The sequence below is a fragment of the Xiphophorus couchianus genome, chromosome 11 (genome assembly GCF_001444195.1).
Source record: "Xiphophorus couchianus chromosome 11, X_couchianus-1.0, whole genome shotgun sequence".
In the NCBI taxonomy this organism is placed as follows: domain Eukaryota; kingdom Metazoa; phylum Chordata; class Actinopteri; order Cyprinodontiformes; family Poeciliidae; genus Xiphophorus; species Xiphophorus couchianus.
Window position 1 is genome coordinate 3,927,382 of NC_040238.1, and position 72,089 is coordinate 3,999,470.

The 72,089-nt window shown below is 35.8% G+C and overlaps 1 protein-coding gene and 1 long non-coding RNA gene across 2 annotated transcripts; one reads left to right on the forward strand and one right to left on the reverse strand.

The window, feature by feature from the left end:
* Positions 1–8,330: 8,330 nt before the first annotated feature.
* Positions 8,331–51,874, forward strand: gabrb2b (gamma-aminobutyric acid type A receptor subunit beta2b). Its single transcript, XM_028031981.1, has 10 exons — positions 8,331–8,843; positions 8,997–9,094; positions 9,677–9,744; positions 31,687–31,907; positions 37,849–37,931; positions 42,486–42,623; positions 43,863–44,015; positions 45,764–46,008; positions 46,641–46,781; positions 47,023–51,874. Exons 1-10 carry the CDS (start codon positions 8,668–8,670, stop codon positions 47,368–47,370), a joined length of 1,671 nt encoding a protein of 556 aa, XP_027887782.1. The 5' UTR covers positions 8,331–8,667; the 3' UTR covers positions 47,371–51,874.
* Positions 31,914–45,960, reverse strand: LOC114153432 (uncharacterized). Its single transcript, XR_003597324.1, has 3 exons — positions 45,856–45,960; positions 35,381–35,452; positions 31,914–34,949 (listed from the first exon to the last, which is right to left on the reverse strand). It is a non-coding gene; the product is annotated as an uncharacterized LOC114153432 (long non-coding RNA).
* Positions 51,875–72,089: the final 20,215 nt, after the last annotated feature.

Genomic DNA, 72,089 nt, shown 5'->3' on the forward strand with positions numbered 1-72,089 from the left:
ACAGACCTCATTGCATATAATTGTCATTATTTTGTGACAGCCCAAAACCAAGTGGTGCATTACTGAGGTGGAAGGAAACTGACACATGGTTTTCAAAACTTTTTTACAAATTAAAATCAGGAATGTATTTCATTTGCATATATTTATCTTTTTTTGATGCTCCAACATATTGTCCAGTGAAACCAACTTGATTCATAAGTCACATCTTTAGCAAACAGAGTCAATTTGTGGGTGATTTAATCTCAGAATAAATACAGATCCTTTCCCTAGTTTTTTTTTTTTTTTTTGAGAAAGAATAGTGAAAAAAACAATCCGTACTGGTCAAGAATAAAGCTGTAAAGAAGTTTAATAAAATTATCAAAGTTCTGGTCAGTCCATCAACTTAAGTTCAAGAATTGTCTGATGTCTCTGTATTGAAGTGTTTTAATAGCAAAACCTTTATTAAATGATAGCCATATATGACATCAAGTTTAAAGCCAGTTTTCCTAAATCAATTTAGGGAGCTGAGAACACATGGGAGAAAGTTAATATTTTGGCCTAAATGCATGATTGCATGTGGCAGAAAACTTATTCTCCAGATTATTCTAAACACAATGTCTTTAGACTGAGGCATTGTGGTGGCAGCATCATGCAGTGGCAATGCTGTTCTGCAAAGGAGAAGGAGATTTCAATCAGAACTGAAGTAAAGATTTCTATACCAAACTAAAGGAATAATTGTTGGAAAAATCATATTAAAGAGCGAAAAAACCGTGGAAGAATTTCACCTCCTAGCTTGACATCAACTCTAACAACACACTAAGAACTACAATGGAAAAACATAGTTTAAAGCATATGGATGTGCTAGTAAGGCCTATTCAAAGTTCAAACCTACTGTAAATCCAGTTGAGAGTCTTGACCTTTATCTGCAATTATTTTAATTTGCAAAGCTGGTAGAGACAAACTTTAAGATTGCTAAAGTGAAAAAAATACATGTATCACTTTCCTAGTACTTCAAAGATGTGTATTTATTTGTGTTGGTATTTCACATAAAATCTTAATAAGTAAAATTGAAGTTTAAGATTGTAATGTGACAAAATATAAAAAGTTCAATGCGTATGACTATTTTTTAAGTCACTGTAGTCTGTCTGATTGCTTGATTGACTGGTTTGTTAAGTGGCTGATTTCTAAAAGAGTAGTAAGTGTTTCCTCTGTGGTAATCTAAAGTACGGACAACTACAAGAATCCAATACTTGACTTCCTGACTGAATCAATGGCAATCTGGACACTCCATCCTGGACCATGCTCTGTCAGGCATCAAACCTCCACAGTAAGTGGTGCAAGGAAAGGAGAAGTAAATGTTTTGACTGACTGTATTGGGAGGCGGCTAAGTGCAGGTTGTTAGACATTAAGTCTAGATCCTGAAAGCTAGTAGCAGTAACAGTGAGCTCCGGCTTTATTGATTATCCTGCTACACCAAGCGCAGTCTTGATATTTCACTACTTCCTTTTGGTGCAGTTCAGGCTTCCATTGTAAATGGTCATTAGGTTTTAAAAAACCCAGTTCAGTGAATAATACTAAATAATGGAGGGGTCATTAACTCCTGCAGATAATATTTCTGCAAAATATAAAACACTGTAACAATGTGTTGGACTGGAGCTTTGAAGTGAGATGAGAAAAGCCCAGTCATTATGATGGATTGCAATTATGAATGCCCCATTCCATGAGAACAATGCACCTCATATGCCAGGGATGTGGGAAGCAATTCAATTATGTCATTTTAAGAAGTACAATTACTTGTACGATAAGGAAACATACTTCGAAATCCACTGGGTTTTGGAGAAGATAAAAAAATGCATCAGCAGGAGTTTGTTAATGAGTTCATTACTCAACAAAAATGGTTTTAATTAAATAAGTCATGATATGCCTTCTGTGTTTGATTCTACTTAACACACAAAACAAGACTGCAAGGCTGCATAGCTTGCAGATGAATGCAAGGAAGTTTTCAAAACCTGCTGACCCTTTCAAGGTTCCAGATTCTGAATTGGCAGGAAAAGAAGTGTTGTAAAGCTGCATGCAAAAGTAGATGCAAAAAGCATAGAAAGGACAAATGAAGAAATACAATGAGATACATATGCCTTCTTCAGGTTATGCTTATTTTTTTCCACTCCATGGACAGGTGTAATGTCACATGTTTCTGAATTAGTGTGATGTAAATAGTCAAACAGTCCAAAATCACTCTTGACTCAGTATCCATTTTTCACATTGTGTATTTTATTTCTGGTTATTACTAAAAAGAAGAGCATTGTCTACACCCAATTCTGGCCACACCACAATGCTTCTATAAATACATGATTTCTCCCACATGAGATGGACCCACTGTACTTTATGAGCCTCACCATGTAGTATCTATGGTAACCACTTAGAGTAGAAGAAACTCAGCATGCACGGTGCAATTTGAGTTTGAGTGTGTTTCAAGACTATTAAGAACTGAGTGTGTTCACAAAATTGAAAAATAGAACAAATGTTCAGGTCACAGCTGGTAAACGACTTGAATCCAGTGTCAGGTAAAATATGACGTTAGAATCAAGCTAAAAGTTCAGAATGAGCTTCAATCACTCTGTAGTGAACAAAAGGTCTAAAGTTGCAACAGCAATTCAATTTTGAGACACTGGTTTGGGAGTCTGTAAGGCAAATATTATAATAAAAGAAATAAGTAAATTGACTTGTGAATGGGGCTATGGTTAGGAGACCAATATCTTATCTTTGTAAGTCACACTGTAATAGATAATTCAACTAATCTGAAGAATTGTCTAGGGATCATTTAAAATTAATTAGAAAACGTTAGACTTAATTTCCTCAGCCGCATTTCGACAGCACTGGACATAAACAGCAGTACTGCAGAATCTCTGCCTACTTCAAATGCTACGCTACAACACCTGCATTGGATATTAGGAACAATCTTACCATGCCAGATCAAGCCAGCCATTATTTCAAAGAAAATTAGATTTTTAGAAAATGTTTGACCATTTGAATGTTCAAACCCACATCCACCTCATGCATGCACAGGGAGAACGATGCAAACGCAATGTAGAAAGACTAAAGTTGAACCCAGAGCCCAGATGATGCAAGGTAACAGTGCTAAAAACAACCTAATCATGAACAAATTTGGATTTGTTATGGGGCCATAGCTGAACTGAACCTTTTTGGTCTGTCTACCATTTAAAAAATGTTAGAACAGAGAAACAAAGGGTTGAACCTGGATTTTGTTTCCTATAACAGTTGAAAACATTAACAACTCAGATCTCAATGACTATCAAACAAATTATACATATAAAAAAGTTAGTGGCAAAACAGAAAACCCACTAAAAATATCAGACACCTAAACATTTTGTTTTGTTGATGACTGTTTTAATTCCTAAAATTAAAAAAAAGAAATCCTTCATCCTGTGAAAATAAAGTGCTGACATTTTAAAACATTGAAGTGTATTTGAATTTCCTCTTTTAGCCCATGTATGAATAGAATGTCACTATCCAGTCTCTATGGTTACCCACTCTGGAAAAAACCCCATCAATGTTAACTTAAAGTCAAGGAGCCTGCAGAGGTAGTACTTGGCAGCCTAAACAGAACTGTATTTTCACACTCATGTGATCTGATTAAGCAGATGCTTATTTTCGGGAGTATTGCTTCATTTGAATTTTCTTTTACTTGATTTGACAAACAGCTGCATGAATAGAGTCGGAAAGCTGATGTTTTAGTACTGTCAACATACCATCTATTATGAATGAACAAGTCTCTAGTGTTTATAAAATTGTAATCCCTTAGGATCTCTTTGAATGTCAGCTTCACTGCATCATGGGAGCTCTTGATCTTTGTAATCTGCAGGTGGTTTGCATGAACAGCAAGACCAGAGGCCAACCACTGCGTTGTCATCCTGTGTCACAGTCTAATCACCACTTTTGATGCCAAGACACCAAAATAGGGTCGTTTGGCAGAAGTTGTCCAATAATCCTTCCTTTCGTTTCCCTTTTCTATCAGTCCCTCCATCTTTCCTTCCATCCAACTGTGGCTAAAGCTGACACTCAACCTGGACTCGAGTCAGCAGTTCTGGCAGAGCTGGCCAGCGTCTGTCAGGGGCAGGATGAACAACTGAGAGAGAGATGAAAAGAAACAGAGTTGGCCAGCAGTCCATGGTTTTGGTATTGGTCAGATGGATAAGGACACTGCAACCTTGAAAAAAAAGCAGGTGGCGCCTCCTCTGGTAGTAGTAAGGTAATGAGGCATAAAGATGGCAGTTGATGGAATTTGTTTAACTATGATTAAGAGGTCAAAACTGTTGTCATAAAGACTTTGGGGATAGGATGAAATAAAGGGTTAGTGACAGCTTTCGACTGGATACCTAAAGTGCTGTGTACCTCAGTAAGATTGGACTGCATAAAATGAGGCTCAAGCAGTTTGTGTAATCACCTAGGCATAATATAATATTCATGATCAGTACTTCAGCAAAATGCAGGTATAAAAAACCCTTTAATCTTCACTTGTTAAAATGGGTTACAGCTGCAATATAACTTTTACAAAAATATGTTTTTTCCATATTTATTAAAACTGTCACCATGTCGTCACAGTATACTATGAGTCAGATAATCTGTGAAACAAATGAGCTCCTGCACCTCCTCCCAGTGCTACTAATGCCATCTGCAAAAATGTACCGCTCCCAGTCAAAAACAGCCAATCAGAGCCAGAGGGAAGGTCTTAGCACAGTAAAAACAACTTACAGCTACAGAAAAATCATTTATCATCGGCGGCTATGCTAACTGGCCTTAGCATTTGTGGCAGTCTATGTTTTGGTGAACCGGGTGTAGCTTAGCAAAGAGCAAGCAGGAGGGGGGTGAGCACCAGAGTTATGACCCTCCTCCTGGCTCTGATTGGTTGTTTCTTTCTGAGTTTTTGTAGCAACTAGTAATAGTTGCCGATGAATGTCAATTTCAGTATAATTTCTGAGAAAATTCTTGTGATAAAAATGTTTATAATCAACAAGTCATTTTTCCCATCTCCCAAAATACAAGTTTCTGTTGATCTCTTTCACGGGTATCAGTGCTGCAGAGTGATCATGGTTTTACTGAACAAACTCACATGTCCCACAAACTATTGAAGCAAACAAAAAGCTCCTAATTTGACTTTATGAGGAACAATTTGACATTTTTTCCATTAACTTTACAATAAGCATACAGGTTTTTTGTGGTATATTTTTTTTATTTGGATACTGTGTAACTGAATCAATCAATCAATCAATCAATCAATCAATCAATCAATCAATCTATCTATCTATCTATCTATCTATCTATCTATCTATCTCTGTATATGTACAGAGAGGGAGTTTATTACACCACTCAGACATATTGTGTATGTTTTTGGATGTATATTAACGACGGTTGACAGACCTAATTTTAGCGAGCCATATAATCAAGGTGTATGCTATAAGCACCTAGCAGCATCATGTTCTGGAAGGCAGTAAAAATCGTACCAGCTGACAATCTGGTGTGGTTGTAGATAACTGAGGAGGATGCAGACTGATCATCTGAGCACAGGACTTTACCGTTTGTAAGTCAGTAAGATAAGATTTGTCTCAAATTCACAGACTGTATAAAAATGGACATAAATAAAAAGATAGAGACACCTTGAAGCAAAGATCAGATTTATCAATTCAGTCGCACATTTGATTTACCATTTAGAGACGAAGGCTGTATCCACTCTATTAATGTAATGTTGGGTCAGTTAGTAAAAAAAATACAAAATAAAAATAGCAAGTTAATGGAAGGCAGGCCTGTAAATATGAAAGCTCCCCTGCTGAGTTAGGGAGTTTTAATCAGCAGTGTCAATGCTGTAATTACACCATACATAAAAGAGAAATACACAGAGATGTTTTAATTATCGGCAAACGAGAAAGCAAAAGCAGACGAATTGTATTTGATTATTCCATATATATACATCCAAAAACTTACTCAATATATCTGAGTGGTGTAATAAACTATATACAGTGTATATATATATATATATATATATATATATATATATATATATATATATATATATATATACTGTATATGCTACACACAGCATATACAGTATATATATATATGCTGTGTGTAGTTGAGAGACACACTGTACTTGTTTAGGTGTATGATGCAGATCATTTTAAGCTCTAGTACAGATAGGTGAAACAAGGAGGCAATTACAGTACTTTATCTGGGCCATGTGCTCTGGCATGCTGCCAGTCTATCAACACAGTCCTGGGTAGATATCAGCCTGCCAATCCATGGGAGGTGTTACCTGCTGAGAGCAGACCAGGTGCAAGCTCCACAGTAAGACTGCATGAAGCAAAGGTTTATCAAGCACTGCATGGCAATTCATCCTCTTTTCGTAGCACGGTCATTCTGCACACACTGGTAATGTATCAATAAGTAAAAACCAATTGCTATTGATTGCTATGGTGTTGTTGACTTACCACTAAATAAATGACATACTGTAAAGACTATTACATGTGTTAAAAAATAAATTCTTGGTAACCGAATGCATCTTTCAGAAATCTACACAGATGGTAGAATTAATAAGGCTATTTGACAGTCTGCTTCCATTTGTTGCTAAACTTTATTTTAAAATAAATGCTAAAAAATAAATCATTTGAATTCTGACAGACGTTTCTGTTCTGAAGAACTAACTTTGGAGCTGTGAATTTGTGTCTTTTTAAAAACAAGGTGACTTCATGTCTTCTTGCTTAAAAACAAATTTAAACCATTTTAACATTTAATGTCATTCCCATCTAAACACCAAAATGTTTATCATCGGCTCATGAGTTTTATAAGGACATCTCAGAACAATAAAACAGAGAAAGAATTACTGACTGCTCAGACATCTGTTATCTGTGTATTCGGGCTCTTCTCAGCAAATTTATTCATCAATTTATGATGCCGTTTACTAAGTTTGTTTCCAGCATTAAAAAAATTAATTTTTAATTCAGCTAAAGGATCACAATAAACTGCTAGAAAAATGTGGTGTTTTATTAAGGGGCTCAAAAAACCTATGATATAAAACACAACAGAGCTAGGTCGATTTTGGAAATATTAAACAACTAAATACATAAGTACCTATTCTTTTATCTGTTACATTATACTAGTTCAAATTGAAATTAGTTGAAATTAGATGTTTTGATACACTTGTCCAATGGCAGCTCCTCTCTTCTCCATTCACAGGGTTGTTTGTTTTAATGGATTGAGTATGAGGCTTCATATGCTGCAGTGAATTTCATTCAGAGTCATCAGAGTGAACAAAGTTTGATACAATTGCATGTCACATTTTTTTCTTGTGTTTTTTAATTTTTTTTTTAATCTTTTATTTCAAAAGCCAAACTTTGTTTTGGACAATCACACATAATCAAAATAAACTACATTGAACTTTCTGGTTTGGTACTGTATTCAGTACAGAATGTTCATCTGTTTTATTTGATAAAAAAGAAATTATGCATATATTAATTGTATTAGTTCAGATGTATATAAGACGCTAATTTATGTTTATCTTTTTTAACTCAGTATTTTTGCACTTTTACGAATTTTAATAGAAGCTTCCCCTAAGGTCAAACTAAGTTCAGAATTGTTCTTGATCATATTGAAAAAGGACTGGATTCCATATTTATGAGATGAAGAAATCAGCAGTCTAGAGATAAATAAAGTCATTAATTATGCATTTACAGTTCAGAACACTCTGCAGATTACGCTTCGTTCTTTGACTTTATAATGCTCTCATTCCTCTAACTTCCAGCTCTGATGATACCATATCCATGACGATTTGTGTCCAAGTTCACACAGCGGAGCTCATCCTGCTTAGCAGTGCATGGAGCCAGCCAGCAACGAGCGTGCATGGCTGTGAAAAAAACAGCTACGGAGGAACCGGCTCATGCTCTATCAGCCCCTAGGCGCTGCATGGACACTGCGCTTCCCTGGGCATTAAGGCTCTCCTCTCATCAAAACCTCAGATGAGTTGAGATCGATGCGTGAGCAAGTGTTGGTACAGAGAATCATTTGTAGCATGAAACCCCGAAGTTTACTACATTTTCTTCACAAGGAAAGAGGCACTGTGAAGTGTGTGCTGGGGAGTGAGGTTGGAGACTGTATTCAGCACCATGGACAGAGCAACTGGATGGGTTTGATAGATAGATAGATAGATAGATAGATAGATAGATAGATAGATAGATAGATAGATAGATAGATAGATAGATAGATAGATAGATAGATAGATAGATAGATAGATAGATAGATAGATTTAATATTTTTCAGTAGGAGTTATTTTGTCGGGATTTCCCACCCCCGATGCTCCAGTAACTGCTGGAGGAAGCAGGGTTGCAGGACTTGTTCAGTGTCAGCTGAACGTCAGGTTCAGGAACAGCGAATGGAAAGAGAACACCCCACCCACATTTCCTCACTTTTCCCCTAAACTTTTTTCTTACAGTCCCCCACACCCTTCTCCCCCCGTTATTTCTTAAACACTTAAAACCGAACTTAAATATGGGAAGATCCCTTGTCCTTTTGGGTAACACGGAGTCATGATTCTCCTTTAAATTCTTTCTTGTCTGGATCTGCCATTGGCATCAACAGCAGCACCGCTGCTGCTTCTTGATGTTGTGATCTGAAATACGCATGCGCCCGGTATTGGAATTACTGCACTGGCGAGAACAACTTAGACCTCGTCAAGTCTTCACTAAAAGAAACCGAAAACCATATAATTTTAAAATTGCAGCCGTAAGCGCGAGAGGGATGAGGACGACGTGTGTCTTGTTGATCTTCTTCATGGCAGCTGTGATGCGCGCTCAAAGGTGAGTGAAAGGGGGTCGGAGGATGCTCCACTCATTTTACTAAGTGTGACTGTCTTACAAGCGGGATGCAAAACAATTGTCATGTATTGCACAGCAGTTCTCCGTCTCTAAAGCTCTGCTCTCTGCTTTCTCTTTCTTTTCTTCCTCCTATAGTGCCAGTGTAAATGACCCTAGCAATATGCCTTTGGTCAAAGAAACGGTGGACAGACTGTTAAAAGGTTATGATATACGACTGAGGCCAGATTTCGGAGGTAATTAGGTCCATTACAAACATTTTGTTCCAGATTGAGCATTGCCAGGCGGGAGTAGTACAGCGTCATTAGTCCAACTTGGTTCCCGAAAGTAGTTGTATCACTAATCTAAGAATTTTAATGATAAAGCATTCCTAGACAATCTACATGATACAGTCTGATGATAAGTTGAAACATCCTGTCGTAATGCTGGCGTAAATGAGTAATATATCTCAGACACCAATAACACGAAAAATACTAAAAAAAAGAAAGAAAGAAAGAAAATGTGTCAGTCATCTCCGTGTTGATTTCTTTTTAATATCTTAATATTTTGGCGATCAGAAATGCATATTTGGAGGGATTGTGATTTACTGTGAGGAAGACACTTTGATTGCAGGTCAGCGCATCTAATCCTAACCCTGGCGTGAGAACTGTGAACTAATCATCCGCCTGACAACAGCTAAATTTACAAGTGTTAATCTGTGTTCTCATTACACACCTATTTTAAACTCTTTCTACTGATGAAAGTCAATAATTTGATTCCTTTTGGCGGTTTAACTCCTGCTGTTTCCTGATGCTTACTGTGTTTTTCGTCTGTCCCAGGTCCTCCAGTTGGAGTGGGAATGAATATAGACATAGCCAGCATAGACATGGTATCAGAAGTCAACATGGTAAGAAATCCAACAACATTTATAATTTCAAGAAACTGGTGCCCGTTGTAATCGCCTCCTGAGGGAGACACCTCCAGTCCCTCCCACCTCCCTCAAAGCGCAATAGGGAAACCCTCCGTTATGGGGAACTACGTGACACTGACCTGATCACTTTAAGACTATAAGGGCCATTAAAGTTGCGAAGATGATGCCATGACTTTATTTTTGCTGCTCCCTTACAACTTCTTGATAAAGACAGATGTTTTATTTAAAGTTTAGCACTTAAATTTGTGAAGCGTAGAAATGATCATTCCAAGAATCACCATCTCTATTAAATCAATATTTGAAGAGTACATTAACCCATCTTTTACTATGTCTGAAGGAACATTTCTTGATCAAGACGCATTTTTTTTACTTATTTCCTGATGTAGAAGGTTTTGTCGTAACTGTTTCTCCAGAACCGGTGACTGTGGATGAACATAGGTGTTGCGTGTATGAGCATCGGAGATTAAGTTTCATACAAGTGCGCCTCTTAGTGTTGAAATTGTAGAACTGCACTTTATTATTATTTTTCCCAGACAGACAAGGCTGCATCTTATCACGGTTGAAGGTCACGCTTGACATGATTAAGGTGACAAAGTGAGAAAAAAAAAATTAAGCTAATATGCATTCTTAGATCCACTGTCATCAAAGTTTTTACTTTTATTTTGGTTAGATGCTTCTTCCTGTGCTTGACCTACACTGTGTTTCTATTGCATATTTTTAAAACCGATTTTTGGGGGGGTAGAATCACCGGAAAGCTGACAGAAGTACATTTGTATCTTGGTCCTGTAAAATCTTTAGTTGCAGATAATATGAAGTCTGATATTTTATGTCTGTTCACTTGTATTTACACAGAAGGTACAACTGTGTATCTTCTGTGTACACACTTGTATCTGACATCTTATGGCAGTTTCCAGGCCGTAAGATGTCTCGGCTTGGAAACTGATGCAAGCAGACAAATACGTATATACGTACATACAGAACAAATTTTCAGTAACCTCCATCCATCCAAAACAGCATATTATAAACAGAAAAGTCAGGCTTCTGAAAAGTCTTCATTTCCACATATTAATTACTTTGTAGTGGTTCCTTTTGCATAATTTATTTCATCAATGCAGTGTGGCATGGAGGCAGTGTTATTAGTCCAACTTGGTTTGCAAGTGGCATTGTGAAGTCATGAGTCAGGTTGATTTGATAGCAGCTTAAAGGTCATCTGCATTGTTGGGTCTGGTGTCTTTCATTAAACTCTTGACAATACTCCATATATTCTCTATGGGTTTAAGTCATGCTTGTTTGCTGGTCAGGCAAGCACAGTAACATCAAGAATAAGCTTTTAGTACCTTTGGCAGTGTAAGCAGGTGCCAAGTTCTGCTGGAAAATGAAATGAGCATCTCCATTGAGAAACTCCCCAAAATTCACTCATGAATTTTGCTCAGCAATACTCTCGAGAATGCTGCTATCCCTTTTGCTGGTGCATCCTTTCCTACCACGCTTTTTCTTCCACTCAACTTTCTATGAGTGTGATAACTTTTTAACATTATTCTAATTTTATGAAACACTGAATTTTGGGTTTTCATTCTCTTTCATTATCAAGTGTAGGTTCTTCTGATTTATTTTTCAAGTATGACTAAAGTCCCGTTCTTCTTAGCCTTTTTCCTGTCCACATAAACAGTTAGTAAGACATAACTGTTGCTCTTGTCAAATGTTATCTGCAACGTTTGACAAGAGTTACGACCACAATGTTTTGTTCAGAAAATAAAACAATACTCAGGGATAATGAGAACTAAAGTTAGACAAAAGTTATTTTCCTGAAATGAATTCCTTCTTTCTTTTTTGACATTAGCAACTTTAAGATCTTAAAGTATATAGTTACACCTGTGCTCAATAGTTGCTTGCTTCAAAACAAGTTTGAGCTGAAGTTTTCTGTATATACACACATCCAAACAGAAAAAGTCCAACTCTGCTAACATAGAAAGCGAGTGCCGTGCAGCCTCTTTGATCATCCCATTCCTTTGAGAGGGTTTGGCTCGCTCAACACCCTCTAATGTGAAAGGGGAGTCATTACCACCTGACCCATCGCAGCCTCGTAAAAAAGAAAAGGCCACGTGTGTGTGTAATGGTCTCATCCTCTTTGATCTGCTCTCCCCACTAATATAAATGTAGCCACTTTTCAGAATAGCAGCTGGTGTAGAAGCACTTTCCTTTCTTCCATTTCCTGTACCCCATCTGGCTCTCTATCCGGCACTTATTTGGTGCACGGGTAGAACCGCCCTATGTTCCGTCTTTTAGTGAACAGATAGGGAACTGAGTTGAGGGTAATGGAAATATGTCACAGAGGGATGCTTCCAACAGTGTCCTTTTTGTCATTATGAGCGTGCAGGACATCAATGCTTTGTTCTGTATGAATGATGCAGAAGGTTATTTCTTGCCTATGCACACTGTTGGAGACTTCACATTAGAAGCAGACACAAAATGAGGCAAAATGTTTTCTCCTAAAACCATCTCATTTTATTCAGCTATTACTAATGTAACAGGCAAGAAAAAATAACAAGTATCTTGTTTACTACAAATGAGTTACCATCCAAAAAGTCAGTATTAAAATTCATCTGATGTTAATTCAGCCTGTTTTTTTTTTTTTTGTCAAAAAAGAAAAACAGGAAATAGTTTTCAAATCTACAATACAGACTCAAATATTTTTCCAGTTTTACACTCAGAACTAAAACTGAAATGTTACTAAAATGCAAAGATAGGATAATATTAGAAAACATTTATTGATGTTCGGTGCCTTATAGAAGCATCCATAACGTTTTCACATTCGGTCATAAATTTCAATATCTATATTTGGATATTGAATAAATTTGTATCATGTTGTATGTTTAGGGTTCTACTGCTGGAAGATAAATATTCAGGTCAGTCTCAAAACGGTTTGCAGCTTTTAACATGTTTTACATTGATTATGAGCTTCCCTGACCATGATAGAAGTGGAGTATTCACAAACAATAATCCTCCACTACCAGGTTTTACCATCAATGGATGATTTTTCAGGTACAGTTGTAGCTTTTATACATTTATGTGCTGCTGTAAAGGAGAGTTATGTCAAGTGTTCGTTGGTTTCCTTGATACTGGTATTTCATAAATGTTTTCTAATAAATTTCTGAAGCCCTATGTACCATTGCTAGCACAGATAAATTTATACTGAGATTAAATTACACACAGACTCTTTGCTAATTAGGTTCTCCTAAAGACTTTTTGTCTTACTAGACTTTATGTTTCAGGTTTTGATTAAAGGGGGAACCAGGCATCTACACAGCATCCTTTATGTATATTTATTAAACATTGCATTGCTCCAGATTTATGGTTGCAAAACTGCAACATGTGAAAAAGTTAAAGAGAGGGATACTTATGTAAGTATTCACATCTGGATTTCTGAAGCCTTACATACTCATGCATCATGCAGACAACATGAGGCCAAAATGTCATTTAGGCCTGAAGCCGGACATGAAATAAGGAGGCTGTCGCTAGTGTTTCTTGCACATCCAGAAAAGGTCAGTGCTTTCTGAGCATCACAGTGCACATCCCAGGCCTGCTGGGTAAAACAGATAGGGTGCGAGTGTATAAGACCTGTAGGTCAAATTTTCACCCCTAAGCGTGCGGCGTAAACAGAAAGAGAAACGGATGGAAACAGACATAAGACGGAGCTTTAATATTATCAAGTTGCCACATGGAGAAATCACTGTGCTGTTAATGTTGGGGGGAAAGTCGTGTACCTGCTGGTGCTGAGGGTTCATTGTGCATGAGTCAGAGGTGGACATACACCCCGTCTTACACACACACTGCATGCTGATGTCGTGTAAGATGTCTGGGCAGAGCACTTTGGCTACTAAAGCCTTCAATTTTTCTTCTGAAAAAAAAGGATGGAGAATAAGAGAGCATGGTGTACCACTTCTAGATGTCTCTCTCTCTTTTATCTCCAAGCAATTCCCTTCAGTGATCCTCTGCTGCCATTCCACTCTCAATATTTACTTTTAGTTGAGCCCCTGAACACTTGAATTATAAGCCAGCAGCTTTTACAGGAGAGGAATACTCCTGTCTAAGGATGAACTAAAACTCTCATCCTCATCCAAAAGGCAGAAATACTATTATTGATGCACATAAAGGTCGAGAGGAGCTTATTGATTGTTGGAGGAAGGCTATGAAATTCTTCCCCGACTACCTCTCCACTCCACCACAATGTCAGTATGTTGTGATTTCCTTCTCTCAACATGTCTACTGTAAATGCATAAACATTGTGCTGCGAAAACATCCCTACTGCTTACATTGTGATACATCATGATGTACTTTGCAATATTAAAGAGAAGGAAGTTGGATGAAGCACTTATGTGTTATTGCTTTATACATCATCCAGACCCAACAGCCATTAAATGATATTAATTCTGTATTAGTGTTGTGTCTAAATCTGTTTTACAGTCACTTTCAATATTCTGCTGGTTGTTTGGACAGACCTCCTAATTCATTAGTGGCTGAAATCAGCACAGCCAGTCATATGAAGGCTCTAGGATTTTGGAGGCTCTTAACCTCTATATCATAAGATGGCTGGAAAAATCTCTCTTTAATTAATGAAAGTTCTATTATTGATCCTGGCTATTTAATTGTGTTTATAGATGTTTAGAACAAAAATCATATATTTTTGTTATACATTTGGACTTTTGACACTAATTATGCTTTAGCTTAAATGGGACGTACTATAAATAGAAATTGATTTATACTTTTGTCAGTATGTTTTATATTAAAGGATAAAATGATAACACAATGTTCCATGTTCTATAATAGAAACAATATTTGATATGTGGTAGGTATTTTAAAATTTTATTTAAACAATAAAAAAACTATACCATAATTAAAATGTTTTGAATGAAAAAATGCATGTGGTGAGCATTTGCATTCAGTCTGATAACCCAGTATACCACCCAGTCCAGCCAGAACCCACCTAAGTAGTGAACTGAGTCTTTGTGTATCATTTAATCACAGTTTTAATTAAAGCTCTGCAATATGCAGAATCAGACATTATTGAAATTTACAGTTTATATCAAAATTATTCATACTTTATCAGATTTAGGTTTCTTTATTTTACTAACAGGTTTCCTCTTTTTGAAAGTAAGTAAAGTATTCCCCTAACTACTACTAGCAATAATTTTATTACACTTGGAGAGATGTCTATCTTACTATTCATGCCAGTGGTATGAATAATGTTTGGCTTAACTGTAATTCTGTGAAATTTAGCAAATGAGTCTTGGGTGCAGTTTTTTTTTTCAGGCATCACCTTGACAAAATTCTTTTACTGAACTCTAAAAAAACTCAAAGAAGACATTATTGAGAGAAATTTATAAATTTTATAAATGAATTAACTGTATTTTTTGTGTTTAATGCAGTCTATTAGAACCATCTGAAGTAGGGAAGCATATTTTCCACCTAAATATGTTGCCTTTTTAAACGTGCTTTCAAAAAGAAAAAAATCCAGTCACACTAGCATTAGATGTGGCTGCAAACCTATTCATAATGTTAGAACATTTCAAATGGAGAGCTCTTAACCCTTTTTCCCAGCAGCAGGTGAACAGTAATTAAGAGGGAGAGAAACAGTACATAGGTCTATTTTTATGAAAATCCTGAAAAGGACAAGAGAACAAGGGATTACACAATTAAGAGAGTGCCACTCAAACCCCAAAATGAAGAAAGACAAACCATAATGGATCCACATAATGAAAAGCCTGACATCAGAGAATACCATCGACAATGTAAAATAACCCAAACCAGTGTGTGCTCTCGAATGAAATCTGCTTTCAGTTTTTATTGCACTTTCTTCCTCGTTTTTTCACTGCTTGTAGTTAAGTTGACCTTTAAATTTTCACTTTTTATTCTTAAAACCATCTGCTCAATATTTAGAAAACATTCCCTAACTTTGTTCTTTATATGTCATCTACAAAACATGAACGAAGTAATACAACTAACAAATTTTAGGGGAGTTAAGCATTTTGGCCTTTACAGAAAGACATTTCTTAAACCAAGACCTGTTAGAAAGATTTCACAATCTATTGTTTGTGATTGTCTGGGTGTTTTCTATGCTCACTAAAAACTAGTTTAAATTCCACACACATTTCAAGCAGATATAACCTGTTCCCTAGATTTTCATTAAATGCGATTTGAAGCCTAATTTTGAGTTATGAAAATGCTATGGCTTACTTTTCTTAATGTTATTATTAACAGTTCCAGTCTAATTTAGATAATCTGTATTATTAGTTTACAATCACCTGAAAACAAGTCCAAAAATCCTTATAACAAAAATAGCAAGAATATTACAAACAAGCATACTGCCAAATATACAGTACATGTTCATGTATCTAGTGCTGAATCCTAGATGGAAAAATAAATGTCCCAATTTCCTGTGTATTTTTCTGTAATTTAACTTCACCTTTGCATAAAAGGAAGCCAGAGTTTCTTGTTTTGCAACTAAGGTTAGGAATAAAAACACTGAAATCTATGTAGACTCTGTAGAAATTACAAACTAGAAAATAGAACAGCCATGTGCTGGAGAAAGTCCGAAGGGATATGCTGTGAAGGAAGAATACATGATTTGGGTGAGCAAAGTGTTGAATCGACCCACATTCAAACTTGCATTATTGATGTGTGAAGGTTTCAATACCCTTGCTGCTCTACAGAGTTTAAGTAATCCTTCTGGATCACATTCTGGGGCCGCTTTAATGCAATAAAAAGAACATGTATTAATACAGTTTCCTTTGCTAAAGAAAGGGTTTACATATTTTATTCATGCCTATATAAAGAAGGGACAGTGACCATGGGTAACACAAACAGTGCAACATACTGCGATCACAAGGATGTTGGTCTTGGCAGCTGTGATAATTGCGAAGAAGCAACTTACTGCTACAGAAAAACCATTTACCCGCAGTCACCAGTGGCTATGTTTACTAGCCTGCACGTTCACAGCAGGTTCTGTTGTGGGGAAGGAGCTGTAGCATAGACAGCAGCAAGGCTAGAGGGTATGAGCAGCGTATTCATGAGTGTGATTGACAGTGATAAGGTCATCCTCCATGCTCTGATTGTTTGTTTTTGACCAAGCAGTGAGCCAGATTCTTTGAAAGATTTTCTGTCTCTACGTAGTGAGAGCTGTTGCAGTTTTAATGTCTCTAAAATGCTTAAGGATTGGACTAGAAAGATTCTGCGGGGAAGGCAGTGCCAAGTTGACAGGGCACTGAAAAATTCAATCTTGATATTAGTCTATTTAAGACTAATGTTTTGATGTTTTCGAATAGGCAAATATTTGTAAATAAGTTATTTAAGAACTTGCCAAATACATTTAATGAATGCAACGTCTTAGAAAAGTGCCACTTATTTCTTTTCAGCCTCCCCAAGAACCTGTTGCTGTGTAAAGCTCCCAACCTATATATAGTGTTTGTAACCGTGAACATAACAGACTCAAACCGTAGATCAGTCACTAGTGCTTCAAACACTGAAAGTTTGGGTAGATATATTAGTAAAGCTCTGGATTATTTTGTTTTTATTTATTACTTCTACCATTTCTGTTGCAAATAGAGGATTGTGAAATGAAACTTCAAACTTTTACTGTCTCTAATTCTCAATTCTTTTTTTCTGTATAGTATGTTCTTTTTAGGTTTACACAGCTACTTAGGATGCAGTTTAATTGATTATTTATTCATATAAACAGAGGCTAAAATAACTGAACACATTATTTTTCTCAAATATTATATTTCTAGCAATTCTATTGACATTCAATTGACACAGATTGTTGACAACAAGTAATCCACCCAAAATAAAATCCAAATGAATGTTGCATGCTCACTCTTTGGTGAAGAGGAAAAAAGTTGTAAAAACATTCTTGTAAAATATACAGGTAAAAGCCAGTAAATTAGAATATTTTGAAAAACTTGATTTATTTCAGTAATTGCATTCAAAAGGTGTAACTTGTACATCGTATTTATTCATTGCACACAGACTGATGCATTCAAATGTTTATTTCATTTAATTTTGATGATTTGAAGTGGCAACAAATGAAAATCCAAAATTCCGTGTGTCACAAAATTAGAATATTGTGTAAGGGTTAAATTTTGAAGACACCTGGTGCCACAAACTAATCAGCTGATTAACTCAAAACACCTGCAAAGGGCTTTAAATAGTCTCTCAGTCCAGTTCTGAAGCCTACACAAACATGGGGAAGACTTCAGATTTGACAGCTGTCCAAAAGGCGACCATCGACACATTGCACAAGGAGGGAAAGACACAAAAGGTTATTGCTGAAGAGGCTGGCTGTTCTCAGAGCTCTGTGTCCAAACACATTACTAGAGAGGCAAAGGGAAGGAAAAACTGTGGTCAGAAAAAGTGTACAAGCGATAGGGATTACCGCGCCCTAGTCAAGATTGTGAAAAAAAACCCATTCAAAAATGTGGGGGAGATTCACAAGGAGTGGACAGCTGCTGGAGTCAGTGCTTCAAGATCCACCACCAAGAGACGCTTGAAAGACATGGGTTTCAACTGCCGCATACCTCGTGTCAAGCCACTGTTGACCAAGAAACAGCGCGAAAAGCGTCTCACCTGGGTCATGTTTTCTGACGAAAGCAAATTTTGCATTTCCTTTGGAAATCGAGGTCCCATAGTCTGGAGGAAGACAGGAGAGGCACAGGATCCACGTTGCCTGAAGTCTAGTGTAAAGTTTCCACCATCAGTGATGGTTTGGGGTGCCATGTCATCTGCTGGTGTCGGTCCACTCTGTTTCCTGAGATCCAGGGTCAACGCAGCCGTCTACCAGCAAGTTTTAGAGCACTTCATGCTTCCTGCTGCTGACCTGCTCTATGGAGATGGAGATTTCAGGTTCCAACAGGACTTGGCGCCTGCACACAGCGCAAAATCTACCCGTGCCTGGTTTACGGACCATGGTATTTCTGTTCTAAATTGGCCAGCCAACTCCCCTGACCTTAGCCCCATAGAAAATCTGTGGGGTATTGTGAAAAGGAAGATGCAGAATGCCAGACCCAAAAACGCAGAAGAGTTGAAGGCCACTATCAGAGCAACCTGGGCTCTCATAACACCTGAGCAGTGCCAGAAACTCATCGACTCCATGCCACGCCGCATTAATGCAGTAATTGAGGCAAAAGGAGCTCCAACCAAGTATTGAGTATTGTACATGCTCATATTTTTCATTTTCATACTTTTCAGTTGGCCAACATTTCTGAATAATCCCTTTTTTGTATTAGCCTTAAGTAATATTCTAATTTTGTGACACACGGAATTTTGGATTTTCATTTGTTGCCACTTCAAATCATCAAAATTAAATGAAATAAACATTTGAATGCATCAGTCTGTGTGCAATGAATAAATATGATGTACAAGTTACACCTTTTGAATGCAATTACTGAAATAAATCAAGTTTTTCAAAATATTCTAATTTACTGGCTTTTACCTGTATTGTCTTCAAAACTTGCTCAACAAGTCTTTTAAGTCTAACATTTTCACTAACCTTCTTAACAGTTTTCTGTTACTGTAGTTCAAGAGCAGACTGTCATTTTTGAAATAAAGCTTGGGGAATTCAAAGCATACTGCCCATTTACACTACAAATGGAAAATGTAGTTCACAGTTGTCTCGTGTCGTATGTCTCATGTTCGCCCATATTCTTTTTATCTGTGGATTCAGTCTCATGTCTGTCTTTTTTTTCTCTGCTTGTTTGATGATGACACTGTATTTGGGCCCTGCTGCAGGGGGATTAGACAGAGTTGAAAATCAAAGTGGGTTAATCGGCTAGAGTACCATTTCAGGAGTCATCGCTCAGCTTACTGGCCACACTGCTCCATTTAAGTGCTGCAGTTGACATTTACACAGGTTTCAGGCTTCACTGAAGCAAAAACTCCTAAGAAAAGTACTTATCTTTCAACAGAAAGATTAGCAATGTGATCCCATCTATGTCCAACTTACATATTGATATTCCATTAGATAGGACTTTCATGTGCTGATCACCATAAAATTACCATAAGTAGGATAAAGCAATTGTTTTGCAAATCACAAGTAATTTTCTTATCTTTCTGGCCAACTCTTGAGTCCAGTAAATGTCCCAAGTTGAGCCGAAGTCCTGAACTTTTAATTTCAAATCTCAAAAAGATCATATGGCCCTTTGTGTAATTTAATCAGAATAACTCTGATGCTGAGATTTATCAATTGATTTAAACAATCAGCATAAGGGAGTAGACTTTAAACCTGCTTTAAAGTATTAAATAATTAAACTCACATTAATAAAAACAAAAAGTTAAGTATTTATGCAGCTATATAAAATGATTTGTATGAGTAGGTTCATTTATAGAACATGATCTTGATCCTAATATCAAGACAGCAGATCAGCCTGGATGCACTTTGTTTGTTGATGAGGCTGAAAGCAGAGAGACTTGCCATGTGTACATATAATAATCAGGATGAGATTAAGGAAAATATTGTTAATGTTAATAATTAACATTCACACTATTTCTATTGCAACTCTCTATCCCCTGGTTTGCACGCTGCAGAGCTCTGTTCTTTTCATTTGAACGTCATTTGGTAAAAACCATCAACTCTTATTTCATCATGAGCGTTTTAGTGATGATTAAATGAAAAGTTCATTACATTTTGACATTGATTCTGATCACTTTCTATAGAACGGTTTGAAATTAAAAGCCTTGGGATTGGCCTTGGTGGTGGAGTGCATTCTGAGTGCCTTTTTAACTCTGACGTGCTAAGAATGAACCAACAGATATTTGCTTTTAAAAGTTCTGCCTGGACACATTTTGTGTCATTTGATGACATGGCTTTAGGCCAGCTGGTTGTTTATGTTAAAAGTGGCAAATTGTGTCTCATTCACAGTTTATTGTAAATAGTCTGCTCCCAGGGACAGTTGTCCAGTATGTCATAATGCTTTAGCTCTTTTCAGATCATACTTGTTCCATTATTTATATATTATATATTTGGTCAAATCCAAGACTAACTCAAACGTAACGAATGGTTTTTTGTCAGTACACAAATATTATACCGCAGACTCATCTCCAGAGGAAGGTCATCTATAAACAACTAATCACTATGAAGCTAAGAGGGAAAACAGAATAATGGAACAAGTATTACTTGTATATAGGAGCATAAGTCTGTGTGTGAGCACAGAGTAGAGTTACCCCATGATCTGATGTGAGAAATACAACATATGATATAAAACCTAATACCTAGATTCCATCTACATGCTCTAAAAAGCACACAGTATACTTAGTTTCACCAGTTTAAATAAAGAATCCAAAATGACTTTGTAATCTGTAAGAGGTGTATTATGTTTTGAAGTGTGCTTCTGGATGTATGTGTTACCAACAAAGTGAGTTTGTAATGACTGGTGGGATCAGCAATTAAATTTTACAGAAACACTTTTAAGTGTTTTTATTAATATATGTCTTTATTTTACTGAGAAAAGAAATCCATTTGGTCAGGGTTGATTGTAGGTATATACAGTAGTCTGGTTGTAAGTATGTAATCTTTTCTCTTAGCTGTGGTCTAAAGGGGCTCACCCATCATGTTATTGTTAAACAAGTTTAATGGAGAAAGTTTGACACAAGTTGATTAACACCCCCCTAATTAACACATAATTAACACATAATTAACACCCCCTGAAGTGACTGTACAGAGTTCAAAATCATATGCGTAAACATTAAACCTTCTGAGCATTGATATTATGAAACAGTAGGATGTAATATTGATTTTCTAAATTTCTTTGATCTAAAAGTGATGATTTATAACTGAGGATAATTAACACTGTATCTGTCATTTGTATTTGAATTTAGAGCTGTGACTCAGAAGATTATGACTGTGACATTAATGTGTCATTGACTGTTACATGAGTTCATAAGACATTTTATCTTTTCTTTTCCAATGTTGAGCACCAGCACTTTCTAATGAGCTTAATGTCTTTCTGTTAACCTTCCTTTTCACTTTAAAATGAACAACAATGAATTAAAGGCACATCCGTTAATTCGTTGCGTAAACGCCGGTTCCACACAGTACCAATTTTGCTCTTCAGATTTAAATGTTTATTAAAATACTATTGAGAACCTGATAATTTCTTTATCAGTAAAAACCACTGTACAAGTTACTGATGCAATAAACTGGTAAACAAAAACTTATTTTGAAGTTCAGTTTATTAATTAATTGTGTTAAATTGAATCAACACTGCTCAGTCTGTGTGATTCTCAAAGAAGAAAAAAAATGCAAATGATTTACTGGGATGTGAATATTGGTTTCTCTAAATTCTCCCTAGGTGTGAGTGTGTGTGTGAATGGTTGTTTGTCCTGTATGTCTCTGTGTTGCCCTGCGACAGACTGGCGACCTGTCCAGGGTGTACCCCGCCTCTCGCCCGGAACGTAGCTGGAGATGGGCACCAGCAACCCTCCCGACCCCATTAGGGACAAGGGTGAACAGAAAATGGATGGATGGATGGATGGATAGATGGATGAATTTTTAGACTGAATTTTTGTTAAGATTCAAAACTTGTTTTAAACTACAAATATTTGTTAATCATAAAGTTAACCAGCTTATTCTTTTTCAAAAAGTTATATAAGCCCAACATTTTTAAAAGAGTATTTAGTGCATAACATTGTGCATTATCTTTACTATGAATAGAATATGAGTGAAATTGAACAATATAAGGCAGGAGTTATTGATTTAAGGTGGTGAGCTATAATCACGAATTAATCCAACTTTATAATGTGTTCTATTATGTTTTGTTATAAACATGTGTGCAGACATAAACTAAGAAGTCAAGTTTCTCAGTCTGCATATACTACAGTATATGCATATAGTAACATAGTGTATATATACATATATATATATATATATATATATACATATATATATATATATACACACTGTATATAACTGTCAGTTTTAAATAGACAGTTGAAGAAACTTGTGGGTTCCGAAATTTGGCGTTTGTCTGGCAACAACACAGATTTTCAGAGTTTGTAGAAACCCTTCACTGTTAGTGGACTGCAGTTCTAGTTTCAGCTGTAACTGTGATGATCAGAATTCACACAGTTGATATCTGAGCTGGAGAGATGGCAGGTGTGGATTGGTTTTCACAGCAGCTGAAAATTACACTGAGAGATGATAATGTGTTAGTATTGAGTGGCAGAGGGCATCGTTTGCTTTAGGTACCTTTTTCCACCACGCCTTTAGTGTTTTATGGAACAATCTAATACTGTACTTTTTAAAATGTCAATTTTTACAGAGCAAAATCAGACAAACAAAAACTCTCATTGTTCATTGTCTCTTATAATGGCACAAATAGGGAAAGATGACAAAGAGTTCCATTGTTAAATTGAGCAGAGAAACCAATGTTTGCTTTAGCACATCTATAGCCAATAAATCCATCATCAGACTCCAGCAAACTTGGAGAAAGGCTGAAAAGACAACTCAACCATTTAAACTAGATTAATTGCAACAGAGAAACTTTGTAGATACTCAAGACATCAGGGCTGAAGATACTCAATTACCCACCTCTGACCTATAGTTCAAACTAAGAATAATTTTAGCAGTTATACTAGTGCATCTTTATTTAGTCCTGTGGAAGTGTAATTAGTAATGAGAATCTAACATGTTGTCTTGTGTCCTTCCTGGTTTTTTGAGCGTTATTAGTTGTGTTTGACTTTCACAACCATCTCAACAAATTGTCTCAACAAATGGGTTAATAGTTTATGACATGTCTTTGAAGTGAGTTCATGTTGGGGTTAGAGGGCATGGTTGTTTCCTCTGTGTTTATGTGTTGCAGTGTGCTGGACTGGTCTGCCCAGCCTCCCATCATAATAAAGGAATCATTCCCCGCCCAAGCGAGGGATTCAGAGTAGCCACAGTTTGAATCTCTTGCAAACACCTTTAAGCTATTTTGAAGTGAGACTTTTGAGTATTTTTTATATTTACAGTTACAAAAATGTACACCAGCTAGTGATTGTTAATTGCTGATGACGTTGAAAAAGTGAAATACAAAAAAAAGTTTTTTAAGTCTTAATAATGAATTTTCTGGTATTTCGTGTTCCTCAATTATCTATGATTTTGTGATTTTGCCGATAGGGAAACAATGAATGAATCCTTAAAGACTTTTTAAAAATTTATTTTGCTATATTTTTATGTCACCTCCAAACACACCGGCGCTCATGCCAACACACAAAAGGCTTGATGTGTCTGGTATAGGTCACTCCTACTGGGGGAAATATTGCTTCTTCAAGGATGTTTTTGCTCAAGGGAATAGTGCATACATGCCATCAAACCTGTAGTCAGAGAACTCTGACTCTGAACTCTGAAGGTTTTCACATTTTAGATGTATGTAGACAGTATTGCATTTTCACCTTACGGACAAAGTGATTTGTGCTTTTTGGAATTAGACAGTAAAACTTTTCCCCTGAACTCATAGACTTCTATGATGCTTTATTTGTGGCATCATTTCAATGGGACATGTTTTCTGCACATCTGACACCAAAACGTCTCCACTACGTGCTCTTTAAGCAGTGTCAGAAAGAAAATAATTTATTTTACTCGACACCTCTTTATATAGTGTCATATTACACCATTAGATTGCAGTACATTCTATTGGAAGCTGAAGTGAACCAACACAAAGTAGCACATTAAGAACAATCCTACATGGTTTTATTTAAATAAATAAAAAGGAAATCTGAACACGATAGCATGCCTTTGCATCTAGAACCGTCTTTACTCAGATAAGAAAAACAGCACTACTAATTGCCTTCAAAAGTCACTTCTTTAAGAATTGTAATTTTCTGTGTTTAATCTCACTCATTTTACAGCTGCTCTGTGAAAGCCTCAGTGGTTTCTTAGATACACATTCTGCATGCTGAGACTTATGAAAACCAAGTAACATGCATGGAGGGTAAAGTTGAGGGTGTGTAGAAGTTTAATGCGAGTTTGGTTATAAAACAATGTCACAATCTTTAAATACTCTTTATCTGAAAGTGGAAACTGACACTGTAAACCTACCAATATGCTGCTGTCCACCTAAACAAACTGACTTTGCAAAGAGAAGATTTGCAGCCAAGAGACCCACAAGAACTGTGGAAGAAGGAAAAGGACGTGGAGTCAACAAATTTACTTTTTATGGAAGAGCTTCACTGACAAAGCTGTTGTTGAATGGAATGTCTAATATATTCAATGTAAAACTAATTCTGCATCACAGTGAACATACTATCCATCCAAACTGTGGGTGCTGGTTTCTCATAAAATCACAAAATCGTATGAAGTTTGTGGTTTGAATGTGACAAAATCTGAAAAGGTTCAAGTGCAGTTTCCCAAAAGCCAAAAAAGTCATTAATCTACTCCTTTCATCCACCTCTACACTAAAACACACAATTAATTCCATCAGAAGCAGGAATTGGGACATACTCCTCCTAAAACCTATTCAATTTTTAGCCCTCATTTCTGTAACCTTCCATTTCACAGGAATGACAGCTGGAATTGAAAATTGCTGCAAACTCTCCCCTGTCTTCCAGTCCAATTCAAATGCACCCTAATAATCTGCCTTCTGCTCTGCTGTGTAGTCCCCCCACCACTATGAGTCCATGACCTCCCGATCTGAATTGCCACTCCACTCAACTCATCTCCAGAGACTGAAAAAGCCTGCAGATGCTCCAATCAACTCTAATAAATTCTATGTAGTCAGTTTAGCTGCATGACTGCCAACTGGCAAAGCTGTGAACTTCTACTTTGGGAGAACTAAAGGATAGGGAAGGGGGAGAGGGTTGTTTTCTAAATTTGATTCACCTTCAGCGAGTTCTCTTGAAAGCCATGTCCAGGCCCAAGTAAATGATAAAAGATTATGGAGGGAAAATGGGATGTGTACTGAAAGATGGAAGGGAGACTGAAAAAGCATGACAGCATCCATGTAATGGAAAAAGAGGTTAGACAAAGTACAAGTAAACAAACGAGTTCATGCTTTTTTTGTGTGCTGAAATACATTATCTTGTTTTGAACAAGCCATAAACTAAGGAAATGGCTTTCAGAGGAAAAATATAAATAACATATGCAGTCTAAAAGCTTTGGCCAAAGTAATATCCACTTAGGACCTTAATTTCAAGGCACACATAGGAAGCCAACACTTTTCTATTGCTGACCAAAATTGAAATTAAATGTGTCCTAGCTCAGATCTTGCCTGGGATAAACTAGCATGCAAACTGAAACTTTGTGTTTAGTTTGCAGGAGTTTCCTATGTCTACATTTTTCTCCAGGTTTCAATACACAGTCCAAAATCAAAGATGCTTGGGTAATTGGAGACTGGTGAACCTTCGATGTGGTTGTTTGTGTGAACATTACATGTCTAAAGTTTCTCTGTGGCAGCCTTGGACTGTAGAATCTGTGCAGAGTTCACTCCAATTCTTGCCCTCTGACCACTGATAATAGGAAGCAGCCCCCCGACCCTCCCCTCCTCATAACCAGGAACATGATTACCTGGGTGTAGAGAACAGGTTAATGATTGAAAGTCAAGAACTTCAATGGCCACTTTCATCAAAATACCCTGTCATTACTGTAAAAAGTAAGCTGTCATAAAAAAATATTTTTCATCCACTTATTTATTTTATATCTATAATCCATAATCATCAAACTTGCAAAAAAATAAAAGCTTGAAATATTTTACTCTTTGTGTTATATATCTGTATGAAATGAGTACTTCGCTTCCTGAGAAGACTGGCAAGAAATATTGCTTTTTATGCAATAATCAGATTTTGTTAAATGTACCTGTAGATTAAGTTTCCACACAGACTAAAGACATTTTGATTAAGATTTTATTTGAATTTTCTTCTTTTGCTTTCACAATTTATGGACTGTTTTAGTGTAGAGAAAATCATATTATGATTTATGTTCCACAATTTTGCATTTCAAAACTAATCATTTGATTTTTGTACTTATTTGTTTGCCATTGATGTTGTAGGGTTTTAGAAAATTGAATAAATGTATCTTTTAATTCCAAGTGTCACTATCTGATTGTTTCCTCACCTTCATGTCATTTTTTTATTATATCTTCTTTTCTTGCTTACTTAGTTTTGTGCGTTTTGTGTCTTGTGTTGTTGTGGTTTTAATCTCTGTTCTGCATTTTTACACCTACGGTATATTCAAATAACAGAAACAAAATCTAGTGGAGAAAAACAACTGGAAAAGAAAAAAAAAATTTATAGCCAGAGCACAGAACAGAATTAGGAAAGAGAAAGAAGAGGGTGTGCACAGGAAGGTCACTGCTGGTTCTGAAATCACAACCAGAGAATAAAAGCAATTTGCATCACTGCTCCACTGAGCTCTGAAATGTCTTTCATATACCCCCAGCTAAGCCTCTGCGCCTTCCATCCCTTTAAGCAAACTTGTCATACTTTCCCACATCTGTCACACAAAACAAGATTTAAGGAGAAATGTAAGGATGTATATAGCCATGATGTCCACTTTTAGTCACTTTTTCTTTTTTTCTTTTTATTCACAATGATAGATTTTTAGGGAACGATAGGTCCATGCACTTATATGAAAATAAAGGTAAGATACACAATTTTCAAATAAATCAGAAAAAAGAAAGGTCAACCAAAGAAAACTTTCCAATTTTGAAAAATATGATTTGACCTGGTTGCTACTATATTTTTCAATTGTACGGGATTGATTAGAACATGTTAAAAAGCATTAGATATAGTACATAATATCTATCTGATAAATGCAATATTAGCTCATATTTTGGATTAGGGATTTGTACATCCTGTTCTGGAAGACTTATGAACATTACCACATGCCACTGGAAATTATTTGTTTCCAGTGCTGGTCATTATGACCTCATGCCTTCATTCAAAATTGAAAGCATTCTGATTCCTAATCTAATACGTGCTCAGAAAATGCTCTTAGATCTTCCTAGTGTGGCACTGAAAATAAGCCAAAGTTTTATACTAGCAGTGGATCTAAAATCTGGTCCACCTGCATCTGTATCTGAAGAGCATCTCAGAAATCAGGCTCTGTAGTTCAAGTGGACTTTAGCTCCATTGTTACACATCTTTTGGCAAAATAATTTTAAATGACTTGCACTGCCATCTCTACTCCATTATTCTTTCATTGCTGATCTTTACCAGTTGTTGGTGGTTTTCTTTTTGTTGATACGTTACAGTAATCATAGCAGTGTAAGAAAAATCCTTGTTGATTTCAGAGGTCAGGGTAATGGGTTCAGACTGGTTTAAAATGGTAAGGCAAAAGTAGCTCAAACATCCACTCATTGCAACCAAGGTTCGCAGAATGTCAAATATCAAATGCATGTTAACCCTTGAAGCACTGGAATTAAACTTACAACCTTCCCATTGCATGACACCCACTCTTCCCACTGCACTCCTCCTACAGAGCACAATCAGAAAAATAAACTCAGTAAACTTCATTAAACTGAGTAAGGTTATATTTGAATATGTTCTGTTCTAATAATGCCCATTGCTTCGTGACTTTTACGTAAAATGATAGTATTTTCCTCTTCTTTCTTTTGGACCTGCATGTGTTTTTAATAAAGTGAGGTAAGTAAAACAAACAAACAAAAAAAAACTCATTGTGGCATACTTCCAAGTGGTTCGCATTAAAACATGGATCTGAAATTAGACCGTCAAAGAATTACACATTTAGTTGTTCCACTTACGCCTTCACTTACTATGGTTTCTGAGCCCATTGGCATAAGATAGTCCATACAATAAAATAAAATTGGTTACATTTAACAAGTTTAATTATAAACAGTTTGGTTAGAAGCCATCTTAATTAGGAAACCTATTACCTCTGTAGGCAATGGGAACTGGGTATTATTAAATTTTGATAATGAAGTCTGTAAGAGTCCTGATGGCACATTGTCTTCCTTTGTAGCTGGGGAGCTGCTTTCATAAATTCAACATCTTTATTTCATAATCACTGTCTCTTTTCATTTCTCTCTACGATCTCTTTTTACATCTCCATAGTTTATGTACTCATGCTCATTATGACAGTTTTTATGACAACCCCCCATTGCAGTTTTGTTTTAGATGTGGAGCCTCATTTTTTCCCAGTTTCTCACAGAGAGGAAACACTAAAGACACAGGAGCTGGATGTTCAAAGTAAAATCTCAATGCTGGCACACTATTCACAGTGCAGATATAATGTGTTGCGTTTAGTTGACTGTGTATGTCTCATTTCTTGATTCTGTACTGATAGCCTGACATAAAAGCTTCATTATGCATATGTAAGAGAGGCATTTCTACAGTTTCGCATGTCAAAGTAAGTGCTAAAGACTGGCGATATGTTTTAATGACTGTAAAGTAGGTAGTTTTAGAGGATGGCATGGCAACAAGCATATCTTCGCTGCACACGCTGTGGTGCTCAGCATGCTGGAAAGTAGAGTGTGAGCTGTTACATAATCACCAACCTGGGACCAAAGAGTAGCGCAGGCAGCACATGCAGTCAGAGATGTGCTTGTGCAACCGAAATTGCAAACATCAATTTGCAATTGATGCAAACTTTCTTCAAAGTTAAAAACAAATTACAGTAAAGATGTTATTCAGTTATCTTCAACCTTCCTACATTTGATGCATTTTGCCTTTGGGTTGGAACAAATTATTTCTGTACATAGTGCCCCTCTTTTTCTCTTTAATCTGTTTCTTTCTTAAATATATTTCACAAATGCCCTCCAATGTAAATAATTGAATAGCACCATGCTGAGTTTTAACTCTGCTCTGCTCAGATCAGGATTTTCTTCCTAGACCAATTATGGTTATGTCTTTAAATAAAACACTGTTCTCAAACATGGCTGTCAGCACCAGTAGCAAAATATGCTACAAATAACAATAACATGACAGAACCTATTTAAGTCAAACATGAGGAAGGCTGCTCCCATTTCCTTGACTCGCCCAAATCAACAACCCAGCTTACAGTTCCCAAGGTGCTGTTGGATGTCAGATCCATAGCCAATGGGTGTTTTCAAAAATGCATGTTCAGCCCCTTTGTGGGGAAGAGGATGAGCCTGTCATGACGAAAAGTTCCCTGAAACAGCTATTTTATTTAACCTAGTTTTTATGGATGATCGGCTTCTTGCTGAATTCAGTTTCAGGAGAATCTCACTCCTGGGTTTGTTTTTGCCATGTCCTAGATTGACTATCAAAGAATTATTTTGTAATCTGCTAAACTGCTTCTATTTGTTTATAAATTATTATACTGAACCCTGTACTGTAAGTTGACTGTATGCTTGTGTGTGACAGAAAGCTTATATTCACAAGTATTGAGAACATGTGCTTAAATATAAGATGTTTTATAAAATTGCTGGATATTAACAGAGCAAACAGATACTTGACTGCAAGGATGTTAATGCTTTCTATCCAACTGCCCATTACTTTAATCTTATGGGGTTTATACAACCTTAATTTGAAATACAACAACAACAAAGATGTCTAAGTGGCACTTTGTGCTTCTCTAATTGTGATTTTCAATGAGAATAGCTTAATCAATAAATGGAAAGTCATATATTAAGAATCTGACAAAAGTCTGACTGTAGAAGCTTTGCACAAAACAAAGTCGCTCACAAAGTTTTAATCTCAACTTTTTTTTTCAAGTTCATATTCTGTCCACAATGCATGAAGATCTTTATTATTCATTATATAACTATTGTTCTTGGTTCTTAATTTCAGTATTTGGTGATAAAGGTTTGCCAGAATTGACTAATTTACTGTAAAAGTAAATAAAATGTAACCAGAGTATTTCACAGTTGAGACAGTGCACCTCGGAGCCAGCCCAAGGTTTTATTCAGGGATCACTTTCTAACAATGCCCATCATGCATAAGCTACCGTTTAAATACATATTTTGGTGTTTCGAAGTAGTACAAGAATAACTGGTTGTGTTTGCAAGCAGTCACATAAAACTTAGAATACTTTAGTGTTACATATCTTGAGAGAATTATGATATCTAAAACATCCCTTTGAAATTCATTCATTTGCCTGAGGCTCACATTATTTACTGTAGTTCCTACAGTGAACACCTTTTGATGTTGCTGCAAAGAAAATCTGCCTGTAATTTGCAACTGGGAGCAGAAGAGGAATCAACAACTCTAACTAAATAGTTTGACCTTGTAAGCATGAGAAACTGCTGCTCTTCCTGTTAGGGGAATACCAATCAGGATGTTCACATATAGCTAGAAAAATGAGAACATGCACAACTGGTCAAATCAACAGAACCAATATCCTTCTGACCAGTGTGCTGGAGCAATGATTTTATTGTAATTTCTTCTTCCATTGTTCCTTTTCGGATGCCAGAAAACATGGATCTTCTTCAGGAATCTAAAGTTCATATGTCAGTGGATCATAGATGTCCTGGCATCAAAAGTGGGACCAACCCACTAATAATTAGGTGGTCACAATGTTTTGTCAGATCCCATAAACGTTAAACCACAGGGAAGCTGTAGGAAAGTCTTGTACTTTCTTTTTTGCGGCTGTACTGTACATTTTTGACCCAGATGTTTTTAAGCAACGTAGCAAATAGAAACTTTTATCTCATTGTATATAAGAAGCACAGTTGGTGCAATCCAGACCGTTGGTGTTTCTCACTGACGTTTCTGTTCTGTACTGGGCCCTTCTTTGCCCAGTACAGCTGCTCCTCCTCCATTTGCTTGAGTCTGAATTTCATTCAACATTAAAATCTAGTCTTATCTAAACTTAGTTCTTGCCAGGAAAAAAGCAGAACAGCACATTTTTGTAAAATGCTTGCTTTGTGAAATAACCTTTTCCTCTCTTGCTCATCTCTTTTGTACGTCTTTGCCAGTTTGACATCTTATCTCTATTGTTTTTTTCTGTTTCTCTGTCCTCCTTTGCACTCACAGGACTACACATTGACAATGTACTTCCAGCAGGCCTGGCGAGACAAGCGGCTGTCCTACTCAGAGATCTCCCTCAATCTGACCTTAGATAACCGGGTGGCTGACCAGCTCTGGGTCCCCGACACCTACTTCCTCAATGACAAGAAGTCGTTTGTTCATGGTGTCACAGTGAAAAATCGAATGATCCGACTGCATCCGGATGGCACCGTATTGTACGGCCTCAGGTCAGATTTTAATCTCTTGAAGTAGTATTTACAACTACATTACAAGACGTCTGGGTTGGATTTCATGTTCGTCTTTAAAGCACAAATAAAGTAAATAATGATGGGTGCTTTCAGTAAGTTAGAACATAAACTTTAAACCAAATGAATTTTTCACCTTCACTATAGCAGTAAATCTACACTCAGAGGCGAATTATGGAAATACAATATAACTTCTGGGTGCAGCAGAGATATGTGTAATAAATGACTTTTATGTTAGATTAGGGGTTTTGCAAAGACTTAAAGGACCTTAAATTTCAAATTGAAAAACTTCTCTGTTTTAATGTACACCAGGGATTAGCATCTCGCTCACCAGTTTGCAGGCTAATCATCTGCTCAGTTCTGGCACTTTGAAATGATTTTTCCAAATAAATTCAGCAAATATAGATGCTTTTATTGTAGTCATTGTTACAATGCAGCTTAATTATGCATATTTTAAAGTGTGTTGATTCTGTTTTCTTGCAATGACTAGGTTTTTTTTTGTTTTATTTAACAAGATGTTTTATAGTGGAGACTACTTTTTAAAGTTACAGTCTAAAACCTAAAATATAAATTCTTTTGAAGAGATAAGAAAGAAAATGTAGGTGAAGTTTTCTCCTCCTGTATGTAGCATGGCATTAGGCAGTGCTGTTTCTCACCTTGTTGCCCCTTTTTAAAGACATCCAAGATTGAGAAGATGTTAAAGACAGACATTTTAGGAAAAACAATTTCACTGATTAGTGTTTGGATCAATCACTTGGGTTTTCTCTTTGGGCTGTGCTTGGCTGGGCTCCATGGGTAAAAGGACGTCCATGAGATGCTTGCCAGCGGGCCCCATGTCCTGGTCTGGCTCCAGAGAGGGCCCTGTGTGTGCCTTGAAACACCAGCTGTATTTCCATTAACTATAGAATTGAACAATTTGAAATTCAAATAAATTTGCTTCATGAAAACACACCGATTTCAAAATAACTCAATTTTGGAAATGAAAGTTCTTGCACTAGGATGAGGTGCATCCTAGTGCACCTCATCCTAGTGAGGTTACATCAAAATAGATGTATTTCATAGAACTGTAATGGAAACCATTAAGATGACAACAGGAAGTAGTCTTCTTCATAGTTGGTAGTGTTTTGATGGGGGTTCGGGGGGATCTTGAACCAGAGCTCTCACAGCAAGACAGTTCATTAAAAAGATGTGCATCATTCAAATGAATTGAATCCATAGCTCTTCTGTAAAATTGATGACTACAATTTCCCTAAAATGTTGAATACGTAGTACATAGTATTCAGGTAAAGAAGCTTGTAGCTACAATGGCTGAATAAGACACCACCGTCTCCTCTGATTGGCTGATAGTTAATGAGTGATGCACCATGGCTGAATGATGAACAGTTTATTCAAAGATTGTGTATATGGTGAATGAACTTAATTTTAAAAAGAGCCATTCCAATTACCTATGTGGTTGAACATTTAAAGGCATTTAAATTGCATTTTTTTAAGTTGTCATTTGCTCCATCTGGTCTTCATCTCATCTTAGTTCTGTACTCACGCTCCATCTTTGTTATTTTCAGCATACTGTAATTGGCTTGCAGATTTTTTTTTTCTTAAGTCCCTTTACACTACAACGGTTAAAATAATAAAACTATCTGTTCCAGTAAACAGCTTTGATTTAAACTGTTAAATGAGTTTGCATGTAGCCCAGAGTGCAAAGTAACAATCCCTTTCTTCATTATTGGTTGAAGTTAAAGTTTTCAAACCATTTCTGTTTTCAGAGGTTTGACTTTCAACTTTTATTCAGTTCCTCAAGCTGGAAGCACTGTCACTTAATATGACATGTTGTATTGTGGTATATTTTCTCTAAATGTGAGGAAATGCGTAACCACAGCGGTAAGGAATCCCTTCTCTCTTTTCAGCTTTCATTAAAAGTTGTTAAAAGAGATGGATGATAGCAGCAGTGGAAGACTGTGGCATTAAAGGGCATATTGAATCATTTTTATAACTCTTCCTATCCAGTTATATTCTAACTTGTAGCTCACAATGGTTATAGTAATTCCAATGTCTGAAAGTTAGAAAGATGTTAAAAAAAACAAAGGAAAGAACATTAGTGCAAGGAAGCCAAGGACACAGTCACAAGATTTAAAAGTGAAGAAGTTAAGTATGTAAGCTGTGCATAAAACATGGGCTACCTAAGACAAAAGTGACAGTGCTTTTCTAAAAGTCATTCCGAAGTATAAGTGGCAGTAGTCAAAAACACGCGGCATGAAGAGGAAAAAACATGTAGGCTATAAATCTCACTGGACAACAAGTTAGATTTATTTAGAAATTTTGGAATGAAGGTTAAATGTCATCCAAGTTGATAAAATTCAGTGGCACCTTGTCAACTGTTATGCATCAAAAATACATAAATACCAGGATTCATAATTAACACACCAAGGAAATTCAGAATTCTAAATGGGAACTAACATGTTTGTAGGGCTTTTATTAAACGATTAAAATCATTCAATTCATTCATCATTCATTCAGCAGCATCCCCACAAGGAAAATAGTTCTGAAAGCAAAAATAGGTCCAACCTGGTGTTAGTCTGCATGTGTGTGTTACAAAGTGTATGACTTGTGTTTCTGAACATGATGTTTTTCCTGAATAGACATATTGGGTATAGGAATACATAAAGTCACTTGCTGAGCTGTTTATCATAGCAAAACGGGGGAACATGCAGAGGCAACAGCAAGACATCTAAATTCCACAGCTTTATTGACTATTAAGGATTTAAAAATGCAATAATCAGAGATCAACTAATTAGCCTTTTGCAGTAAAAATGTCAAACAGCAATATTTTCCCTAAGATCCACCACCCTTATGTTTTCATGATAGGCTGTGGGTGGGAAGCAGCTGGCAGTGGGGGCTGACTGCGCTCTGAATGCTGTCATTACCTTAAATATCAAATGATGCATCACTGGTAGTCGGCAAATAGTGCGTTTTTGAATGGAATTGCCATGGTAATGAAGTCTTCAGATCCTACACAGTAAATGTCATCTATGAAAAGAACATTTCAGTATACAGAAAAAAAGGGAAAGCAATTTCACAGTCTCTTTCAAAGTGTTGCACTTTCTGATTTGCTCTTTTCTTTCGCTTCTTTAATCCCATGTTATAACCAAGTCATGAATCTGCATAGTTAAGATAATATCACACACTGATAACATTACTGGTAATATTATTACTTACCTATTTGACAATCTAACTATCATACATTCAATTTAAAACTATTTAGTAAGTTTATATACATATTTTTGTACTCGGTAGAAAAGTTAAACAACAATCATAGCTAACAGCATTTGACTAAATGTTAGCCACTAACTATGATTGACAGCAGCTCCAAAGATTTACATAGGGTTAAACCAAAGGACTAAATGGATTTGGATTGCACCTTTTAGTTTAAAATATGAATTACTTTATAAGTGTTTCACCTGCAGGAACCTTTTCCAGGCACCAAGGTAGTCCTCCGGGGTCCAATATTATTCTCTCCATTTCCGCTACACCTACAAAGATTATAAAAGAGAAAAAAAAAAGTAAAAAAAGATTGCCCCAGAAAGTAATACCAGTAGGGAAGCGGGACCAATTTCTTTACCATGTACGTTTGGATAAAGTTTATTGGTTGGAGAGTGTTAAATGTTTTAAAGTGGTTGAAATTCTACATTGTAATTCAGTTACATCAGTTTAAACTCATCCACAGTTGAATTGAAATCACTGATATCTCCTACAGATACTTGTGGTAAGTCAGGGAGTAACCATATTAGTTTTATTCAAAAAAATAATTTAGGTCTTAAGTGGTTTATGTTCTCAAGCAGATGTAAAAACTTTTAGTGCATCAAAGTTGAAACATATCTTTAGACTTAAGTTTAATGTGGATATATCAACACTAAAAAGACATTCTCTAAAAGAGTATAAGATTAAAATTTTTACTATTTTGTTAAAACTGAACAGCATTTTCAACATTTTTGTAGCATTTTAACCAACTAAGAATTCAGAATCAGATTCATTTAGATTCATATTTATTCATGTTCCAAATGGTCAATTGATGTTACAGCAAGTAAAAAAACTAAAAGACAAAATATCAAGTTAAAAAATAAACAACAAAACACAAAAAAGATGGTTATAAATATATTTTAAAGTGATTCCCACTTTTCTCAAAGACAGGGATATTTGATGTTATATACCTTGTATTGGGGCCCAAATGTATTTTTATATAGTCACATATTATCAGTCGTACGTTTGATTCATCCATAAGCTGAATATTTGCCCATAATCTGGTTCATAGCATGTGACTCTAGGATTGTGGATATGTTGATATGATTCTAATTATTTTTAACCTACTCCCAAGCCATAAAGGACCGTGTCAAAGGAGGAATCTTGCTGTGTGCCACTTAATTGAAAGAGCAAGCTTGAAAGGAAGATAATAGTAGGGAGGCATTTTGACCATCCAGGGACTCTCAGATTCACAGCAAGAAACAATGCTTCACTCAAACATTCAGTTAGTTTTCTCCAAACTCTGCCTGAAGCTATTGTACTGAGTCCTACACCACTGGCTTCCTCTTGAGACAGAAATCAGAAAGTTGTCTGTAAGTAACCAGCAAATTACTCCTCGGCCAAACACTTTGAAGCCCATTCCTACCAGCAAATCCACTGCATGGAGGTAAATGCTGACAAAGTCAGGCGACAAGAGGGAATAAACAGAAAATCCATTTAAACTTCCAAAACACACAACTTTCTTATATCATGCAGCTGGGAGAGTCAAACATCCCAGACATGTGTAATATGAAACAGAATATTATTCATTTGTTATTGTTTATAAAGAAGAAGCTTAAAAAGTTACGTTCAATGTCATTATTGACCAATTGCTATTTTTAAATTTACAAGATCAGCAATTGATTTTGTCAATACAATATTTATCAAAAAACATTTAAAACCTTTAGGTTATAAGACAAATATGTAACTAGATACGATGTACTTTTGAATTGTGGCTGTAGTTTATTCAACAAAAATGTGTTAGTAATTAAATAAAACATTTTAAAAAGCTTTAAATGGATTAACAAAAAATGTAGAGAAGAATCAATCACTTATTTGGCATTACAACTGTGTAAAAATGTAGCAACAAGTGACAATTCACAAACCAAATGTTATTGCTCATCACTAAATGTCTCATTATAAATGGAAATTCAATTAAACAATAATCTTCACAGCCCTATATTGTTTTTGAGCCATCTTATTTTTACAGCAGGCAGTTGTCAGGCTAAATCACTATCACTGATATTTCTGGCTTACAGCAATCCTGCAGAGTTTGATCCCTGCTGTTGCTCACATCTCAGAAGGGGGCAAACAGAGGACCCACAGGATTATCCTGTAAACTGGGACAGAGAGATCAGCTGTGAACCTCTTATCCCTGGTGGAGTCCCTACCACCACCACCACCACCACTCAGAAGAATGTACCTGTAATGTTTTTCTTTTAAAAATACATATTCATTTGAATACCATATGGTAATCATAAGTTGTTTGAAATACAACTCTTGGCTGAATGAATGAAAACTAACAGCATGTAAATCAGATAAGCATAAATTGCAATTTTATTGAGAAACCACATAGCAGATTTTTAAAATATGGTCTTTACAATTTCCTAAAACTCTCTAACCTCCAAGCTCATGCCCAGTTAATATTGTGTGATTGTTTTGTAATTTCATTTAATGAAAATGGTTTTTATTTGGTTCTAGAAAGCAGTTTTTTACATGCTTTTGCAATTTTGTGAATTTCACCATAAAGGGCACCAAGGATTTACAGTTTTCTTCTTTATGGAAATGTATTTACAGTTGTCTCAACTTCATGAGCTATCTACAGTATAACTCATTAAGTTTATTCTCTCTCTTCTGTTTCACTTTTCAGAATTACGACCACAGCTGCTTGTATGATGGACCTAAGAAGGTATCCACTAGATGAGCAAAACTGCACACTGGAAATAGAGAGTTGTAAGTAAAAACGTCTGTTTTGTTAACTAGCAACAAAGATTTTAATCAAACCTCATGAGGCTTATAAACTGAGACTGATTGGGAAGATTTATTTTGGTATTATACAGGATGACAGCGTAGTTTAACTCAGTCTTAAAAATAAATTTTTTGTGTAAGGTTACTGCCAAGTATTGTTCTCTTAGTGTAATATATTGAGTCAATTAATTCTAGTAATGTGCAATAGATTTTTAACTAGTTTTAGATTAACCAACATCAGATTACAACGTATGGGAAAATCTGAGTCACTTGACATGGAATTTAACCCAGATTGAGTTTTTTCCCTGTTGGACTCATAAGCAGGACAATAAAATATGTGATGAGTAGGAGCAACCTAAGAGCTACTGCCATTATGGTCCAAGCAATTTGCTGGGAATATGCAGACTCCTTTGCTGACTTGAATGCTAATGCACATAAGCCAGATACTCCAGGTACGAACTGAAGGCTGAGCTCATCGAGAACGAACATACTTTTTACATCAAACACTGTTTTTTGCCACCATCTATTTTGGATCATTTGAAATTAGAGACTCTACTTGAAATGCTGGGACTGCAAGAACATATATGCATAAAATATAGGATACTTTCAAAATGTGTGTACAGTTGTCAACTTCTGATGCAATGTTCTTCACTGAAAATGTGAACATGCCAGCACTTCTATAATATAATATTTATTGATTCATGTATTCAACAGCAGCAAGTGTCCAACAAATCATTGGAGTGTTGGTTAGTAGATTAAGCTTCACTATTGTTTCCCTTCCAATCTTTTAATCAAGAAACTAAATGATTTTAGTACCATGGTAAGGATTTTGTGCTTAATTTTTGTTTAAATCGGATTTTCACATACTAAGTTGTGTGCTGTGTGGGATGCACTTAAAGCTATTTATTTGAACATACCTTTGGCTGTCAGTAAGCAACTCAGAGGAAGAGAGAGAGAGAGAGACACTGAATGGTTACAAATGAAACGTTACACAGCAGGTGATCAAGGTGTGGGCAACAAAGTTGCCCCTATGGACTATGCTGGCTATCTTCAGGGTGTGAATTGGCTGCAAAAATGTTTTAATGGGTGTCAAGAATGAATCTAACACCTAAGTTCATGTCAGGATTAATCTTTTTCTAGCCGAATAATATAAATGCTGTTACACACTTTTGCTGCAATGTCAAGACAGATCATTGTATGAAAAGGCAATGTCCCCCAAAGATAAAAAAGAAACACTAAAGACTAAAAAGATCAAAACACACCCACCCACACACCCCCACACACACACGCACACACACACACTTTGCACTTGTTTAATCTCAGCAGTGGGGCTTTGGGAAACACACTGTAATAATATCTGAAGGAAATCAACTATTCTGTGAGGTTTCATATGTTATACTGCCTTCACTGTGTTCAGTCATTTGTTGGAAGGTTGATTTACATCCTGCTCTCGCCAATAAATTCAAAATTTGCATTTTCTCGGTTCTTACTGTTTCTGTTGTCCTACTTTGATACTTTCTCTGTTTATACATGTACAGATGCATAATTAACGGTTTCATTTATCCATCATAATGGCCATTAATTATTGCTTTTGTAACTTTGCTGTGTTAAACATAATACCATGAACAGTTTGCTTGAACTCAGCTCTTTTACCCATTTTTTTCTGATTAGATTTTTACTTCTCCAATTGTTCAAAGCAAAAATCTGAATTGTTTTTACTTCATATGTATAAATTCATTCAACACACAGAGTGGTGTAGAGAAGATTGTTTGCTATACCAAGGGCACAATTTGTATGAACACATGTACTTTTTAATTTATTTTAACTGGTCACATACACTCCCAGGAACGTTGTTCTTACCGTTACTGTTTTTCATGATCAGAAATTTATCTGTATAACTGATTTATTTTTCTATTCAAATTACAAAATGCTTGTGTTCTTCAGCATTAATATTCAACAGTCTTTTGTTGCTGACAAGAAAACAGCTTGGACTCCAGCAATAACTGTTGTGTTTGAAAATTCTAGAAATTTATTTCCACATGCTGAGGAAGTTTGGTATATCCAAGTTGTGGGAATGTCATATACATTTACTCAATGATGCAGTTTGAGTATGACTGTAGTTATTGAATTGAATCAGAGAAAAGTAAATGGGAAACAAAGTAAAGACAAATTATACCAGCAGTCGGATATGAATAGGGTTAACATAATCCAGTATATTCAACACATTCAGAAGCAGAATTTTGCATCATAGAGCCTTTTATATGGATATTACACAGAAATATGTTTCCTACTGATTAGTAGGTTAAAATGTTTTTTCAGTGGCTGAAAAACACAAAGACAAACCTTCAGGACTCAGTGTTTGCTCTCATACATGCTACAACAGAAACAACATGGAGAGAGGAGGTAAAAGAACATGGCTGTTCATTTCTCTTTTAGATTCTGTAAACTTACAGAGAAACTAATATTTTGTAACAGCATTTCTTCAAAATAGCAGCCATATCATCTGCTCCAGCAATCCACATCATATAGATGGATTCATCTTTCCTTTCTATTTCACATCTGCTGGTTGAACTCAAACTATTTGTAGAAACTGCAGACATCCTGTGGGGTGTTAATGGTTTTCACACTCAGGTTACATGGTTTATTTATTTTTTTCTACCACCGAATGATTCCTCCGTGTTCAGACCCAATGATGAGCAGTTTGCAGCATACTGCAAAATCATTTTTAATTACTAGACTAGGAATGACATTACAGTCACTTTGAACTTAATGAAATTCATTTGAGGAACATTTGGGAGTGAATTAGGTCATGCTCACTCACTGCAGAGGATGAGGAGAAGGTTGTTGAATTGCTTTATGTTTTTGAAGCATTGTCCTTTGGTAAAATAAGAAAACTGGGATTATAACCACACATCTAACTAATGTGATGAGATTATGTACAACTTACATGGATAATACTTTGTGAGAGAGTCATCTCTCTGAGGAGAGGTATTTCAAAGTTTTGAGATAACAGCTCTAGTGAAGTCCACAATTTTAGTTTAAAAAAACAGCATCTATTTTTGTGTTTATACTAATTTGTCCATGTAGGTGTGCAGTGGAGCTAGTGTTATTTAACAAAGTTAATTAGTTAACCTTAGCTAATTGAGGTAGGTGACTAAGAATAGTTGTCTCCAGAGTAACTAATTAACTTTAGCAGTCATTTTCCCAGAAATGCATGTAGAAAGAGCCGTTTGCATACAGGACTTCCCTGCCCCAGTGCAACATCACATGTGCCAGCCCTTTCAATAAAAAAAAAGTATTTTTTTGTTTGTTGTTAATAAAAATAATAGCAAAAGCTTTATTTAATATTGTTAACCCTAAGGCAGATCAAAATCTTTTCTTTTTTTTTATCTTCCTCCAAAATCCTTTTCTCTTACTGAAACGAATCAACTGTGACATTATTTCATAACTCTGAAAAAGAAAAGAGCCTGGAGTCAGATTCGGTAGAGTCCCAGTTAAATAGCCTTAGTATCATATTTTTATTCCATTTGACGTTATCATGAACAATTTTATTTATTTTGCTCTGTGCAAAGGTTTTACCCATGCAACAACAGACTGACTTAATGTGTCTATTTGACTTCTTTCAAATTATGGACCATTTTGTTTGGCTTCTATTAATGACTTTTGTATTAAACTATTTATAAGGGAAAGAGTGAGGAAAAAACATTGAATTAATAAAAGATATCTTTGAATAACTACTATTCATAGACAAAAAAGTACAACTGCTGCAGTAGTTAAAAACAAATCCACCGGACCCCCATCAGTACTAGAACCTTAAAGAATAATGATCATGCAATTACTAATAAAAGATTAATCATATAAAGTACTTAAACATAAGCTTTAAACCCAGAATGCTATCTTGATATGACAAAACACTTTCTAAAATTCTATCCAGCTCTTCCTATGTATTACAACAGCAACAGACTAAATTAGGTAATTATGACTGCGCATGGTAGTGTGACATTAAAATCACCTACTTTGCCAAAGTGACAAACACTGACTTCACAAAAATTGCATAAATATTGGTAAATGCAATAATATAAACAGTTTATAAGACTCTTCAAAAGGTAGCACTTAGTATTGGTATTGTTATTCTTCACAAAGTTCAGATGCAGTGAGCAAATTCTTATAGGTCATATAATGCACTATGTATCATTTCTTCATGAACAACTGATATTTTTCTACCATATGAAACTTATTTTAATTCATATTTTTATACCTGATACAAAGTTATTACTTGCTCCTAATAAGATAAATAAATCAGTTTTATTCAATTTATGACTCTCTTACTCCCTTCACTGAAACTGAAACAGCTAACATTGTCTTATTCATTCAGCAACATCTCTAATTTCAGTGGCCCCATTACCAAATATTCTCCTCTTAACATAATTAAAAATGTTAAAAGTTGCTCACGTTTTAGTCATTTAAATACCTGCACAGGTAAAATGTAGGTCATATTTATTTATGAAAACATTTGTCGATGTTTATCCTCTGTACCAGATGGTTACACCACCGATGACATTGAATTCTACTGGCGAGGAGGAAATAACGCTGTGACAGGGGTGGACAAGATTGAACTGCCCCAGTTCTCCATTGTGGATCATAAACTTATCTCCAAGAATGTTGTCTTCTCCACAGGTAATTTTCATGTGCGTACATCACATTATAAACCATTATAAAAGTAAATGTTTATGCTATTAGCTACAATCTTGATAAGAAGCTTGCAGTAATGTCTGGGATTGAAAGTCATGCCAATGCAACATACTGTACCTCTGGCTGCAGCAACATGGTGGGAAATAAAGAAAAACACAACATATTTATTTAGCATTGATGGAAAACACACACACACAAAAATCAGATACAATAATTCATCTTCCACTTTTAGCATATTTATGAATTTGCATTGCAGTTTAGCATTTACTGAGGACAATGGGTTTTTTGAATATAGAGTAGAGGTGTAGATATTGCACTGTGTAACTATGTAGTGACATTAAAAGAATGCAGAGACTGAAAGTTTGTTTTGTTTGCAGAATTTTCAATTTCTGAAAGCCTTTTAATAACCTCTCTGTAAGTGCAGAATGAACAATGTAGACCATCAAAATACATCTGGGGCCTCAGGAATGAATGACTTCCATACTGGACAAATTTTATATCTACATGTGACAAAAACCGAGCAAATGTACTATTTCCATGTGACTGAGTTTTCCAATAATTTTTAAAAAATGTGTTGTATTAATGTGTGAGGCTAAATGTGGTTCAATTTCATCACTCAGATTTAAACAACAAAAGATTAAAATCGTAAAAAGGAGGCCTGTGGAGGCCTTAGTCGACGACTAAGGCCTCCACATGTGGGTGGTGCTTAACCCCGGCACCACCACAGAACCGCCAGAGCTTGATACTTAATGGAGTCGTGCTCTTTCAGCCTAGTGAAGTGACTTTTGGTTATTTGTAGTTTTTTATTGTTTCTTAAAAAAAGTTTCCATTACTGTCACATTTTCACGGCAGGTCAAAAGTATGCTTGGATGACTGGACATTTTAACACAACGTTCATGAACTGTGCACACTTTTATCTGTGGCACTGTTTAAATAAACGCATACAATGTGTTGTAACACTTGATTCAGACCAAATGATGGCCGATGCTCATTGAACCAATTTTTCAGGATCTGACCCTGACAAATTCTGGCATTGTCATCCCATGTGATGTGATTCTTTAAATTACTATGTCACATGGTTTGTTTAGAGAATGAGAAACTGCTTGCTTCTGCAGTTAGCATGAAAAGAGTCGTTCCAAGCTAAAGAATTTAGAAATGAAAATTACATATGTTATAGTATTCAGATTTTTTTTTAATCATTTCCCTCTTTTCTCATCTGACCAGGTTCTTATCCACGTCTTTCCCTGAGTTTCAAGCTAAAGAGGAATATTGGATATTTCATCTTGCAAACATACATGCCTTCTATACTTATCACCATTCTGTCCTGGGTCTCTTTCTGGATCAACTACGATGCCTCTGCAGCCAGGGTGGCTCTAGGTGAGCACAAACAGTAAATGTTTGATTAACATTAGCTTGTGTTAAGCTTCCTAATTGTTGCATGTTATGAAGCACAAATTTATGATGGTAAACATTTTCCTGTAGTATCCATCATATCAGATGGACTTTTAGAAACTCCGATATTCACATTTGCAGTAAATTCAGGATCTTTAAGTATCCTTACATCTTTAACTCCTCCGCTGGTTTGTAAAACCAGCATAGGCTTTTCAGATTGTTTCAGATTTTGCATTAATCAGAAGCTTCATTTTTTTTTAATCACAAAACTCCATCAAGCTAGCTTCAGCCTCAATCCCCAGTTTAGCCTACAGGGCAATTTCACTGATTGACGACTGTGCCGCATTTAGTGATCCTGTGGGAAGGCATGCGTGGGATGAAAAAACAAAAAAACAAAAACAAAAGGTAATGCAGGAGGCAGGTCAACAGTGGTGGGAAATATTCAGTCATGCTCTTTTCCACACTGGATTTAGGAACCACTTAACTCTGACCTGATTTAGGGGCATTAAAGTGGACATGTAAAAGCTGAATCACATGGTTGATGTGTCCAAACATCCTTTGTTAGTGTTGTTAAGCCTTTACAAAAACTGTGTGGGACATTGCTTCAATCCTTTTTAATCACAGGTCAACGCTGTGACAGTGGTATAGTAAAAAAAAAAAAAAAAAAAACATGTTTTCTGTGACTAAATAGAAATTAGCTTATTTTTGTTTGTTTTTTAAAAGCTGTTGTCTTTGAGAGGATTTTATGGTGTTTCATGTGCTCTAAACCTGTTTCTGTTTGCTCTGGAAAAGTAAAGCTAAGCTTCAGGATTAGGCTTCTAATGTTATTTACAAAGCACACTCCACAATGATTAGCAGCCCTGGTAAAGATGTGTGCAAAAACATCATTGTTTCCAAGATTTCAATGAGTCTCTTACCATCCTGCTTACTTTATGTAGATGCAAGGTAATTGTGGACAGTTCTCCAACCTTGTTTGTCAAAGTTGTAATTGTGCTAAACTTTTCACTGATTGCTCTTACACCAGATATGGGTAGGTTAAGGTAACTAGCTACCTTTTTTGAATCCATTGACTTAGAAAGATCAACACTCATCTGCTTTATTTCAATGGCAATTTCTCTTGTCGTTTTCCATCTTTTAAGAGGGATCAAGAGAAACTTCCTCCTGTATCCCACAATATTTATATTCTAAGGAAACATGAAGTTATTTATTACAAATTAAACGTTCCTCCATGAAGTGAAAATGTCAAGTGTAAATTAGGGAAACATTTCAGCCACTGTGTATTTTATCAAAGGTTGGATCTAAAAGAAAACTGTCAGATTATGCAACTGTGTTTACTGAATACTAACACTATTGTAAATCAGGACACTAAAAATGAGAATATTCAAAGAAATGGCTGTATATAAAAGTTGGCTTATCAAACACTAGAAGCTCTTGACAAGTAAACACAATTAAAGTTGACATAAATTTAAAATGGCTGCACTACTTCAGATTTGAGTGCTGTATCTTGTCGCTCAAAGAGTATTAAAATGCCTAGCGTGTTATTGATGTTGGCAGCTTTAATGACTCAGAAATTGTTACCCTCTTTGGTGTCCATAGGACACATTTGAGTGAGTGAGTTGATTTAATCTTACAAAGAGTTGTATATTTCTGTTGTTTTTCTCATGGGTAGTTTTATGTAGTGATTTAGTGCTAGCTTATGTCCTTCATGCTGTGAAATTATTCTTCTTTACCAGGTATTACCACGGTGCTCACCATGACAACCATTAACACCCACCTGAGAGAAACCCTTCCCAAAATTCCTTATGTCAAGGCCATAGACATGTACCTCATGGGCTGCTTTGTGTTTGTCTTCCTGGCTCTGCTGGAGTATGCTCTGGTGAACTACATCTTCTTTGGCCAGGGTCCTCAGCGTCAGAAAAAGGCTGCTGAGAAGACAGCAACAGCAAACAATGAAAAGATGAGGATGGATCCAAATAAGGTAAAAGCTTACTAAGATTTATTGATGTGTTTTATGTATTTGGCATGTTGCAGTGTAAAGATCAATTTCAGCTTTATTTTTTCTATATAGATGTCTTCATGTTTTCTTTATACACTCTGTGACACATCCTGACAAACCCCGACACTTCCCTCTCAAAGCTTCACAGGGGGTGTGAGGTGTATTTCCTGTAACACTTCATCTGTTCTGGTGTCCAGTTTAAGGTTACACACATTACCTCCTCCTCACATGAATTTAAAAAAATTGTAAAAGATTAATTTGTGGTAAGTGGATTGATTTGAACATAATATGAACCAAGTTTGCTTCTATGGCTGATTTGATTTGGACCTGTTTGCACAGTGAGCTAAGATGGTAATTGCTATAATTGTCTATTATTATCTCTTAAGGAAATATGAGCTGTTCCAGTCAAGTGAAACCGTGTAGTGTAGCCTTTTTTTGGAGTTAAGTGTGGCACTGAAAACACAGTGCTTACATAATAAAAAAAAATGTAGGACATAGTTTCATACCAAATCAATTGGGTTTTTTTTGGTTTTTTTCCCACAAATGTTCCACTATCATTCAGATATCAAATTTCCTCATGTTTTCTTAAAGTTTTCTTTGCTACTTGTCTGCAGTGGCTGGTGGGAAACGTGGTTGGCAGAGATGATACTCTGTACGCAAGAATGAAACAAAGAGACCTTGCTGGTCACGATTCAATGTGGGAGCCAATCTTCATGGATGACGCAGCAATTGGGCTTGGAGATCAAAAAAACAAGGTACTGCAAAATCTGTTTCTATACATTCATAGCATACACAATATTGACTAACATGCCCACCCCAATACAAACAGTATTCATATATAACATTATGTACATCTGAACCTTATGCAGTTTTTTAACTTACTAAGTAAATAATACCAACACAGGAAAGTGAAAAGGTATTGAAATTTACATTTTCATTTACATAATAGATTTTTTTTACTGTTCAGTGATATATTTGCAACTCTTCTGTTGACAGATGGATACACATGAAAACATCCTCTTGGGCACTCTGGATATCAAGAATGACATGGGTGTTACAGAGCTGGCTCTGGGTCTCAATGACCCGCGAAATACCATGTTAACATATGACAGCTCAAATCTGCAATATCGCAAATCAGGGCTGACAAGGCACAACTTTGGGCGAAATGCACTGGAGCGCCACATGACTCAAAAGAAAAGCAGACTTCGGAGGCGGGCCTCTCAGTTAAAAATCACCATCCCGGACTTGACTGATGTAAACTCTATCGACAAATGGTCACGAATGATCTTCCCAACTGTATTTTCCTTCTTTAACATTGTTTACTGGCTCTACTATGTAAATTAAAGAGAAACAGGACATGAGTGAAATCAAGCACATCAAAGGTAAATAAGAATTTAACGTTTGTATTTGAGTGACTTCATATTTATGTTCTCTTGTAAAGCTAGATGGAATTGCCGTATTCAGGACTGGATCCATAATTTCTGAAAGCACAATCTTTGCTGGCTACCACACGAAAACCTTATGGAAAAGAGATTACATACTTATAAGGTGCCTGTTCCTGAACATTTGTTTATACTGTTAAGTGTTTTCTTTTTATTGAATATCTTAACATCTCTCAATCTGTTTGTTTTTAACCACTAAGTCAATTTTGATTTGAAGTACACATCATCAACAATGCTAGACATAAACTTATAAAAAAACAATTTCAAAAATGTTTACTTTCACTGAGACTGCTTAAAATTGATGAAACTAACTTAAAGCCTACAGGGTTATCTCACAATAATCATGTCAAAGACTATAGGCTATCACTGATCTAATTGCATGAAATTGCTGAAAAAAAACTGTAAAAATGCTAAAGAATGAAAATATATTGTATGATATAAAGTTAACATTTTTATAACATTGTGATTTTTAAAACTTTTTCTAATGTAATAAATTGATAGCACTACAAAACTGTATTTTCCTGACATCTGTCAGTTTATCATCCTCTTCTGTAAATTTACAAATAATATCAACAATGTGTACAAATATCCTTAATATGCTTGTCGATTTCAACAAATAAAAAATAGGATATGACTACTACGACTAAACCATTCAAAACCTCTAGTTTGGTTCAATGTATCAAAATCCAGACAGACTGGAGAACAGGAATGGCAAAAAAAAGATATCACAATTCTGTTCCTGATTGCCTTTTGTTTTGTTAAAAGCACATACTTAAATAAAAAAGGCCCCATGGTTCATTAAAAAAAAAAGAATGCAAGAGTACAACATTTTACATTTCCTTTTTTATGGCACTACTTCAATAGCTTTGTATAGGTTTACTGATTATTAGCTTCTGCAAACATTTTTTCTGATTGTTGTAGATTTAATAATTTTTCCAAATCAGGAAAAGGCTCATTGCAATTAAACAAGTTTATCACACACACTATGATTCTAAGATTTGAAGTGCACAGTTACAAGTATGCGTTTATTTTAGATTGTTTACAAGCCAAGAGACTTAACCACACTCCTTGCACTTGGTGCTTTTGGGCCTCGTCTTGAGACAAACTTAACTATCATTACTTTATTTTTGTTGTCAAAATTTATTAGGAATTAAATTGCTTGCAAAATATACTTATACTTAGATCTTAGGTACTTTGTGCATAACTTCAGCTCTAAGATTTATAAATTATGAACTCTTAAGATCTAAACAACATTAAATTTGTGACAAACTATTAAGTTAAAAAATTTGTTCAAAGCTTCATTGTATTGGCATTAACATGTTACTCTAGAATATGGAGTAGTTGCGAATACCTGAACACCTTTAGGTCAATACTTTTAATGTCAGGGATTTACAATGGATTTTTTCCCCCAGGTGTTTTTGGGGCTTGTATTTTATGATGCTATATCCACCAAGTTTAAAATTGAGAATTATGTGAAAACATAATGCCAAACTCAGACATCAATGCATATCACAATAGTCATCCAAAACGAGAGCTGTGACGGCGAAGTCTTCAATTCCAACTTAGGTTCATACAGTGAAGAATTAAAAAGGTATTTGTTCAGTGCAGTACTTTCATTACTTAACAAACCAGCACCCTACATGTATTTGAAAGGTCTCTGTTTTACACTCAGTGTGCCTGTAATTCACCACAATGGTAAAAGGCAACTTGTGATAAAAACTACCAAAAGTAAAAAAATCAGCAACAATTCAGGTGGAACATTGAGATCTCCGTTCTGTTTTAATCAGGTTTGTTAGGCTGCTTTGACATAGAAAGTGGCGTATACAGTGCGGTCCTCAAAACTCGTTCTTACGAATATCTTGTGCAATGCTAAGGGATGCGCCATGCAGAGCATTCTACCATGTGCCATACGATCAAGTTTACGTACTTTAACTTGTGCATCAGGCTTTTTGTGATCTCAGCATGCCCAGTCAGAAGAACTCAGAAGGATTACAGTAGCTAACGCCATTGATTTCAGAAAACCAAGTTATTTTTAGTGCTCTCCACTCAAGTTAACTCTCACAATTCAACTATACTATTGCTGCTCATATTCCTCTTCCACTCATGATCAGTAAATGTTTGTGCATTGGTTTCTCTTTACCACATTGCCACATGCTAGTTTTCACCTAACAAAAACACTATTTGTAACAAACAACTGAGCCAGAGTGCAGTTTCCAATGTTCCCTTCTCCCCAACACCAAGCCAGAACGCACAGCTGAACACAAAACATGCTACTTCCTATGAAAAAAAACAGCCTTATTCTGATGCCCACGTGTCAGATTACCCTTTTTCACAAAAGCTATGTCACCAAAATATGTCATGTCAGAAAATCACTAATTTTTTTAAATTGACATCATTCACAACTTCTCCTTATGTTTACTGATTGGCCCATTTGAAATTGTACCAGAGGATCCAATAAGAGAAAGCCCAGATGGAGCACTGACAACTTAAGAAAGGAAAGATTAGAGTCAAGCGGAATTGTGTAGGAAGGAAATGGCCAGGTTATGACAAAGTGGCCTAAACAAAAACAGAAAATTAAAACAAAAACAACAAGAGAAACTGAAAATAAGTGGTTCAACTTCAAAATGAATACACAAAGAGATATAAATTGATATAAAAATAGCTTTAAATGAATGAAAAAGTTATTAAAACGTAAATGAATATGAAGAACTGAGGGAAGATATTTTTTTGCACTAATTCCAAGTGTGGAAGATGTAAGTGAACAATGTAGAAAGACATAAACAATGCAATCAGAAAAAAATTACTAAAAAAACTACAACAGTGTATATATCAGATAAGATCACTAGTCTTGATTTGGAACATATTGCTGTACATACACAAAATTAGGAAATTAAAGCAGCACTTCCATTTTTTTTTCTTCTGCTATGTAAAGCAGAAACAGAGGGTGATGTGAAACAATGTAAATAGTCAGCAGTGGAGTCACTTCTACTTTGTTTATGAAAGTCCACGTTGTTTTTAACCAAAGTGTAAAGTTGTATTCATGAATGTAGCTCATGCTTTTGCACCATGGATTTACTGACTATGAGCAAAAGTAAAGCAAGTTCTACAGCAAATGATTTACTAAAACAAGATTTTAACTGATACTCGTCATCAGGCCACAATTCAGCTTTCAAAAAACACAATTTCAACTAATACCAGTCGCAGTTCTTGCCCTGGAGGAGCCCCATCTCTGTTGCCCCTAAACAACCAAAACCTAAAAAACTGAATTCTAGGTCAAAATTAAATGAGTTGCCGTCCCGCACGAAGCACATTTCACTTTCCAACAGCAAACACCAACTCCTTACAGACAGCATATGCAAAAAGAAGCAATAGAAAACCTGTCCAAAACGTAACTAGTGGATGAGTTTTGTTTTATTATTATTATTATTATTATTATTATTATTATTATTATTTTGTGCTGGCCTTTCTAATGCTGACCTAAAAAGCCAACAAAATAGCAGCCATCTGTTACTGACCACATAAAGATTTGTTTAATAAATTTATTTGTTGTTCTGAAAAGAGAGGGGCTTTGTGATTTTGTTTCTGATGTTTTGTTGCTTTCTGTGTTCATTATACACAGTTAGCTTAAGCAGAATTGTACCTTTGTTCCACTAAACACAAAATCTAGCCATTGTAACATATTTTGAAGTGTCTTTTACATACTAAGTCCACCTCAGCTATAGTTAGAGCTTTGTAATAATCAGAATACTACTGTACATGGTTTGATGTGGTGTATTTAATTGTGAGCGTGCTAGGAGTGAATGTTTTCCAGGTACATGTGTTTTAAAGCACACTGGTAAAAATATGTGTGTGTAACTCACACTGATTTTTTGTTATTTTGTTTCATATATTTTTATACTTCTATATTCTATGTAAAAAAAATAATCAAATTTTCATATTTATAATATTGAGAAAGATTACATTGCCCTATTGGGCAGAAAATGTTAGGATATTTATTAGAATCAAATCCTTTCATAATTGTGCAAAATTCACAACTACAAGATCACAAATGGCTTGAAGTTCACTTTTTTTTTGTTGTGCATTAGCTAGAAGGTTTTGGAATTGGAAGGTTTTTGCAGAGTTATGTCCTCTGGAGCATAAAAGGGCAATACTGTAAACGCCTGCATGACACATCTCAGAAATGGTGTATGTTTGCACACACTCACAGAAGAAGCCTTAGCCTCCTGCTACCCTGGACCTCCTGCCAAACTGCTTCAGCCCCCATTCACCTTCTCGACACCCTCTGCCCTGAAACCAAGAGCTCTTCCCTTTTTGAAGATATGCCCTGTAAAAAGTCATTTTTTGTCTTTATTATAAAAACAATGGAATTTACTACATTGTTAATAAATATTGTATAAAGTTCTGAATGTGAGTGATTATTTATTATGAATTTATGCTCTGTGCTGCTCTAGTATGGCCATGGGTTACATTTATGTGTATCTAGCTTATAAAAAGAGGTGATGTTGTTTGGGTCCAGCAGCATTTACTTCAGCTACATTCACATAGCAGGCAAATGCAACCCAAACCCACTTTTTAACGTGACATGTGATCTACTTCCAGCCTTTCACCTCAGTCAGAACAACCCAATTTCGATCTTTTCCTTTTCTGTGCCACTTCTGTATGTGATTCTAATTTGGATTCTTTTTTTTTTCAAAAAGTCAAAAAGGTCATGTCAAATTTTATCTGCCTTTTACATAGTTGAAGTGAGACATGCATCATAATTGTGGACCAGGAAAAGCCAGATGCTGTACGTCTGCTGTAAAGCGGACGCGACGCGGCCCGTGGAACAGCGATGGCCAATCCAGAACTGGCCATCACAAAGGCCTCATCTCAATCCTATGAAGACATTGTGAGTGGTGGCAGCCTACAAACATTACAGCATTAGGCTAGTTCAGTCTGGAGGAATGGGTCAGAACTCCAGCAAGGTTTTGTGAAAATCTTATGGAAGGAGACCCAGAAGGTTTGACCCAGGTCATACAGTTTAAAAGACAGTTATCCATGACACCAACCAAACTTCTGAATTAAAAAAAAAAAAAGAAATCTCTGAAAATGTTTTGGCTAAGTTTTCTGGCATTTAGAAATTATTCTAGTAATTCTGAACCTAAAACAGGAGAAGTTATGTTTGATTTAACTTCAGACATAGAAAGAAAATGTGTCCTCATATGTGATGTTTACAGAAATATGGTTTCAATTTTAGTAGCCAATTAAAAAATGCAGGGAACAAAAATCTATCCAAATTAGCTTAGACTTTAAAGCAAGCAGTCTAATGCTACGTTTTGAAACAATACCACTGTGTGTAGGAATAGAGCTTTAGTGTCTCTGGATAGCAAAACATGAGTCATGACACAGAAGTGTAGGCAGGCCTGGCATTCCAACAAAGACATGAGAGCCTAATACAAAATGTTTCTTTTCATCCTTTACCCACAGCTCTGCATTTTTGTCATCACCCTGTGGCTTTAGTTTCACATTACACTGACAGAGGAGAGCAGTGTTTGTCCAGCCAATGATATCATATACGACTACTGTTGTAACGCATGAATCACAGATGATGTGTAACTGGAATACAAAACGTGACAAATATTGCAGAATTTCAATCAATATTTTTGTGATGAGACTAGCTGTTATTTTGTGAGCATGCTATTTTGAAATGTTTTCCCCTCTTACATGAATCATATTTGTCAAGACATATATATTTATTGCACTACAGCACTGTCAGATTAGGACTCAACTCTGAAGTGAATTCTGCTCCAGGAGGAACCGGCCATCAGTATGTGACCTTAAGCTCAAATGCACTTGGGATATGCTGCATGACAACCATCTGGGAGCAAATACCTTTTCACAGCATGTTGCATAGTTAAAAGATGTTCACTTTCTGGGTAATGTAGAGGATCACATTCCTTGTGTCCAGTTGGAAAGAATTTTTGTTCATTATCATTTTATGTCTTACTTGTCTGCTAATCATCAACTGTCTTCTAACCTTACATTTCCAAACAGTCTGTCTTTGGCCAGCATGACATTTGACTTTTGGAAAATTAACTTTTCACATTATACCTTCAGCATTCACAACATAAGCTCATTCCCCGTCTATGTGCAGGTCCTGCATTTGTGCCATATTGTATACATATATGATGCATTCCCTAACATTCTTGTATATTCTGTATAATCTGTATAATCTGTGCATATAGCTCCCATATTTATATTTATACACAATATCTATATCTCTTTGCTATAACCCCTTATAGTCCATACATACATAGTTTTGTACATCTGTAAATAAATATTTATATCTCGTAGAGCACTTCTGGATAGATGTAAACTACATCTCGTTGCTTGTACTTGTGACAGTGGAATGACAATAAAGTTGAATTCTATTTTATTCTATTCTATATTGGGCACAAATGCAGACACGGTATATTAACAGAAAGCTTTGAACTGTTTGTCATTAGTACCTTGCATTATCCATTATGTAGTCATTGTACTCTTGCCTCCTGGGAAGTCAAACATTCAAAGAGTCTTGTGATTTCTGTATTGGTTGGTTCAAATCTATCTAACATATTTATACAAAGATGGATTTGATGTTGAATATTAAAGGGTTCCTTAATTCTCCTTTGGGCCTCCTCTGGCTCATTGCTTTTAGTTTTTTCAGCCCGATTCTGATTTGAATTGGCTATACTGTATGATCAGACCAAATCAAAAACAGATTAATCTAATAAATATAATTAGCATCTATTTTTGTTTGCCATTGTCTATCCCACCAAATTTGTAAAGCTGACCTGATCCATTTCTGTTAGTGAGGCAGAATAAGGCTGATAGATTAAAGCTTCACATGTGCTTTGTCAATTCATTTCTTGGCTCATTAGACTTCAAGAAATGTCTGATTTCTTTGTCACTTCCTCTCCTTCCCTGAGTGAGTGTCCCTAGTTAATTGGGAGAAATATATGTTAATGTGACGCTGCTAGCACAGTAATTAAGTTCTGATTAGAGAGAAGATATTGTCAGCTAGCACCAATTTATGCACACATTTGCTTGTGTGTGTGCTTCAGAATTTCTGGTCTCGTAAGGCCCATTTTTCTAACAAATACTATGTTTTGAGGACCCACTGCTCCTTATGGGGCCCAAAGCCCAGGCCCCATAAGAAGTGCTGTTTTGGGATAGGGTTAGGTTTAGGACTAAAGTATGTATTGAGTTTAGATTATGATTAGGCATGTAGTGGTTATGGTTAGGGTAAGAATTAGGTCATAGAAATGAATGAAAAATGAACCTCTGCTCTACTTGCTAAAGTCCAAGCCTGAGTTTTAGAAAGAATCACAGATTTAAAAATGGCAAGAAATGTATCCATTGATGCCAATGGCTACTATTATGTGTTTTTCCTTATTTTACATTTGCGTATGTCTTACTGTCTATGTTTTACATTGTGTTACTGCACACTTCAAACCTTTCTTTGAAGGCAAAGTATGTTTGTGTAATTTTATTTTTCTCATTTGATCTACCACAAATAACATTAAGTTAAGATAATTACTACAAAAGTTTAAAAAGGCCTTCTGTAGGCAAACCTTCTGTGACTATGGAAATTGTTCCCACCAACAGTGACAAGCCTTACATAAAATCCTCAATCGATGGATAAACATTGATGGTACCTATTGGTGTAATGACATTAGATCTTCCTAGATAACAGTGGTTCCTGCCACGCAGGGTTAACCTCACAGCTTAACCATAAGTTAGAACAACCCCCCCCAAAAAAGACCACAACCAGCTCAAAGCAACATTCAACCCTTCATGAATAGGTCCCCAAACTCACCCTGCACCAAGGGGACAAACAAGCCGAGGCTGCAGCACACCAGCTGCCAGCAAAGTAACCAATACCTGCAACACACAAGCTGTCCCATGTGGCCCTGTGGCACTGAGACTAGTTCCATACCAGGCTTTTTACTCTGCTCCTGAGGGTTCAGAGTGGAACAAGCTGTGCCTGTTTAAAGTGCAGGCACTCAGGAGCAACAAAACTAAGGGGAAGAACACATGCAGCACGACTGCATGAAACACTCACTCAGTTTCTGCTTTGAATATCAAATGAAGACAATCTGAGTACATCCAACATGCAGCTTCCAAATTAGTTTTGACACCAACAGCACAAACTGTTGGTCAGGCATCCTACTTGAGAGATTTCTGATAGAGAGCATAATCCATGGTTCCAGCAATGAAACACCAAAACGGTTCAAGACGTCGAATTACCAACTCCTGATCATGTCGATTTTCCATCTGATTTTTAATGTTCAGTATTTTCCAAAGAGACTTGAGTGGGCACCTCTGATATTTAAAAAATAAATTTTGAGATTTTAGCCTGAATGACCATCTTGAAGATCAATCAAGTGCACATTTCTGCAACAAAGCAGTTTAAAACAGCCTTACTGGAGTTCCATCTTTATGCTTTAGTACAAATTTGGACATTTTCGTGTAAATGCTAATTCAGCAATATTTTACAAAAACTATCAGTACTGGCAGATGTATGGAGCTCAAAACACTCTAAAAATGCTTTAATTCATACGAATAGGTCATTCCTATTGAAGTAAAGGGACTCACAAAAGCACATTAAGAAAAAAGAAAGCCCTGATTAGAACAATTAAATGAGCAGGAAACATTACACTAAGCCATATTTTTTGTCAATTTCTAAAGATTGTCAAAACAATTCCAAAGATTTTCGGAAGATAGAAAAAAAACTGAGAAAACTGAGAACAAGTGTTTTATTTTCACTACAGCCCAGACCAAATGTCTGTTTAGTGTTTAATTTTAAACTCAGGACACAGAAATCAATTTTGCCCACTCATAGCTGGTGAGTTTGTGGAACTGACAGTTTGGGTGGTTTTGGCCAGAGGCGTGTTTGCCAAGTCCATCAGGAGGTCATTGGAAGGGAAAAAAACAACAGCACATTTTACACAATCAACTTACAATTGTTAATTAACTTAAAATATATCTTGTCACAGTGTGGGAGGAAAGCGTGATAGTCAGAGAAACTAAATGTAGCCAATGGCAAAAAATAAACATTCCTGTTACAAGCACAGCATCTCACCGTCAGGGGGTCAGCATGGATGTTAAAACATGTCTTAAGCAAATAATGTCTAACTTTTTGTTTATAACAAATCTAAGCAATAAGAACAATATTAATTTCCACTACTGGAATTCTAAAAAACAACCTGCCATGCCCTTGAACTAAGTGTCTCTTATAATTCCCTCCTATTGTGAATAATGTGCATGTACTGGACAAATGCACAAAATTCCATCTTTTGCTGCATCTTCATTAGATACATTAGGTTAATACGGTTTTTTTAAAGTTCCAACAAGACTCCTGGCAATTAAATTTCAATGTTCAAGGAGTACCCACAAATGGTCAGATATTTGTTAGGCAAAATTTATCTCAAAGTAAGTTATGCCATCAGCTACATTTTCAGATTCAGGAATTCAGCATCCCAAAATTAGTCAAAGGTTTACCTAATCTCATGCTCAGCAATAGATATGTTTATATTGGATCTCTATTGCAATATTTGAGTTGAACTTGTGTAGATTCTGATGGTGTGTCAGATCACAAAATAACTAAACACACGTTTAATAGCAGTTACGTCTAACTCACTGCTGGGAAATAATGTGGTAGTTAACTTTGCAGAAACACAACAAGACAGATCAACTCTTTTTCAGGTACAACTATACTCAGATGAAAGATTGCAAAATATTTCAAACATATAGCAAAAGACATCAAACAGATACATTTTGAACATGCAATGTGTTTATACAGCTCTTAACACATTTCTTACAGAAACAAACATAAATTCTGTAAACATTTGATGTTGTATGACGGGTCTAGTCACTGTATTCAGCTTTCACATGCAAAATGTGGCATTTCACTCTAGAAGAGACAGTTATGAGCGCCCTCGTACTCACATGGAAATGTGCAATATTCACATGTTGTTATTAAAGACATTTCCACAAAGACACTGATGGCACTCTATAAGTGTTATGGCAAATGTCTATGCCCACTCAGAACAGATATGAAATAGTTTTCTATGTTAGAAAGCTGCAGCCAGCTTTCTAAAATAGACATCACTGATGTTATCACCACTATAGAGAGTAATATAAAGGCATAAGAAGCATTTGGAGAATGAGGTCATCGTTTAACATGACCACCACATCCTGGGAACAGCATGAGTCAGGAAAAAGAGATGCTGTGAACCCAAAACCATGTGCTTCTCATGCCAGGTGGGTCCTGCAGAGTGAACTGGCTGTGCACAAATGCTGTATAATTACATGTTAATTTGCCTCTGTGAATTGTAGGAACAAGCAAAGAAAAAAACAAAGAAACTAAATAACTAAGTTCACCTAAATAACTTAGCTGACTGTCAAAGTCAAGAAAATGGCACGTTAACCAAATTACACAAAATTATATGGCTTAAGATCTCCAAGAAAAGCTCCACTTTGACATACCAGCACAAACATCCTTATCCACCCACAGCTACTAGGTGTGCAAACTTCTGTTTGGTGAGTTTTTTCATGCACACATAATTCAAAAAATACAAACAAATCATAGATTTTGTTCTGAAATCTATTACATGATGTCATTTCACTCAAGTTTGTAGTAGGAGCGTTGGATAAGGCAGACAAAGTAAGACAAAATAGATACATTTTCGAAATTAAAACTGTTATTTTATATGACACCACTCATTGTTTTTATCACTGACTGTCATGTAATCTGTCATTTCTCACACATGCTTCTCCAGGCTTCACAGTGGAGACTCACGTAGTGTAAATTAGGGTAGTCACAAATAGTGGCGAAAATCGTGGCAAAGTGTACAACATGGAGCTGAGAATCAGAACAACCTGACCAATGGAGCGATTGGGACCTTTTTTTAAAAAAGAAAATATTCACAACAATATGCTAACCATTTAATTTTTCACACCACAAAATTAGTTCTTTATTAAGAGTTTATAACAAATGGCAGTGACATTCTACTAAAACCTACACCTAAGAAAATGTATTTATAAATTACATTATTGCTTTCCTGGCCCTTCAAATATATTTATCTTAGGTTTGTGATGCTGGGGCAGTTGATGTTTTTTTTCTGTCTCAGAGTCTGAAAAGGTTGCCAAGGTGACACCAATTACATTCTCCACTACTCTGACTCTCTGTTGTGGTCTGCTTATGTCCTACATGAAGGCTGAACCTGAAGCACTTCACCAATTACTTTGTAAAACTTGATCAGTAGCACTGAGGCAAGTTCAACAGGAACAAGTTTCTCTGCTGAGCTTCTTCATAATGATGTGTCAGAGCTGGATTTTAGATGGATGGATGGATGGATACACTAAATTATGTAACTAGAGAGAGTAGAGTGTATGCCTGTATGACCGACCTTCAGCACAGCTGGTGTTTATGTCTCTCTTTCTACTATATATCCCAATAATCCCAAGAGATTTTATGAATTTAGGGCAGACAATCTAAACCCAAGCTGTCGTATCCTGGAGTGTATATCTGACATCTAACATGGACCTAGAAAGAGTTGTTGCTGCCTTCCTTAGGAATTAAAGTGACTGTATATAACTAGTTCCTGGTATTATGTGTTTCTGAGTTGACTCTGTGGGAGACATGATGACCAGACAGATCCATGTTTTGTCGTGTCCACTGATAGGGGGAGACGTTCACCAGCCCCCCAGTGATCACACAGGGATTAGATGGATTTAGATAATCAAAAAACTTGATTACTTTCAGACTTCTTATCTCTGAATAAGATTCAAGTTTGAGTTTATTTTTAAAAATGGGACAGTACATATTAATGAACATGTACAGGTCAATACATGGTAATAGCCAAGTGGTTAATTTCCATCACTAGTCCCACTCACAGGTTAATGCTAAAACACATAATAAAAAATAAAGATAAAAACTACAAATATAACAAAATAAGGGACATAACCTACCATAGGATGATCATATTTTCAAAGTTTGCAAAAATATGTAGTTTATTTTAGTTTGTTTCCTAGTAATAAGTATATGATCTAAATAACTCAAGTGTTTATTGAAGAGAAGTGAGCTGCTCTAAAAAAAAAAAAAAAGCTCCCAAGCAACAAAATCAGTTTGGTTTTTTTTATCAGGCATGTTCACTGCAGTACATTAAGACAAAACAGCTTTGTCAGAATTTGTATTACCGAGTTGCAGAAAAACATGTAAAAACCAAAAAGCAAGATGTTGTGAATAGATTGGAAGATTTTATTTGATCAAACGCTGTGGTTGTCCAAATATAGCCACCTGTGGTTGGCACAACTTTAGAATCATTTGGTCGTCAGTTGTTTGCCATTTTAGATGATAATGTGGCAATTATACCACAGCACAGAAGGTACCTGCTAAGTATCTACTTTTAGATAATCATAGGCAGCAGGCATTGATCAGCAATGTGGCATATGTTCATACAAAATGTGCAGATGCTGATCCAGCTCAGATCCCGTCTCACACCAGACCTTCTCCAGGTCCAGTTTTTTATATTTACATAAACTAACTCTGGAAATGCAGTAACGTACTTAAGGCATACTTTTGAAATGCTAAAAATCTACATTGGCATCAAAGTGAAAATATTCTACAATTGTCACAATTGTCTTTGTGTTCTAAGACAATTATTAAACATTAGTAGTTTTAAATAAAATCATCAAGTGGGGACCTGATTATCAGGAATTAACTACCAAACTCAAATCAATTGATGGTGTGAATTTGTACATTGGTTTTCTAAAACAGCAGATAGTACTACACAGATATTCAGGGGAAAAAAACCCTACTTTTTAAAATACAACAATTTATTTACAAAATACTTCAAGTTCTAGTTAAAATACTTTAATCAACTTTAACTCAGTTTGTTTGACTCAACAAAACTACTTAGTAAAAATTCAAATAAGGAAACAAAAAAACCATAGAGAAAAAGAATAGTATGAAGGAATACGTTAAAAAGTGATGCAGTGACAACACAGTTCGGTGAAAACACGCATGTTTAAGAACCAATTTCTGATTTGAGACATTTGGATTGAGGCAAAATTAGTTTTAAAACTAATTCTAAGTGTTCGAACAACCAATTCACAATTCAAAACAAATTTTCTTTCAGAAAACTGAAAGAAAATTAACAATATTAAAAAAATAAAAAATAAAATTCTTGAATTAGAAATCAATAATCTTTTGGTCAACCGATTCCTAATGTTGTAACTAGCCATCCCAGTGACTGATTGACATATGCTACTCATCTCACAGCAAATTTAGGTGCTTTAAGTGCAGTCTGCTAGTAAGCTCAGAAACTGAACATTCACAGATGCAGAGACATTATAGGAATTCAAATAATTTTGAAGGATTCTGTGTCCCAAAATAGAAGAAGTAATAATAGCCATGTTGACTAATCCTTTCATTTTAGAGCATTGTGTGAATATTAATATCATGCTGGAAAGATTGTGCGCATGCTCTTTGGAGAGTTAGAGGAGACTGAAATGAGAAGTTGGGGAAAAAAGCTTTCAATAAGAGATCTTACACAGAGTAAATCCCTTATGTCGATTGTCAGAAAATTGAATTGGAGCCCACATTTGTGGGTTACCACAACTCAAAGGTTTTCAAAGCATTACATTTCCAGCAGTATTTAAAAAACAAAGACAACACAATGGGAATTACTTGGGGGATGCAAAGATCGTTACAGGAGCTATCACATTCATCGACTGCATTCTTTTGTAAGCCAGAACAAAACAGCTGAATCCACAGTGACAGAGGAGTGCCTCCTGGTTCATCAGCATATCTCTATACAGTTACTGTGCTTATACACAACAGGAGAAAGGTATAACGTGTAATATTGAACTCCTGAGCCAAAATGTCTACACTAAAGCGTTGCTGCTTGCCACTACTACTAAACACAATGTGTTACTATAAGACTAAGTTAGCTAGCATTATGATACATGCTTAATAGCATTGTTTAATAATAGTTGTCTTCCACTCAAAATGTCCTGCCACATCACTAAAACCACTGCTCAAATTTTCTCTTCCTTCTAATGGGAATTAGAGCAAACTAGCAGCAGCTTTGGCACATTGTTGCCCCCTACGGGTCTGAAGTACAAATTGAATGCATTTTTTTTCTTTCAAACTGCCAGCACGGCATGGTAGTGTGTGCGCTATTCAAATTCACACACCACTTCAATCATTTACCTGCATTTGGCCAGCGGTAGTAGATGCCATTTCCACTCCTGCATTCCAAGCTATTTATTCAAAATAAACTGACTCATAGATTTCATCAGTAATTATGAAAATGTTTTATCATGGGTATATCATTATTGCTCTAAAAATGTTCCTTTATGTTGTGGAACAGGATTTCTTCTGTGTTCACTGTGTTTTTCTCTTTTGCTGGTTGCTTCTCCAGAAAGTAAGCCAGTCCAGCAGTGACATTTATAGTAAATCTTTTTGAAGAGAGTGCTTTATTTTTGCTTTGGCCAGTTCTCCTGCCTTTTCTGTTTTGTGCTTGCTTTTTTCTGTTTGTATCTTGATTAAACAAATAACGTGTTGCTTTTTGGGTTTTAAATCTGCCTTTGCCTTTATACCAGGACCTAATACTGTTATTTCCCTCCATTTCCTTGACATTTTGTCATCCATCCATTGCCTCCCATTTGTCTGAGATCTGTTTGGAGGAGTAATGAATCCAGCAGGGGAAACCCAGCCATCCCTCACTAGTGACACTCTCCAGCTCATTCTAATGGATTTTCAAGGCAGTGCATTCTGGGTTTGTCAGAGGTTCTCCTCCCAGTTGGACCGGAACAGGGAGAGGTGTGCCTGATCACTGGCTAAACAACGTCACCTGATGCAGTTCAGTTTGGAATAGGTTAAAAACCTTCAATATTTCCACAAATGTACTAGGGAGCTCATTGATAATTTGAACATTTTGTGCACAAAAGGTGATGAGACGAGCAATACATAAATAAGTAAACAGAAGTAAGTGCAATTAAACTCTTATTATATATATAAAAACAAAAACGTTTTAAGAGCCTTAAATACGATCTACACAATTTGAGTCGTCCCTTCTCCCAGTAAGTCCTGGGTTCTTGACTCAGCAACAGGAAATATGGCTTCCATGAGAGAACTATAAGTTAAAAACCACTGCTGACCAAAACAGCACATTTTCCAGGAAAAAGTAGACCATGGAAAAAAGAAATTTATGTAAAGTGTGTTTAGAATAAATCGGTAAGCGCCAAATATTTTGCGTATGTGTAACTCTTATTCTCATACATACTCATATTATTCAATATGTAAAAGTCAGGCTGGAAACTTAAATTATCACGTAAAAATAATTCATTTAAAAATCTGACAAGAGACTATTAAAAGGCATTGCAACAGTATAAAAAACAATCATCTCCTATTGTTTACAATTAAGATTCATGGAAAGGAAATCAATTTCCCGAAAAAGCCTATAACTTTGATTAATTAGTTAGATATTATCATATTCAATTATTGAGTTGTTAGAATTTGCTCACTCGGAAACATTTCTTACAATAATGAAGGTTCAAACAAGCACCACAAAAACATTTGTGTGCACAGTCTTTAGTGTCATTAATCAGGTTAAAATGTCACTGACATTATCAAATGTCAAGTTCATTTTCATTATTTTTTTGGCTGCTTTAATATCACTTGAATGTCAGCAATGTGTTGCAGTTAAACAGAGCAAATGAAACAATGAAAGTCTCTCCCCTTGTTTTTAAGTGTGTTCACTTCTAGTAGTCAGTGGATCCAAACACAAGTTAAAGTAACTTCTCTTCATGTACTTCTATTAATTAGAATTGAATACTATAAAAAAAGACATAAAACAGAACACTTACTACCCAACAATTCCCAAAATGCAGTTTTGGACCTTGACATGCTGACTGTGCTTGCAGCGAACAACAGTTCCAGACAACAAAGAACATGATCTGCAGCAGAGCTCTGATGCTGTGATCCCCGTTTACATTTTCTTCTCCTTGAATCAGTTACAAAGTATATGATTTATGTCACGTTTACCATAAGCGGATTGACAAAAACTAGTTTTTTTTGTTTTGTTTTGTTTGGAGCAAAACATTCAACTAGAATGCAACGTTTATTTTGGCAACTTAATCCTACGTGGTTATATTTTTAAATGTATGAATATTTTCTACATTACTTTTCTGCTCAGTAGTCTCCAAATCCCTCAAGCAATTTTCAGATACAGACCCTGGTCTTGGTAGCAAAAGTGGTACACCAGTGCACCCTCCTCTTCTTTTAAAGCTGTCTTAACTACATCAGTAAATCTATCCTTTTACATTTTAATGTGAATACTTGTTTTCTCTTAGCATCTCTTAGCAGAACATGTGTCTTCAAGATGCATCTCAGATCAGAGGCATTCTTGTATATATATTGTTTTTAATTACAAAAATTTAATCAGTTACTAACTTATCACATTAGGTTCTAAGGGGTAGTGCAAAAATAAATGTATATCCTATTAAGCATGAAAAGCATGTTTTTCTCTTATTTTTTGATGACGAGAATCTTAATTTAAAAATAATTAGTCAATCAGATCAGTATTTATGTCAGTGTTCCTTTATGTCGTCTGTTTCAGAAGGTACTTCAATTAAGATAAAACTGTGCAGATGTGACGTATGTATTGTTCTCCTCTTATCTTACATTACTGGAGCAAAGAAATTGAAATACATTAAAATATTTAGCTAAATATTATTAAATAACATTTTAATAATATTAAACATCACCAATCTTAGGAGAGGATAAGTTTGAAAATACCCTAATTTAATGTATGACATCTTTTGTCATTAAGTTATTGAATATTTCATCCATTGTAGCTAAAAAAAAATAAAATCATTTCTGAAGTGGATTTTCATTTGCGAATGTGTCCGGATGGTGAATGACAAGCAATGTAGAGTGAAGCGCTTTGGGGTCCAATGGACTTGATAAAATACTACACAAGTACAGACCATTTACTTACTAATCCCAAACTTTAAACATCCAGTGGATCTCTATTCAACACATCATCCAAAAATAGTGTGGCAAAACTCCTAACATATTGGTTCCCTCAAACTGATGGGCCTAGCAATGAGCACATTAATCACAGAAGCAGCAAAAAGCTCTACTTTAACTCTGGAGGGGAACAAAATCCCATTTGTGGTTTGCCAGAAGCCCTAAAGTAGACACAAAGAAATGTGGAAGAAGATACTCCAGTCAATTGACATCATAACTGAACTTTTTGGGTAATATAAAAACAGGAAGATTCAATTTTTTTTTATTATTGTCAAATAAGTTGGGTAATTCTGTTAATTTACCAGATTTACTTTTTAAAACCTCATGAGCTGATAGCAATGTTTCACAATCATTCACCAATAAGATGGAAAGTAAGAAGCAGCACATACAGGTCTTCTAAATGAATTATATTTACAAAATAAATCAAAAACACAAGCTTTAGTGTCCTTCAGTACCAGATACAAGCCAGAGAATCCTCAGACGATGGATTTCAGCTTGAGCTACTATCATTTCACACCTGAACAGTTCAAAAAGATGACTGGATGGCTGTCAGCAAAATAAATGCTTCACTTGTTTGAATTCCACTCCTTCCTCTTCTCTTTCTGCTTCAAATGCCAACTGCATGGTATGGTGAAAGTGTTGCAAAGCAGTAGGAAGGATGGTGAAAGGTTCACTTTTTTGTCCTAAGTGCAACGAGTCTAACGGACATCTTTGGCATTTGTGCCCTTACATTCAGTTTGAGACCAGTTTCCACATTTTCTGTCAGGTTTGGACTATTTTATAATTGGTTATGCACCAAAGCCGTTATAATATTGTGTATCTGCTGTGAGTTTTAATTAGGGTTCCTTCCCATTTTTTATAACTAATTTTCATGATTTTCAAGACTTTATTTTTTCATGCAGTTTTTATACAATTCTTTGAGTAAAGAATTTTATCAACTTTGGACATGTAGCGTTTTTAGTGAAACATCAAAGTGCTGAAATTGTGTTCTAAATTTTAGAATGTAGCTTTGGATCAGTAGTTTCATTTTCATCTGCAAACATCTAAAACCAGATGTGTTAATTATTCAGAACTAAGAACTTTTTTTTCATGATAAAGTCTCAGTATTTATAATAATGCTACAAGTTTTAACTCTGAACTGGGTTTGACATCACTCCTAATGTAACAGCTTTCCAGTTCTACTAAACATTATGCACACAGTAATTTAAGTAACATTGGTTGGAGTGCTTTGTTAAGAAAAGACTGACGTCTAAAGAGATACACTGCCTCAAAATGAGAAGCTAGCAGAACACCGAATCATTTTGTATGCACATATTGAGGCTCTGCAACTGTTAATGGTGACAAACTATCCTCACAATTTAAGCCCAGGTAATCTGAGAAAAGTGAGGGAGCTAAAATCTGTCAGCTACATTACCAAATCAAAATCAAATGACAAAAAGCAAATGGGATAAAATCCCTCTTCTTCATCTCTTCATGTAACAAAGTAGAGGAAACATTTATTTGTAGAACTTTAATGGATTATCCTGTTAGACATTTGAAAATTTCCCCAACTTACCATTACAAACTTTATAAATGTACTTGGTTTCCTCATCATTCAGCATTCTTTGAAAAGAAACTTCTCCTTAGTGCTTGTTTTTGTTCAGAAACCACAAGGCTTGAACAACAAAGCAAAGCTGGAGCTTGAAAAGTCACACTCTTGGGACAGGGAAAGGCAATGAAGATGAAATATGGATGGGCAGAAGTAGCAAGCAACCAAGAGGCTCAGACATTGGAAAGGGGTCAGATATGAGAGGGAAAATGTTATAGAAACACGTTGGGAGGAGTGTAGAGCTAAAATCCCAAGCTGTGAGGGGACACAATGGATGGGTATTTTTGGGAAACCAGCTGGAAGAAAGGAAGAGTTTGGTTGTCTCAAGCTGTGCCAGCTGGTGCACCTTTTTCAACTCATAGCTGGATACAGACTGAAAGTCAGGAAGATGCATTTATGTCAAATGAACTTTAGCCTTGCCAAGCGAATACAGGCATTATAGAACTTCAAGTCAACACATTCAACACCAATATCTGCCTTTAAACACATGAACATATTAGAAGAAACTACTCAAACATGAAAGTAGGAAAATATAAAATCAAGTATATAGTTTCACAATGTTCCTTAAGGTAAAAAATGGAATGACTTAAACATGTTGACCAATAGAACTGCACCATGTTAACACTCAAAGCAACTTTATAATTTCCGAATAATATTAACTTATATTTTATAGTCTCAATTCTGTTTTCTCCCCAAAAAATCTGAGGCTGAACTATTTTGAAACAGGACAAATACTTTAGGCTTTAGATATGCAAACCTTGTAAGACATAGTTATTTTTAAACTGAGATAACTATATCTCTGTTTTGTCAAGAGCTTTATATTTGTTACATTGACTTTCCTCTTGTTATGTCTTTTACAGGAATGTCCCTGCAGACTTCACACTTAAACGGAGTTTGAAAAAGGTCATGTTGGGCTGGGACTCTGGAGACTGGGAAAAGCCATTTTGATTTACTTAAAGATTCAAGGCCTAAATGTATTCTTAGAAGCTTGATAGGTTCTCAAGTTATAATTGTTCTTTAAGGAGCCACATGACAAGCCACTTGGTGTTTTGCAAGCCATGTCGAGGAGTGACTGTGACAAATGCTTTGCTCCTAATTTTGTTGTCAACATCTGTGGAAAATGCCATGGCGTTAAATGTTACAGCGAGTTGGGGTCTGACTTCCACACACTGCAGTTAAAGCAGTTTTTCCCCACTTTTTGGACAACAGAAATACAGTGCTTGCCATACATTTTATCATCCAATTTTGCTCCGTACTCTTTTATTTTCAGAACATCCACATTACGTTGTGTATGTCTTCAAAATTCTTCATCATGTGAGAGAAAATATTAAATATTTATTATTTCCTTCTTCCCATCACATCAGATACAAACATGTTCAATTTCAAACAATTTCTTTTCTCTCTTCTAATCAATCCCTTTAAAGCGTAAATGCTAGCATGAAAACAAATATGATACGAAGTTTTGGTGAAGATGAAAAATCTCATGAGAATTTGACCACATCATGATTTAGGACAAAAATACAAACTGCACATTTCAAGTCTAATTATCCTGCAAAGCAAATGCTAAGCTGTTGTACAACATAGCACAGCTTTTAAGCTTTGGCATCTTTTATTTAATATTTTTTCCCCCTAGCAATTCATAACCTGTGGGAGATGACACTAATTCAGAAATGTTTCCAATGTAAACAGAAGACTGCTGACATGACTTTCATTTTAAACCTGACACTATGGAACCGTTCAATGTTCTAGTGTAAAAAGATCTGTGTTTTCTGAAGACTCTTATTGATTCACAATCATTTTCAAAACAGGCATGTATCAAAACATATTTAAGATCTTTACTTTCAATTAATGTTAAGCTAAATTTTTCACTAAATGACTTAAATTAGTATATTTGGAGAAATAGGCTTGCCTTCAGCACAGATTATAGCCATAGTATTTTCATTCATCTAATCTTGATCTTATTAAATTATTAACTGATTTCATGTCTATTCTTCTAATTATTATTTTTTTCAGCATTTTCACTTCACATTAAATTCAGACAAAACTAGATTTTCCCCTTTGTCAAAAAAGTATTCACTCTGTCTGCTACTTCATAGACAAACAAGGGTCTAAAATATAATTACAAAATACTGAAGTAAAAAAAGACAGAAGCAACATTATTGACACTTCTTTTAAATTCAAAATGTATTATCCAGATCCCATTCACTGTCTTATGTGTGCGAATCTAGATTCTAACACACCTTGACAGAAAGACCAGGCCTAAAGTCACTTTCCCATTGGAGCCGCCTGAGGTTTATACGGCGATGTGGACATTTATTGACTGTGCTCTAGGGCTCCCTGAAGACAGACAGGAGGTAGGAATTGGACCGCTCGCTGTGACTGGCAATCGGCTTTGTGCTCGCTAGTTCTTGGCTCTTTCCATCACCTGTAGCCTAAACTTTTGACAGAGGCTGAAACAGCTCAAAACCTTTGGCTACAATTTTCAACATGACATCAAACTTCTGCAGACACAGCTTGTTGCATCAATCCACCTTTATCACTTTGCAGTTCCTCAAAACTATAAACCAGATTGTAAAATGAGCAAATATGCATAAGAAAAAAAAAAATTGCAAAAAGAAAGAACAAACAAAATCCAAGCATGCTGTCAGCTCCAACGTTTCTTGAATTACTGTTAACTTACAAATTTACAGTTGTATCTGATTATTATGAATTGTTACATTGGGCTTGTAGGACAGTAGCATATACCCACATTTTTTCCACCTTTGTCCTTTAGCAAGTTTCCAAGTGATTGTGAAATAATGTGAAGTCAGCATGACCTTTACTTGATGAATCGTCACCTCTACAATGAAACAGTCAACGTTTCAGTCAATAGTCGGATAAACAGTTATCTGCTTTGGCAACTAACTGTAGCTTAATGAATTCTCCCAGTAAATATACATGGTAGTCTGATAATATAAATAATTTCTTAATAAGCTTAAGACATTCAGTTTGTTTATGTAGCCCCTGTCACTGCTACTGTTTTTATATTGTGCACAGTTTAGATTAGTGTGCCTGAATGTATCCTTGTTGAAGAACTGGTATTCTCCACATGTGAGCAACTGTGATTAAGAAGCTCATGAGTGAAGCGGTCAATGAGACTGAGAAAAGGACAGATGGAGTGACTGTGAGAGAGAATGGCAGATGGAATCAGATGGAATGACTAGACGTTGGGTAAATGAAAAGAGATGAATGATCACCAATGAATGAGCTCAGTGCATGTGATATGTGTCAGTAGTGGGGGTGGAATGTCCTGTCACTGTCTAATTGCCTTTGTCTGAAATTGCAGTTCCAGTGGACTACAAAGGTTCAGGTTGACCTTCAGAAGCTAATTGAGGGGGAATGGGAAAAATGGATAGGAGGCAGGAAAAACTCTAGGGTATGTATTTGTATGTGAGAAAGAAATCCATTAAATATTTTTATGTTGGGAAATTCTATTGGCATAAAGGCTAATAGAGTGGGTATTATAGGGAAAGGGAAATGTTTCAGCTATGGACATCTTGAATGTCACACTATTGTACTTCAGTAGTTTACTGCAGTATTTTAACTAACGGTGGACATATTTTGTCACAAGATAACTGTGTTGTGGAGAGAAGCTGATTGTATTTATTCTGTATGTTTGTAGAGCACGATCCACTTAATTAGTTATTCTATAATATTACACCTCACCAGGCAGGTATGCATAAAACAATTAATTTCTGGTAATCATCTGCTTCCCAAAATTGGTGATTTTGATTTAAATTACAACATTTTATGAACATTGCCGTTTGCACTTATTAATATTTTATTCATATCACACTATTTTAGCACAACATATAAGAAGAATTAGAACACAGTGAAAGCAATGCTGCAAGTGAAAGATCTTTACCCATAACCACACTGCCTTCTGGTGAATGTGTTAACAAAAAACATCTGGCAGAGCATAAAAAACCTGGTGCTCTGGCAACCTACTTAAACACCCAGAAGACAAAAATAATCAGGTTCAACAAACTGCTAATTATTAAAACAAATGTGTTTGTCTTAAATAATATTAAAGTAGGTTACCTCAAAACCCTTTTAAAACAAGATATTTGGCAGAGGTTCTGAGCACTGTGTGTTAAAATAAGTAAAGTTTGGCAATAGGGGACCTCCTATTTAAACAGCTATTTCAAACAACTCTCTTTCTGTAAGAAACCTTAACAGATTGTTGTCCACCTGCTATTTCCAGTCACTTTTCTGCCTCTAGTTCTGCCTTCATTCAAATTCAGCTGGATATCAAATCAAGACATGCACATAAAACTTTAAAACTTGAAAATGTTCAGCATGTCAATAGAATAGCAATTTCCTTTTGGGGATCAATAAAGTATATTCTATTCTATGGATTCCTGCTAGTTTTTTCTGAAAGCTGTGGTTACAGTTTCAAAAGTACAAAAATAAAAAATGGTACATAGCCATCTAAAATAACGCGACTCAGAGAGGAGAAATGTTGAAGTAACCTTACATCAGACAAAACAAGTTAAAAGGTGGTTAAGTGTTATGATAATACAGTTGCTTTATGTTTAGTGCAGATGGCCAAAATGTATTTTAATTTTGGTATCCACTGATTTTTCATAGTCCAATCTGTTTTTCTTATCACAAAACACCTCGTGTGGGTGTTCGCATGCAGTGTGCAGTTGTTTGCAGATAACCAGAAATATAATTTACAGATGTGCTTGATATTAAATGCCATCTCAGTTTTTCCATGTACCCAATGATTTACTGTTAAATATTTTGTCAACATAGCTAAACAAAATTGTTTTCCTTTTGTTCCTCTTACAGTATGTGTTTACACCACAAGCCTTGCATCATGGAGCACTGGAGGTGGACGGCCTGTCTGTGTGTGTAGCAGGCTAGGAGGCCTTATTCCCAAAGGTCAGCTGTGCTGTGCATAAACAGGCATGAACCACTGGCCCAGATATTTTCAGCAGCTTGCGAGGCAGTTCACAGCTAGATAAGAACAAATCAGACACAGTGCCAGTCAGACCCTTTAAGCGCTTCGGCACCATCTGGTTTTGAAATCATCCAAGAGTGGAAAACCTCACAAGGTTAAAAAGAAAACAGTGGAAAATAATGAGATAAAGGAGCACATAGACTAATCTGGTGAAAAAGTTAAAGAAAAAGCAGAGAATTTTTAGTTTTAGGATGAATAGTATTAATACATGATGGTTTCACACTCAGGTTGGGTCCTGAAAGCTTAAGTGAGGAATAGCAATAGCCTTAAATTTAGGTAGACAGTCCCAAAAATGTAGAAATCTGGAAGTGAATTTTCTGACTACCTAAATGAGCACGCTCTGTCCTCTCCCAACCGCTTGAGGTGGCTTTTTTGGGACCTTCATAAAACGACCTTGGTCAAATGTAGAAAAAAAGTTGAGGGCTCAGTAATCTGAAGGTCAGTTAGAGTAGACCTCCTGCTCCTCTTCATTGAAAGTAACTAGTTCTGGTGGGTTGAGTACAGTGACTATAAAACGTATTCACCCCTTTGGTAGAGGTGGGTATTAATTGGTTACTCAGTTACACTTACTTGAGTACGTTTTAGGAATAACACTATTCTTTTAGGGTTAGTTTTACTGCAACTTTTTACTTTTACTTGACTACTATTGTTTTGAAATATTGCTATTCTTACTTGAGAACATTTTTGGCTAGTTTACCTACTTAAAGTAATTTCAATGAATTAAGAACAAACATATTTTATCTCAAAATAAACTAGACACAAACAAGGGAGGCTCCTTGTTTGTGCATAAGCTTTTATGTTCTGATGTTATTTTCTATCTGCTGAGCATTCAGTGCCACCTGGCAATATAACAGTATATTGTTACTAGAAGTACTTTACCAGTCAGATAAGCCTTTAAAATACCAGAATTTGCATAAATCATTATACTTTGTTCAGTTTGACATTTTTATTACTGTAACAATAAAT

What these genes read in the sequence shown, in the direction of transcription:
- gabrb2b (XM_028031981.1), top strand. Translation starts at nt 8,668, where the DNA reads ATGCGCCCGGTATTGGAATTACTGCACTGGCGAGAACAACTTAGACCT. An exon ending in TGGTATCAGAAGTCAACATG is followed by an intron (nt 9,745 to 31,686) that starts GTAAGAAATCCA and finishes TTGCACTCACAG; the next exon opens with GACTACACATTGACAATGTA. An exon ending in ACCGTATTGTACGGCCTCAG is followed by an intron (nt 31,908 to 37,848) that starts GTCAGATTTTAA and finishes TTCACTTTTCAG; the next exon opens with AATTACGACCACAGCTGCTT.